The following is a 72,089-nucleotide window of genomic DNA, read 5'->3' as shown; positions in this document are numbered from 1 at the left end:
TGACATTAAGCCTAGCACTAAACTTCGATTCTAAGAAAACAAACTCTACTACAAACTATAACGTATTCTCACATAAATCTAACCCAAAATGTGCTCGTTTCTAACCCTAACGCTAAGTCGTCAATTTTAACACAAACCCTAAGCCTAAATGCACTCTTTTCTAACGAAAACGCAATCCTGACACTAAGCCTAACCTTAAACCTGGATTCTATGACAAAAAACTCTACTACTAACTTTCTCACATAACTCTAATCCTAAATGTGCTCGTTTCTAACCCTAACACTAAGTCGTCAATTTTAACACTAACCCTGAGCCTAAATGCACTCTCTTCTAACCAAAATGCAATCCTGACACTAAGCCTAACCGTAAACCTCGATTCTACGAAAAAAACTCTAATACTAACTATAACAAATTCTCACCATATCTCTAACCCTAAATGTGCTCGTTTCTAACCCCAACACTGAGTCCCCAATTTCAACATTAACCCTAAGCCTAAATGCACTCTATTCTAACCAAAATGCAATCCTGACACTAAGCCTCACCATAAACCTCGATTCTACGAAAAAAACTCTACTACTAACTATAACCAATTCCCACATAACTCTAACCCTAAATGTGCTCGTTTCTAACCTGAACACTAAGTCGTCAATTTTAACACAAACCCTAAGCCTAAATGCACTCTTTTCTAACGAAAATGCAATCCTGACACTAAGCCTAACCCTAAACCTCGATTCTATGAAAACTCTACTACTAACTATAACGTATTCTCACATAACCCTAAGCCTAAATGTGCTCGTTTCTAACCCTAAAACTAAGTCATCAATTTTAACACTAACCCTAAGACTAAATGCACTCTATTCTAACCAAAATGCAATCCTGACACTAAGCGTAACCCTAAACCTCGATTCTACGAAAAAAACTTTACTACTAACTATAAGGAATTCTCACATAACTTTAACTCTAAATGTGCTCGTTTCTAACCCTAACACTAAGTCGTCAATTTTAACACAAACCCTTAGCCTAAATGCACTCTTTTCTAACGAAAATGCAATCGTGACACTAAGCCTAGCACTAAACCTCGATTCTACGAAAACAAACTCTACTACTAACTATAACGTATTCTCACATAACTCTAACCCTAAATGTGCTCGTTTCTAACACTAAAACTAAGTCGTCAATTTTAACACTAACCCTAAGCCTAAATGCACTCTATTCTAACCAAAATGCAATCCTGACACTAAGCCTAACACTAAACCTCGATTCTACGAAAAAAACTCTACTACTAACTATAACGAATTCTCACCATCACTCTAACCCTAAATGTGCTCGTTTCTAACCCTAACACTAAGTCGTCAATTTTAACACTAACCTTAAGCCTAAATGCACTCTATTTTAACCAAAATGCAATCCTGACACTAAGCCTAACCCTAAACCTCGATTCTAGAAAACAACTTTGATACTAACTATAACAAATTCTCACGATATCTCTAACCCTAAATGTGCTCGTTTCTAACCCTAAAACTAAGTCGTCAATTTTAACACTAACCCTAAGCCTAAATGCACTCTATTCTAACCAAAATGCAGTCCTGACACTAAGCCTAACCCTAAACCTCGATTCTAGAAAACAACTTTGATACTAACTATAACAAATTCTCACGATATCTCTAACCCTAAATGTGCTCGTTTCTAACCCTAACACTAAGTCTCCAATTTCAACACTAACCCTAAGCCTAAATGCACTCTATTCTAACCAAAATGAAATCCTGACACTAAGCCTCACTACAAACCTCGATTCTACGAAAAAAAATCTAATACTAACTATGAAGAATTCTCACCTTAACTCTAACCCTAAATGGGCTCGTTTCTAACCCTAAAACTAAGTCGTCAATTTAAACACTAACCGTAAGCCTAAATGCACTCTATTCTAACCAAAATGCAATCCTGACACTAAGCCTAACCCTAAACCTCGATTTACGAAAAAAACTCTACTACTAACTATAACGAATTCTCACATAACTCTAACCCTAAATGTGCTCGTTTCTAACCCTAACACTAAGTCGTCAATTTTAACACAAACCCTAAGCCTAAATGCACTCTATTCTAACCAAAATGCAATCCTGACACTAAGCCTAACTCTAAACCTCGATTCTACGAAAAAACTCTACTTCTAACTATAACGAATTCTCACCATAACTCTAACCCTAAATGTGCTCGTTTCTAACCCTAAAACTAAGTCGTCAATTTCAACACTAACCCTAAGCCTAAATGCACTCTATTCTAACCAAAATGCAATCCTGACACTAAGCCTAACCAAAAACCTCGATTCTACGGAAAAAACTCTTCTACTAACTTTCTCACATAACTCTAACCCTAAATATGCTCGTTTCTAACCCTAACATTAAGTCGTCAATTTCAACACTAACCCTGAGCCTAAATGCACTCTATACTAAAGAATATGCAATCCTGACATTAAGCCTAGCACTAAACTTCGATTCTAAGAAAACAAACTCTACTACAAACTATAACGTATTCTCACATAAATCTAACCCAAAATGTGCTCGTTTCTAACCCTAACGCTAAGTCGTCAATTTTAACACAAACCCTAAGCCTAAATGCACTCTTTTCTAACGAAAACGCAAACCTGACACTAAGCCTAACCTTAAACCTGGATTCTATGACAAAAAACTCTACTACTAACTTTCTCACATAACTCTAACCCTAAATGTGCTCGTTTCTAACCCTAAAACTGAGTCGTCAATTTTAACACTAACCCTAAGCCTAAATGCACTCTATGCTAACCAAAATGCAATCCTGACACTAAGCCTAACCTTTAAACTCTATTCTACGAAAAAACTCTACTACTAACTTTCTCACATAACTCTAATCCTAAATGTGCTCGTTTCTAACCCTAACACTAAGTCGTCAATTTTAACACTAACCCTGAGCCTAAATGCACTCTCTTCTAACGAAAATGCAATCCTGACACTAAGCCTATCCGTAAACCTCGATTCTACGAAAAAAACTCTACTACTAACTATAAGGAATTCTCACATAACTCTAAGCCTAAATGTGGTCGTTTCTAACCCTAAAACTAAGTCGTCTATTTTAACACTAACCCTAAGCCTAAATGCACTCTCTTCTAACGAAAATGCAATCCTGACACTAAGCCTAGCACTAAACCTCGATTCTATGAAAACAAACTCTACTACTAACTATAACGTATTTTCACATAACTCTAACCCTAAATGTGCTCGTTTCTAACCCTAAAACTAAGTCGTCAATTTCAACACTAACCCTAAGCCTAAAATGCACTCTATTCTAACCAAAATGCAATCCTGACACTAAGCCTAACCTTAAAACTCGATTCTACGAAAAAACTCTACTACTAACTTTCTCACATAACTGTAACCCTAAATGTGCTCGTTTCTAACCCTAAAACAAAGTCGTCAATTTTAACACTAACCCTAAGCCTAAATGCACTCTATGCTAACCAAAATGCAATCCTGACACTAAGCCTCACCACAAACATCGATTCTACGAAAAAAATCTACTACTAACTATAACGAATTCTCACATAACTCTAACCCTAAATGTGCTCGTTTCTAACCTGAACACTAAGTCATCAATTTCAACACTAACCCTAAGCCTAAGTGCACTCTATTCTAACCAAAATGCAATCCTGACTCTAAGCCTAGCACTAAACCTCGATTCTACGAAAAAAACTCTACTACTAACTATAACGTATTCTCACATAACTCTAACCCTAAATGTGCTCGTTTCTAACCCTAACACTAAGTCGCCAATTTCAACACTAACCCTAAGCCTAAATGCACTCTTTTCTAACCAAAATGCAATCCTGACATTAAGCCTAGCACTAAACTTCGATTCTAAGAAAACAAACTCTACTACAAACTATAACGTATTCTCACATAAATCTAACCCTAAATGTGCTCGTTTCTAACCCTAAAACTAAGTCGTCAATTCTAACACTAACCCTAAGCCTAAATGCACTCTATTCTAACCAAAATGCGATCCTGACACTAAGCCTAACCCTAAACCTCGATTCTACGAAAAAAACTCTACTACTAACTTTCTCACATAACTCTAACCCTAAATGTGCTCGTTTCTAACCCTAACACTAAGTCGCCAATTTCAACACTAACCCTAAGCCTAAATGCACTCTATACTAAAGAATATGCAATCCTGACATTAAGCCTAGCACTAAACTTCGATTCTAAGAAAACAAACTCTACTACAAACTATAACGTATTCTCACATAAATCTAACCCAAAATGTGCTCGTTTCTAACCCTAACGCTAAGTCGTCAATTTTAACACAAACCCTAAGCCTAAATGCACTCTTTTCTAACGAAAACGCAATCCTGACACTAAGCCTAACCTTAAACCTGGATTCTATGACAAAAAACTCTACTACTAACTTTCTCACATAACTCTAATCCTAAATGTGCTCGTTTCTAACCCTAACACTAAGTCGTCAATTTTAACACAAACCCTTAGCCTAAATGCACTCTTTTCTAACGAAAATGCAATCGTGACACTAAGCCTAGCACTAAACCTCGATTCTACGAAAACAAACTCTACTACTAACTATAACGTATTCTCACATAACTCTAACCCTAAATGTGCTCGTTTCTAACACTAAAACTAAGTCGTCAATTTTAACACTAACCCTAAGCCTAAATGCACTCTATTCTAACCAAAATGCAATCCTGACACTAAGCCTAACACTAAACCTCGATTCTACGAAAAAAACTCTACTACTAACTATAACGAATTCTCACCATCACTCTAACCCTAAATGTGCTCGTTTCTAACCCTAACACTAAGTCGTCAATTTTAACACTAACCTTAAGCCTAAATGCACTCTATTTTAACCAAAATGCAATCCTGACACTAAGCCTAACCCTAAACCTCGATTCTAGAAAACAACTTTGATACTAACTATAACAAATTCTCACGATATCTCTAACCCTAAATGTGCTCGTTTCTAACCCTAACACTAAGTCTCCAATTTCAACACTAACCCTAAGCCTAAATGCACTCTATTCTAACCAAAATGAAATCCTGACACTAAGCCTCACTACAAACCTCGATTCTACGAAAAAAAATCTAATACTAACTATGAAGAATTCTCACCTTAACTCTAACCCTAAATGGGCTCGTTTCTAACCCTAAAACTAAGTCGTCAATTTAAACACTAACCGTAAGCCTAAATGCACTCTATTCTAACCAAAATGCAATCCTGACACTAAGCCTAACCCTAAACCTCGATTTACGAAAAAAACTCTACTACTAACTATAACGAATTCTCACATAACTCTAACCCTAAATGTGCTCGTTTCTAACCCTAACACTAAGTCGTCAATTTTAACACAAACCCTAAGCCTAAATGCACTCTATTCTAACCAAAATGCAATCCTGACACTAAGCCTAACTCTAAACCTCGATTCTACGAAAAAAACTCTACTTCTAACTATAACGAATTCTCACCATAACTCCAACCCTAAATGTGCTCGTTTCTAACCCCAACACTAAGTCCCCAATTTCAACATTAACCCTAAACCTAAATGCACTCTATTCTAACGAAAATGCAATCCTAACACTAAGCCTAACCTTTAAACTCTATTCTACGAAAAAAACTCTACTACTAACTTTCTCACATAACTCTAACCCTAAATGTGCTCGTTTCTAACCCTAACACTAAGTCGCCAATTTCAACACTAACCCTATACCTAAATGCACTCTATTCTAACGAAAATGCAATCCTAACACTAAGCCTAACCTTAAACCTCGATTCTACGAAAAAAACTCTGCTACTAACTATAAGGAATTCTCACATAACTCTAAGCCTAAATGTGCTCGTTTCTAACCCTAACACTAAGTCGTCAATTTTAACACAAACCCTAAGCCTAAATGCACTCTTTTCTAACGAAAATGCAATCCTGACACTAAGCCTAACCTTAAAGCTCGATTCCATGACAAAAAAATTCTACTACTAACTTTCTCACATAACTCTAACCCTAAATGTGCTCGTTTCTAACCCTAACACTAAGTCGTCAATTTTAACACAAACCCTTAGCCTAAATGCACTCTTTTCTAACCAAAATGCAATCCTGACACTAAGCCTAGCACTAAACCTCGATTCTACGAACACAAACTCTACTATTAACTTTAACGTATTCTCACATAACTCTAACCCTAAATGTGCTCGTTTCTAACCCTAACAATAAGTCGTCAATTTTAACACAAACCCTAAGCCTAAATGCACTCTAGTCTAACCAAAATGCAATCCTGACAGTAAGCCTAGCACTAAACCTCGATTCTACGAAAAACACTCTACTACTAACTATAACGAATTCTCACCATAACTCTAACCCTAAATGTGCTCGTTTCTAACCCCAAAACTAAGTCGTAAATTTTAACACTAACCCTAAGCGTAAATGCACTCTATTCTAACCAAAATGCAATCCTGACACTAAGCCTAACCTTAAACCTCGATTCTATGAAAAAAACTCTGCTACTAACTATAAGGAATTCTCACATAACTCTAAGCCTAAATGTGCTCGTTTCTAACCCTAACACTAAGTCGTCAATTTTAACACAAACCCTAAGCCTAAATGCACTCTTTCCTAACGAAAATGCAATCCTGACACTAAGCCTAGCTTTAAAGCTCGATTCTCCGAAAAAAAATCTGCTACTAACGTTCTCACATAACTCTAAGCCTAAATGTGCTCGTTTCTAACCCTAACACTAAGTCGTCAATTTTAACACTAACCCTAAGCCTAAATGCACTCTATTCTAACCAAAATGCAATCCTGACACTAAGCCTAACCCTAAACCTCGATTCTACGAAAAAAACTCTACTACTAACTATAACGAATTCTCACATAAGTCTAACCCTAAATGTGCTCCTTTCTAACCCTAAACTAAGTCGTCAATTTTAACACTAACCCTAAGCCTAAATGAAGTCTATTCTAACCAAAATGCAATCCTGACACTAAGCCTAACCTTAAACCTCGATTCTACGAAAAAAACTCTGCTACTAACTATAAGGAATTCTCACATAACTTTAAGCCTAAATGTGCTCGTTTCTAACCCTAACACTAAGTCGTCAATTTTACCACAAAGCCTAAGCCTAAATGCACTCTTTTCTAACGAAAATGCAATCCTGACACTAAGCCTAACTTTAAAGCTCGATTCTACGAAAAAAACTCTACTACTAACGTTCTCACATAACTCTGACCCTAAATGTGCTCGTTTCTAACCCTAACACGAAGTCGTCAATTTCAACACTAACCCTAAGCCTAAATGCACTCTATTATAACCAAAATGCAATCCTGACAGTAAGCCTAACACTAAACATCGATTATATGAAAAAAACTCTAATACTAACTATAACGAATTCTCACCATAACCCTAACCCTAAATGTGCTCGTTTCTAACCCGAAAACTAAGTCGTCAATTTCAACACTAACGCTAAGCCTCAATGCACTCTATTCTAACCAAAATGCAATCCTGACACTAAGCCTAACCTTAAACCTCGATTCTACAAAACAAACTCTGCTACTAACTATAAGGAATTCTCACATAACTCTAAGCCTAAATGTGCTCGTTTCTAACCCTAACACTAAGTCGTCAATTTTAACACAAACCTTAAGCCTAAATGCACTCTATTCTAACCAAAATGCAATCCTGACAGTAAGCCTAACACTAAACCTCGATTCTATGAAAAAACTCTACTACTAACTATAACGAATTCTCACATAACTCTAACCCTAAATGTACTCGTTTCTAACCCGAAAACTAAGTCGTCAATTTCAACACTAACCCTAAGCCTAAATGCACTCTATTCTAACCAAAATGCAATCCTGACAGTAAGCCTAACACTAAACCTCGATTCTACGAAAAAAACTCTACTACTAACTATAAGGAATTCTCACATAACTCTAACCCTAAATGTGCTCGTTTCTAACCCTAACACTAAGTCTCCAATTTCAACACTAATCCTGAGCCTAAATGCACTCTATTCTAACCAAAATGCAATCCTGACACTAAGCCTAACCCTAAACCTCGATTCTATGAAAAAAACTCTACTACTAACTATAACGAATTGTCACATAACTCTACACCTAAATGTGCTCGTTTCTAACCCTAACACTAAGTCGTCAATTTTAACACAAACCCTAAGCCTAAATGCACTCTTTTCTAACGAAAATGCAATCCTGACACTAAGCCTAACCCTAAACCTCGATTCTATGACAAAAAACTCTACTACTAACTATAACGTATTCTCACATAACCCTAACCCTAAATGTGCTCGTTTCTAACCCTAAAACTAAGTCGTCAATTTTAACACTAACCCTAAGACTAAGTGCACTCTATTCTAACCAAAATGCAATCTTGACACTAAGCCTAACCCTAAACCTCGATTCTACGAAAAAAACTCTACTACTAACTATAACGAATTCTCACATAACTCTACACCTAAATGTGCTCGTTTCTAACCCTAACACTAAGTCGTCAATTTTAACACAAACCCTAAGCCTAAATGCACTCTTTTCTAACGAAAATGCAATCCTGACACTAAGCCTAACCCTAAACCTCGATTCTATGAAAACTCTACTACTAACTATAACGTATTCTCACATAACCCTAAGCCTAAATGTGCTCGTTTCTAACCCTAAAACTAAGTCATCAATTTTAACACTAACCCTAAGACTAAATGCACTCTATTCTAACCAAAATGCAATCCTGACACTAAGCGTAACCCTAAACCTCGATTCTACGAAAAAAGCTCTACTACTAACTATAAGGAATTCTCACATAACTTTAACTCTAAATGTGCTCGTTTCAAACCCTAACACTAAGTCGTCAATTTTAACACAAACCCTTAGCCTAAATGCACTCTTTTCTAACGAAAATGCAATCCTGACACTAAGCCTAGCACTAAACCTCGATTCTACGAAAACAAACTCTACTACTAACTATAACGTATTCTCACATAACCCTAAGCCTAAATGTGCTCGTTTCTAACCCTAAAACTAAGTCATCAATTTTAACACTAACCCTAAGACTAAATGCACTCTATTCTAACCAAAATGCAATCCTGACACTAAGCGTAACCCTAAACCTCGATTCTACGAAAAAAACTTTACTACTAACTATAAGGAATTCTCACATAACTTTAACTATAAATGTGCTCGTTTCTAACCCTAACACTAAGTCGTCAATTTTAACACAAACCCTTAGCCTAAATGCACTCTTTTCTAACGAAAATGCAATCGTGACACTAAGCCTAGCACTAAATCTCGATTCTACGAAAACAAACTCTACTACTAACTATAACGTATTCTCACATAACTCTAACCCTAAATGTGCTCGTTTCTAACACTAAAACTAAGTCGTCAATTTTAACACTAACCCTAAGCCTAAATGCACTCTATTCTAACCAAAATGCAATCCTGACACTAAGCCTAACACTAAACCTCGATTCTACGAAAAAAACTCTACTACTAACTATAACGAATTCTCACATAACTCTAACCCTAAATGTGCTCGTTTCTAACCCTAACACTAAGTCGTCAATTTTAACACTAACCTTAAGCCTAAATGCACTCTATTTTAACCAAAATGCAATCCTGACACTAAGCCTAACCCTAAACCTCGATTCTAGAAAACAACTTTGATACTAACTATAACAAATTCTCACGATATCTCTAACCCTAAATGTGCTCGTTTCTAACCCTAACACTAAGTCTCCAATTTCAACACTAACCCTAAGCCTACATGCACTCTATTCTAACCAAAATGCAATCCTGACACTAAGCCTAACCTTAAAGCTCGATTCTATGACAAAAAACTCTACTACTAACTTTCTCACATAACTCTAACCCTAAATGTGCTCGTTTCTAACCCTAACACTAAGTCGTCAATTTTAACACAAACCCTAAGCCTAAATGCACTCTATTCTAAACAAAATGCAATCCTGACAGTAAGCCTAGCACTAAAGCTCGATTCTACGAAAAAAACTCTACTACTAACATTCTCACATAACTCTGACCCTAAATGTGCTCGTTTCTAACCCTAACACTAAGTCGTCAATTTCAACACTAACCCTAAGCCTAAATGCACTCTATTATAACCAAAATGCAATCCTGACAGTAAGCCTAACACTAAACCTCGATTGTACGAAAAAAACTCTACTACTAACTATAACGAATTCCCACATAACTCTAAGCCTAAATGTGCTCCTTTCTAACCCTAACACTAAGTCGTCAATTTTAACACAAACCCTAAGCCTCAATGCACTATTTTCTAATGAAAATGCAATCCTGACACTAAGCCTAACCGGAAACCTCGATTCTATGACAAAAAACTCTACTACTAACTTTCTCACATAACTCTAAGCCTAAATGTGCTCGTTTCTAACCCTAACACTAAGTCGTCAATTTTAACACTAACCCTAAGCCTAAATGCACTCTATTCTAACGAAAATGCAATCCTGACAGTAAGCCTAACACTAAACCTCTATTCTACGAAAAAAACTCTACTACTAACTTTCTCACATAACTCTAACCCTAAATGTGCTCGTTTCTAACCCTAACACTAAGTCGCCAATTTCAACACTAACCCTAAGCCTAAATGCACTCTATTCTAACGAAAATGCAATCCTGACACTAAGCCTAACCTTAAACCTCGATTCTACGAAAAAAACTCTGCTACTAACTATAAGGAATTCTCACATAACTCTAAGCCTAAATGTGCTCGTTTCTAACCCTAACACTAAGTCGTCAATTTTAACACAAACCCTAAGCCTAAATGCACTCTTTTCTAACGAAAATGCAATCCTGACACTAAGCCTAACCTTAAAGCTCGATTCTCCGAAAAAAAATCTACTACTAACGTTCTCACATAACTCTAAGCCCAAATGTGCTCGTTTCTAACCCTAACACTAAGTCGTCAATTTTACCACAAACCCTAAGCCTAAATGCACTCTTTTCTCACGAAAAAGCAATCCTGATACTAAGCCTAGCACTAAACCTCGATTCTACGAAAACAAACTCTACTACTAACTATAACGTATTCTCACATAACTCTAACCCTAAATGTGCTCGTTTCTAACCCTAACACTAAGTCGTCAATTTTAACACTAATCCTAAGCCTAAATGCACTCTCTTCTAACCAAAATGCAATCCTGACAGTAAGCCTAACACTAAACCTCGATTCTACGAAAAAAACTCGAATACTAACTATAACAAATTCTCACCATATCTCTAACCCTAAATGTGCTCGTTTCTAACCCTAACACTAAGTCGAAAATTTCAACACTAACCCTAAGCCTAAATGCACTCTATTCTAACCAAAATGCAATCCTGACACTAAGCCTCACCATAAACCTCAATTCTACGAAAAAAACTCTACTACTAACTAAAACGAATTCCCACATAACTCTAACCCTAAATGTGCTCGTTTCTAACCCTAACACTAAGTCGTCAATTTCAACACTAACCTTAAGCCTAAATGCACTCTATTATAACCAAAATGCAATCCTGACAGTAAGCCTAACACTAAACCTCGATTATACGAAAAAAACTCTAATACTAACTATAACGAATTCTCACCATAACCCTAACCCTAAATGTGCTCGTTTCTAACCCGAAAACTAAGTCGTCAATTTCAACACTAACCCTAAGCCTCAATGCACTCTATTCTAACCAAAATGCAATCCTGACACTAAGCCTAACCTTAAACCTCGATTCTACAAAATAAACTCTGCTACTAACTATAAGGAATTCTCACATAACTCTAAGCCTAAATGTGCTCGTTTCTAACCCTAACACTAAGTCCTCAATTTTACCACAAACCCTAAGCCTAAATGCACTCTATTCTAACGAAAATGCAATCCTGACAGTAAGCCTAACACTAAACCTCGATTCTACGAAAAAAACTCTACTACTAACTTTCTCACATAACTCTAACCCTAAATGTGCTCGTTTCTAACCCTAACACTAAGTCGTCAATTTTAACACTAACCCTAAGCCTAAATGCACTCTAATCTAACGAAAATGCAATCCTGACACTAAGCCTAACCTTAAACCTCGATTCTACGAAAAAAACTCTGCTACTAAATATAAGGAATTCTCTCATAACTCTAAGCCTAAATGTGCTCCTTTATAACCCTAACACTAAGTCGTCAATTTTAACACAAACCCTAAGCCTAAATGCACTCTTTTCTAACCAAAATGCAATCCTGACACTAAGCTTAACCGTAAACCTCGATTCTATGACAAAAAACTCTACTTCTAACTTTCTCACATAACTCTAACCCTAAATGTGCTCGTTTCTAACCCGAAAACTAAGTCGTAAATTTTAACACTAACCCTAAGCCTAAATGCACTCTATTCTAACCAAAATGCAATCCTGACACTAAGCCTAACCTTAAACCTCGATTCTACGAAATAAACTCTGCTACTAACTATAAGGAATTCTCACATAACTCTAACCCTAAATGTGCTCGTTTCTAACCCTAACACTAAGTCGTCAATTTTACCACAAACCCTAAGCCTAAATGCACTCTATTCTAATCAAAATGCAATCCTGACAGTAAGCCTAACACTAAACATCGATTCTACGAAAAAAACTCTACTGCTAACTTTCTCACATAACTCTAACCCTAAATGTGCTCTTTTCTAACCCTAACACTAAGTCGTCAATTTTAACACTAACCCTAAGCCTAAATGCACTCTATTCTAACCAAAATGCAATCCTGACACTAAGCCTCACCATAAACCTCAATTCTACGAAAAAAACTCTACTACTAACTAAAACGAATTCCCACATAACTCTAACCCTAAATGTGCTCGTTTCTAACCCTAACACAAAGTCGTCAATTTCAACACTAACCCTAAGCCTAAATGCACTCTATTATAACCAAAATGCAATCCTGACAGTAAGCCTAACACTAAACCTCGATTATACGAAAAAAACTCTACTACTAACTTTCTCACATAACTCTAACCCTAAATGTGCTCGTTTCTAACCCTAACACTAAGTCGTCAATTTTAACACTAACCCTAAGCCTAAATGCACTCTATTCTAACGAAAATGAAATCCTGACACTAAGCCTAACCTTAAACCTCGATTCTCCGAAAAAAAATCTACTACTAACGTTCTCACATAACTCTAAGCCTAAATGTGCTCGTTTCTAAACCTAACACTAAGTCGTCAATTTTAACACTAACCTTAAGCCTAAATGCACTCTTTTCTAACGAAAATGCAATCCTGACACTAAGCCTAACCTTAAAGCTCAATTCTATGACAAAATACTCTACTACTAACTTTCTCACATAACTCTAACCCTAAATGTGCTCGTTTCAAACCCTAACACTAAGTCGTCTATTTCAACACTAACCCTGAGCCTAAATGTACTCTATTCTAACCAAAATGCAATCCTGACACTAAGCCTAACCTTAAACCTCTATTCTACGAAAAAAACTCTACTACTAACTATAAGGAATTCTCACATAACTCTAACCCTAAATGTGCTCGTATCTAACCTAACACTAAGTCGTCAATTTTAACACAAACCCTAAGCCTAAATGCACTCTTTTGTCACGAAAAAGCAATCCTGATACTAAGCCTAACACTAAACCTCGATTCTACGAAAAAAACTCGAATACTAACAATAACAAATTCTCACCATATCTCTAACCCTAAATGTGCTCGTTTCTAACCCTAACACTAAGTCGAAAATTTCAACACTAACCCTAAGCCTAAATGCACTCTATTCTAACCAAAATGCAGTCCTGACACTAAGAGTAACCCTAAACCTCGATTCTACGAAAAAAACTCTACTACTAACTATAACGAATTCTCACATAACTCTAACCCTAAATGTGCTTGTTTCTAACCCGAACATTAAGTCATCAAATTTAACACTAACCCTAAGCCTAAATACACTCTATTCTAAGCAAAATGCAATCCTGACACTAAGCCTAACCCTAAACCTCGATTCTACGAACAAAAACTCTAATACTACATATAACGAATTCTCACCATAACTCTAACCCGAAACGTGCTCGTTTCTAACCCTAACACTAAGTCGTCAATTTTAACACTAATCCTAAGCCTAAATGCACTCTCTTCTAACCAAAATGCAATCCTGACAGTAAGCTTAACACTAAACCTCGATTCTACGAAAAAAACTCGAATACTAACTATAACAAATTCTCACCATATCTCTAACCCTAAATGTGCTCGTTTCTAACCCTAACACTAAGTCGAAAATTTCAACACTAACCCTAAGCCTAAATGCACTCTATTCTAACCAAAATGCAGTCCTGACACTAAGAGTAACCCTAAACCTCGATTCTACGAAAAAAAATCTACTACTCACTATAACGAAGTCTCACATAACTCTAACCCGAAATGTGCTCGTTTCTAATCCTTCCACTAAGTCGTCAATTTCAACACTAACCCTAAGACCAAATGCACTCTATTCTAACCAAAATGCAATACTGACACAAAGCCTAACCCTAAACCACGATTCTACGAAAAAAACTCTACTACTAACCATAACGAATTCTCACATAACTCTAACCCTAAATGTGCTCGTTTCTAACCCGAACACTAAGTCGTCAATTTTAACACTAACCGTAAGCCTAAATGCACTCTATTCTAACCAAAATGCAATCCTGACACTAAGCCTAACACTTAACCTCGATTCTACGAAAAAAACCTCTAATACTAACTATAACAATTTCTAACCATATCTCTAACCCTAAATGTGCTCCTTTCTAACCCTAACAATAAGTCGCCAATTTCAACACTAACCCTAAGCCAAAATGCACTCTATTCTAACCAAAATGCAATCCTGACACTAAGCCTAACACTATATCTCGATTCTACGAAAAAAAAACTCCCATACTAACTATAACGAATTCTCACCATATCTCTAACCCTAAATGTGCTCGTTTCTAACCCTAACACTAAGTCGCCAATTTCAACACTAACCCTAAGCCAAAATGCACTCTATTCTAACCAAAATGCAATCCTGACACTAAGGCTAACACTATATCTCGATTCTACGAAAAAAAAACTCCCATACTAACTATAACGAATTCTCACCATAACTCTAACCCTAAATGTGCTCGTTTCTAACCCGAACACTAAGTCGTCAATTTTACCACAAACCCTAAGCCTAAATGCACTCTTTTCTCACGAAAAAGCAATCCTGATACTAAGCCTAGCACTAAACCTCGATTCTACGAAAACAAACTCTACTACTAACTATAACGTATTCTCACATAACTCTAACCCTAAATGTGCTCGTTTCTAACCCTAACACTAAGTCGTCAATTTTAACACTAATCCTAAGCCTAAATGCACTCTCTTCTAACCAAAATGCAATCCTGACAGTAAGCCTAACACTAAACCTCGATTCTACGAAAAAAACTCGAATACTAACTATAACAAATTCTCACCATATCTCTAACCCTAAATGTGCTCGTTTCTAACCCTAACACTAAGTCGAAAATTTCAACACTAACCCTAAGCCTAAATGCACTCTATTCTAACCAAAATGCAATCCTGACACTAAGCCTCACCATAAAACTCAATTCTACGAAAAAAACTCTACTACTAACTAAAACGAATTCCCACATAACTCTAACCCTAAATGTGCTCGTTTCTAACCCTAACACTAAGTCGTCAATTTCAACACTAACCTTAAGCCTAAATGCACTCTATTATAACCAAAATGCAATCCTGACAGTAAGCCTAACACTAAACCTCGATTATACGAAAAAAACTCTAATACTAACTATAACGAATTCTCACCATAACCCTAACCCTAAATGTGCTCGTTTCTAACCCCAAATCTAAGTCGTAAATTTTAACACTAACCCTAAGCGTAAATGCACTCTATTCTAACCAAAATGCAATCCTGACACTAAGCCTAACCTTAAACCTCGATTCTACAAAATAAACTCTGCTACTAACTATAAGGAATTCTCACATAACTCTAAGCCTAAATGTGCTCGTTTCTAACCCTAACACTAAGTCCTCAATTTTACCACAAACCCTAAGCCTAAATGCACTCTATTCTAACGAAAATGCAATCCTGACAGTAAGCCTAACACTAAACCTCGATTCTACGAAAAAAACTCTACTACTAACTTTCTCACATAACTCTAACCCTAAATGTGCTCGTTTCTAACCCTAACACTAAGTCGTCAATTTTAACACTAACCCTAAGCCTAAATGCACTCTAATCTAACGAAAATGCAATCCTGACACTAAGCCTAACCTTAAACCTCGATTCTACGAAAAAAACTCTGCTACTAAATATAAGGAATTCTCTCATAACTCTAAGCCTAAATGTGCTCCTTTATAACCCTAACACTAAGTCGTCAATTTTAACACAAACCCTAAGCCTAAATGCACTCTTTTCTAACCAAAATGCAATCCTGACACTAAGCTTAACCGTAAACCTCGATTCTATGACAAAAAACTCTACTTCTAACTTTCTCACATAACTCTAACCCTAAATGTGCTCGTTTCTAACCCGAAAACTAAGTCGTAAATTTTAACACTAACCCTAAGCCTAAATGCACTCTATTCTAACCAAAATGCAATCCTGACACTAAGCCTAACCTTAAACCTCGATTCTACGAAATAAACTCTGCTACTAACTATAAGGAATTCTCACATAACTCTAACCCTAAATGTGCTCGTTTCTAATCCTTCCACTAAGTCGTCAATTTCAACACTAACCCTAAGACCAAATGCACTCTATTCTAACCAAAATGCAATACTGACACAAAGCCTAACCCTAAACCACGATTCTACGAAAAAAACTCTACTACTAACCATAACGAATTCTCACATAACTCTAACCCTAAATGTGCTCGTTTCTAACCCGAACACTAAGTCGTCAATTTTAACACTAACCGTAAGCCTAAATGCACTCTATTCTAACCAAAATGCAATCCTGACACTAAGCCTAACACTTAACCTCGATTCTACGAAAAAAACCTGTAATACTAACTATAACAATTTCTAACCATATCTCTAACCCTAAATGTGCTCCTTTCTAACCCTAACAATAAGTCGCCAATTTCAACACTAACCCTAAGCCAAAATGCACTCTATTCTAACCAAAATGCAATCCTGACACTAAGCCTAACACTATATCTCGATTCTACGAAAAAAAAACTCCCATACTAACTATAACGAATTCTCACCATATCTCTAACCCTAAATGTGCTCGTTTCTAACCCTAACACTAAGTCGCCAATTTCAACACTAACCCTAAGCCAAAATGCACTCTATTCTAACCAAAATGCAATCCTGACACTAAGGCTAACACTATATCTCGATTCTACGAAAAAAAAACTCCCATACTAACTATAACGAATTCTCACCATAACTCTAACCCTAAATGTGCTCGTTTCTAACCCGAACACTAAGTCGTCAATTTTACCACAAACCCTAAGCCTAAATGCACTCTTTTCTCACGAAAAAGCAATCCTGATACTAAGCCTAGCACTAAACCTCGATTCTACGAAAACAAACTCTACTACTAACTATAACGTATTCTCACATAACTCTAACCCTAAATGTGCTCGTTTCTAACCCTAACACTAAGTCGTCAATTTTAACACTAATCCTAAGCCTAAATGCACTCTCTTCTAACCAAAATGCAATCCTGACAGTAAGCCTAACACTAAACCTCGATTCTACGAAAAAAACTCGAATACTAACTATAACAAATTCTCACCATATCTCTAACCCTAAATGTGCTCGTTTCTAACCCTAACACTAAGTCGAAAATTTCAACACTAACCCTAAGCCTAAATGCACTCTATTCTAACCAAAATGCAATCCTGACACTAAGCCTCACCATAAAACTCAATTCTACGAAAAAAACTCTACTACTAACTAAAACGAATTCCCACATAACTCTAACCCTAAATGTGCTCGTTTCTAACCCTAACACTAAGTCGTCAATTTCAACACTAACCTTAACCCTAAATGCACTCTATTATAACCAAAATGCAATCCTGACAGTAAGCCTAACACTAAACCTCGATTATACGAAAAAAACTCTAATACTAACTATAACGAATTCTCACCATAACCCTAACCCTAAATGTGCTCGTTTCTAACCCCAAATCTAAGTCGTAAATTTTAACACTAACCCTAAGCGTAAATGCACTCTATTCTAACCAAAATGCAATCCTGACACTAAGCCTAACCTTAAACCTCGATTCTACAAAATAAACTCTGCTACTAACTATAAGGAATTCTCACATAACTCTAAGCCTAAATGTGCTCGTTTCTAACCCTAACACTAAGTCCTCAATTTTACCACAAACCCTAAGCCTAAATGCACTCTATTCTAACGAAAATGCAATCCTGACAGTAAGCCTAACACTAAACCTCGATTCTACGAAAAAAACTCTACTACTAACTTTCTCACATAAGTCTAACCCTAAATGTGCTCGTTTCTAACCCTAACACTAAGTCGTCAATTTTAACACTAACCCTAAGCCTAAATGCACTCTAATCTAACGAAAATGCAATCCTGACACTAAGCCTAACCTTAAACCTCGATTCTACGAAAAAAACTCTGCTACTAAATATAAGGAATTCTCTCATAACTCTAAGCCTAAATGTGCTCCTTTATAACCCTAACACTAAGTCGTCAATTTTAACACAAACCCTAAGCCTAAATGCACTCTTTTCTAACCAAAATGCAATCCTGACACTAAGCTTAACCGTAAACCTCGATTCTATGACAAAAAACTCTACTTCTAACTTTCTCACATAACTCTAACCCTAAATGTGCTCGTTTCTAACCCGAAAACTAAGTCGTAAATTTTAACACTAACCCTAAGCCTAAATGCACTCTATTCTAACCAAAATGCAATCCTGACACTAAGCCTAACCTTAAACCTCGATTCTACGAAATAAACTCTGCTACTAACTATAAGGAATTCTCACATAACTCTAACCCTAAATGTGCTCGTTTCTAACCCTAACACTAAGTCGTCAATTTTACCACAAACCCTAAGCCTAAATGCACTCTATTATAACCAAAATGCAATCCTGACAGTAAGCCTAACACTAAACCTCGATTATACGAAAAAAACTCTACTACTAACTTTCTCACATAACTCTAACCCTAAATGTGCTCGTTTCTAACCCTAACACTAAGTCGTCAATTTTAACACTAACCCTAAGCCTAAATGCACTCTATTCTAACGAAAATGAAATCCTGACACTAAGCCTAACCTTAAACCTCGATTCTCCGAAAAAAAATCTACTACTAACGTTCTCACATAACTCTAAGCCTAAATGTGCTCGTTTCTAAACCTAACACTAACTCGTCAATTTTAACACTAACCTTAAGCCTAAATGCACTCTTTTCTAACGAAAATGCAATCCTGACACTAAGCCTAACCTTAAAGCTCAATTCTATGACAAAATACTCTACTACTAACTTTCTCACATAACTCTAACCCTAAATGTGCTCGTTTCTAACCCTAAAACTAAGTCTCCAATTTCAACACTAACCCTGTGCCTAAATGCACTCTATTCTAACCAAAATGCAATCCTGACACTAAGCCTAACCTTAAACCTCGATTCTACGAAAAAATCTCTACTACTAACTATAACGAATGCCCACATAACTCTAACCCTAAATGTGCTCGTTTCAAACCCTAACACTAAGTCATCTATTTCAACACTAACCCTGAGCCTAAATGTACTCTATTCTAACCAAAATGCAATCCTGACACTAAGCCTAACCTTAAACCTCTATTCTACGAAAAAAACTCTACTACTAACTATAAGGAATTCTCACATAACTCTAACCCTAAATGTGCTCGTATCTAACCTAACACTAAGTCGTCAATTTTAACACAAACCCTAAGCCTAAATGCACTCTTTTGTCACGAAAAAGCAATCCTGATACTAAGCCTAGCACTAAACCTCGATTCTACGAAAACAAACTCTACTACTAACTATAACGTATTCTCACATAACTCTAACCCTAAATGTGCTCGTTTCTAACCCGAACACTAAGTCGTCAATTTTAACACTAATCCTAAGCCTAAATGCACTCTCTTCTAACCAAAATGCAATCCTGACAGTAAGCCTAACACTAAACCTCGATTCTACGAAAAAAACTCGAATACTAACTATAACAAATTCTCACCATATCTCTAACCCTAAATGTGCTCGTTTCTAACTCTAACACTAAGTCGAAAATTTCAACACTAACCCTAAGCCTAAATGCACTCTATTCTAACCAAAATGCAGTCCTGACACTAAGAGTAACCCTAAACCTCGATTCTACGAAAAAAACTCTACTTCTAACTATAACGAATTCTCACATAACTCTAACCCTAAATGTGCTTGTTTCTAACCCGAACATTAAGTCATCAAATTTAACACTAACCCTAAGCCTAAATACACTCTATTCTAAGCAAAATGCAATCCTGACACTAAGCCTAACCCTAAACCTCGATTCTACGAACAAAAACTCTAATACTACATATAACGAATTCTCACCATAACTCTAACCCGAAACGTGCTCGTTTCTAACCCTAACACTAAGTCGTCAATTTTAACACTAACCCTAAGCCTAAATGCACTCTATTCTAACCAAAATGCAATCCTGACACTAAGCCTAACCCTAAACCTCGATTCTACGAACAAAAACTCTAATACTACATATAACGAATTCTCACCATAACTCTAACCCGAAACGTGCTCGTTTCTAACCCTAACACTAAGTCGTCAATTTTAACACTAATCCTAAGCCTAAATGCACTCTCTTCTAACCAAAATGCAATCCTGACAGTAAGCCTAACACTAAACCTCGATTCTACGAAAAAAACTCGAATACTAACTATAACAAATTCTCACCATATCTCTAACCCTAAATGTGCTCGTTTCTAACCCTAACACTAAGTCGAAAATTTCAACACTAACCCTAAGCCTAAATGCACTCTATTCTAACCAAAATGCAGTCCTGACACTAAGAGTAACCCTAAACCTCGATTCTACGAAAAAAACTCTACTTCTAACTATAACGAATTCTCACATAACTCTAACCCTAAATGTGCTTGTTTCTAACCCGAACATTAAGTCATCAAATTTAACACTAACCCTAAGCCTAAATACACTCTATTCTAAGCAAAATGCAATCCTGACACTAAGCCTAACCCTAAACCTCGATTCTACGAACAAAAACTCTAATACTACATATAACGAATTCTCACCATAACTCTAACCCGAAACGTGCTCGTTTCTAACCCTAGCACTAAGACGCCAATTTCAACACTAACCCTAAGTCTAAATGCACTCTTTTCTAACCAAAATGCAATCCTGACACTAAGCCTGACCCTAAACCTCGATTCTACGAAAAAAAATCTACTACTCACTATAACGAATTCTCACATAACTCTAACCCGAAATGTGCTCGTTTCTAATCCTTCCACTAAGTCGTCAATTTCAACACTAACCCTAAGACCAAATGCACTCTATTCTAACCAAAATGCAATACTGACACAAAGCCTAACCCTAAACCACGATTCTACGAAAAAAACTCTACTACTAACCATAACGAATTCTCACATAACTCTAACCCTAAATGTGCTCGTTTCTAACCCGAACACTAAGTCGTCAATTTTAACACTAACCGTAAGCCTAAATGCACTCTATTCTAACCAAAATGCAATCCTGACACTAAGCCTAACACTTAACCTCGATTCTACGAAAAAAACCTCTAATACTAACTATAACAATTTCTAACCATATCTCTAACCCTAAATGTGCTCCTTTCTAACCCTAACAATAAGTTGCCAATTTCAACACTAACCCTAAGCCAAAATGCACTCTATTCTAACCAAAATGCAATCCTGACACTAAGCCTAACACTATATCTCGATTCTACGAAAAAAAAACTCCCATACTAACTATAACGAATTCTCACCATATCTCTAACCCTAAATGTGCTCGTTTCTAACCCTAACACTAAGTCGCCAATTTCAACACTAACCCTAAGCCAAAATGCACTCTATTCTAACCAAAATGCAATCCTGACACTAAGGCTAACACTATATCTCGATTCTACGAAAAAAAAACTCCCATACTAACTATAACGAATTCTCACCATAACTCTAACCCTAAATGTGCTCGTTTCTAACCCGAACACTAAGTCGTCAATTTGAACACGAACCCTTAGCCTAAATGCACTCTATTCTAACCAAAATGCAATCCTGACACTAAGCCTAACCCTAAATCTCGATTCTAGGAAGAAAACTCTACTACTAACTATAACGAATTCTCACATAACTCTAACCCTAAATGTGCTCGTTTCTACCCCGAACACTATGTCGTCAATTTCAACACTACCCCTTAGCCTAAATGCAATCTATTTTAAGCAAAATGCAATCCTGACACTAAGCCTAACCCTAAACCTCGATTCTATGAAAAAAACTCTAATACTAACTATAACGAATTCTCACCATAACTGTAACCCAAAATGTGCTAGTTTCTAACCCGAAGATTAAGTTGACAATTTCAACACTAACCTTAAGCCTAAATGCACTCTATTCTAACCAAAATGCAATCCTGACACTAAGACTAATCTTAAACCTCGATTCTACGAACGAAAACCGTAGCCCTATCCCAAACGAATTCTAACCGTAACTCTAACCCTAAATGTGTTCGTTTCTAACCCTAACACTATCTCATCAATTTCATCACTATCCCTGAGCCTAAATGCACTCGATTCTAACCAAAATGCAATCCTGACACTAAGCCTAACCCTAAACCTCGATTCTACGAAAAAAAACTCTAATACTAACTATAACGAATTCTCACCATATCTCTAACCCTAAATGTGCTCGTTTCTAACCCTAACACTAACTCATCAATTTCAACACTAACCCTAAGCCTAAATGCACTCTATTCTAACCAAAATGCAATCCTGACACTAAGCCTAACCCTAAAGCTCGATTCTATGAAAAAAAACTCTAATACTAACTATAACGAATTCTCACCATAACTCTAAACATGAATGTGCATGTTTCCAACCCTAACACTAAGTCGTCAATTTCAACACTAACCCTAAGCCTAAATGCACTCTATTCTAACCAAAATGCAATTCCGACACTAAGTCTAACTCTATACCTCGATTCTACGATGAAAAACTCTAATACTAACTATAACAAATTCTGATCATAACTCTAACCCTAAATGGGCTCGTTTCTAACGCTAACAGTAAGTCTTCAATTTCAACACTAGCCCTAAGCCTAAATGCACTCTATTCTAACCAAAATGAAATCCTGACACTAATACTAACCCTAAACCTCGATTCTACGAACAAAAACCCTAGCCCTATGCCAAACGAATTCTAACCGTAACTCTAACCCTAAATGTGTTCGTTTCTAACCCTAACACTAACTCGTCAATTTCAACACTAACCTTAAGCCTAAATGCACTCTATTCTAACCAAAATGCAATCCTGACACTAAGCCTAACACTATATTTCGATTCAACGAAAAAAAAACTCTAATACTAACTATAACGAATTCTCACCATAACTCTAACCCTAAATGTGCTCCTTTCTAACCCGAACACTAAGTCGCCAATTTCAACACTAACCCTAAGCCTACATGCACTCTATACTAACCAAAATGCAATCCTGACACTAAGCCTAACCCTAAACCTCGATTCTCCGAAAAAAAACTCTACTTCTAACTATAAAGAATTCTCACCTTAACTCTAACCCTAAATGTGCTCGTTTCTAACCCTTACACTAAGTCGTCAATTTGAACACTAACCCTAAGCCTAAATGCACTCTATTCTAACCAAAATGCAATCCTGACACTAAGATTAACCCTAAACCTCGATTTACGAAAAAAACTCTACTACTAACTATAACGAATTCTCACATAACTCTAACCCTAAATGTGCTCGTTTCTAACCCTAACACTAAGTCGTCAATTTCAACGCTAAGCCTGAGCCTAAATGCACTCTATTCTAACCAAAATGCAATCCTGACACTAAGCCTAATCCTAAACCTCGATTTACGAAAAAAACTCTACTACTAACTATAACGAATTCTCACATAACTCTAACCCTAAATGGGCTCGTTTCTAACCCTAACAATAACTCGTCAATTTTAACACTAACCATAAGCCTAAATGCAGTCTATTCTAACCAAAATGCAATCCTGACACTAAGCCTAACCCTAAACCTCAATTCTATGAAAAAAACCTCTAATGCTAACTATAACAAATTCTCACCATATCTCTAACCCTAAATGTGCTCGTTTCTAACCCTAACACTAAGTCGTCAATTTCAACACTAACGCTAAGCCAAAATGCACTCTATTCTAACCAAAATGCAATCCTGACACTAAGCCTAACACTATATCTCGATTCTACGAAAAAAAAACTCCCATACTAACTATAACGAATTCGCACCATAACTCAAACCCTAAATGTGCTCGTTTCTAACCCTAACATTAAGTCATCAATTTGAACACTAACCCTAAGCCTAAATGCACTCGATTCTAACCAAAATGCAATCCTGACACTAAGCCTAACCTTAAACCTCGATTCTACCAAAAAAACTCTAATACTAACTATAACGAATTCTCACCATAACTCAAAACCTAAATGTGCTTGTTTCTAACCCTAACACTAAGTCGTGCATTTCAACACTAACCCTAAGCCTAAATGCACTCGATTCTAACCAAAATGCAATCCTGACACTAAGCCTAACCCAAAACCTCGATTCTACGAACAAAATCCCTAGCCCTATCCTAAACGAATTCTAACAGTAACTCTAACCCTGAATGTGCTCGATTATAACCCTAACACTAACTCGTCAATTTCAACACTAACCCTGAGCCTAAATGCACTCTCTTTTATCTTAAATGCAATCCTGACACTAAGCCTAACCCTAAACCTCGATTCTACGAAAAAAAACTCTAATACTAACTATAACGAATTCTCACTATAACTGTAACCCTAAATGTGCTTGTTTCTAACCCTAACACTAAGTCGTCAATTTCAACACTAACCCTAAGCCTAAATGCACTCTATTCTAATCAAAATGCAATCCTGACACTAAGCCTAACCCTAAACCTCGATTCTACGAAAAAAAATCTAATACTAACTATAACGAATTCTCACCATGACTGTAACCCTTAATGTGCTTGTTTCTAACATTAACACTAAGTCGTCAATTTCAACACTAACCCTAAGCCTAAATGCACTCTATTCTAATCAAAATGCAATCCTGACACTAAGCCTAACCCTAAACCTCGATTCTACGAAAAAAACTCTAATACTAACTATAACGAATTCTCACCATAACTGTAACCCTAAATGTGCTTGTTTCTAAACCTAACACTAAGTCCTCAATTTCAACACTACCCCTAAGGCTAAATGCACTCTATTCTAACCAAAATGCAATCCTGACACTAAGCCTAACCCTAAACCTAGATTCTACGAAAAAAAACTCGGATACTAACTATAACAAATTCTCACCATAACTCTAAACCTAAATGTGCTTGTTTCTAACCCTAAGTCGTTAATTTCAACACTAACCCTAAGCCTAAATGCACTCTATTCTAACCAAAATGCAATCCAGACACTAAGCCTAACCCTAAACCTCGATTCTACGAAAAAAACCCTATCCCTGTCCCAAACGAATTCTAACCGTAACTCTAACCCTGAATGTGCTCAATTCTAACCCTAACACTAACTCGTCAATTTCAACACTAACCCTAAGCCTAAATGCACTCTCTTTTAACTAAAATGCCATCCTGACACTAAGCCTAACCCTAAACCTCGATTCTACGAAAAAAAACTCTAATACTAACTAAAAGGAATTCTCACTATAACTGTAACCCTAAATGTGCTTGTTTCTAAACCTAACACTAAGTCGTCAATTTCCACACTAACCCTAAGCCTAAATGCACTCGATTCTAACCCAAATGCAATCCTGACACTAAGCCTAACCCTAAACCTCGATTCTATGAAAAAAAACTCTAATACTAACTATAACGAAATCTCACCATAACTGTAACCCTAAATGTGCTTGTTTCTAAACCTAACACTAAGTCCTCAATTTCAACACTACCCCTAAGGCTAAATGCACTCTATTCTAACCAAAATGCAATCCTAACACTAAGCCTAACCCTAAACCTCGAATCTACGAACAAAATCCCTAGCCCTATCCCAAACAAATTTGAAGCGTAACTCTAACTCTAAATGTGTTCGTTTCTAACCCTAACACTAAGTCGTCAATTTCAACACTAACCCTAAGCCCAAATGCACTCTATTCTAACCAAAATGCAATTCTGACACTAAGTCTAACTCTATACTTCGATTCTACGATAAAAAACTCTAATACTAACTATAACAAATTCTCATCATAACTCTAACCCTAAATGGGGTCGTTTCTAACGCTAACACTAAGTCTTCAATTTCAACACTAGCACTAAGCCTAAATGCACTCAATTCTAACCAAAATGCAATCCTGACACTAAGCCTAACCCTAAACCTCGATTCTACCAAAAAAAACTCTAATACTAACTATAACGAATTCTCACCATAACTGTAACCCTAAATGTGCTTGTTTCTAACATTAACACTAAGTCGTCAATTTCAACACTAACCCTAAGCCTAAATGCACTCTATTCGAACCAAAATGCAATCCTGACACTAAGCCTAACCCTAAACCTCGATTCTACGAAAAAAACTCTAATACTAACTATAACAAATTCTCACCATAACTGTAACCCTAAATGTGCTTGTTTCTAAACCTAACACTAAGTCCTCAATTTCAACACTACCCCTAAGGCTAAATGCACTCTATTCTAACCAAAATGCAATCCTGACACTAAGCCTAACCCTAAACCTCGATTCTACGAACAAAAACCCTAGCCCTATGCCAAACGAATTCTAACCGTAACTCTAACCCTAAATGTGTTCGTTTCTAACCCTAACACTAACTCGTCAATTTCAACACTAACCTTAAGCCTAAATGCACTCTATTCTAACCAAAATGCAATCCTGACACTAAGCCTATCCCTAAACCTCGAATCTACGAAAAAATCCCTAGCCCTATCCCAAACAAATTCTAAGCGTAACTCTAACCCTAAATGTGTTCGTTTCTAACCCTAACACTAAGTCGTCAATTTCAACACTAGCCCTAAGCCTAAACGCACTCGATTCTAACCAAAATGCAATCCTGACACTAAGCCTAACCCTAAACCTCGATTCTACCAAAAAAAAACTCTAATACTAACTATTACGAATTCTCACCATAACTGTAACCCTAAATGCGCTTGTTTCTAAACCTAACACTAAGTCCTCAATTTCAACACTACCCCTAAGGCTAAATGCACTCTATTCTAACCAAATTGCAATCCTGACACTAAGCCTAACCCTAAACCTCGAATCTACGAACAAAAACCCTAGCCCTATGCCAAACGAATTCTAACCGTAACTCTAACCCTAAATGTGTTCGTTTCTAACCCTAACACTAACTCGTCAATTTCAACACTAACCCTAAGCCTAAATGCACTCTATTCTAACCAAAATGCAATCCTGACACTAAGCCTAACACTAAACCTCTATTCTACGAAAAAAACTTCTAATACTAACTCTAACAAATTCTCACCATATCTCTAAGCCTAAATGTGCTCGTTTCTAACCCTAACACTAAGTCGCCAATTTCAACACTAACCCTAAGACTAAATGCACTCTATTCTAACCAAAATGCAATCTTGACACTAAGCCTAACACTATATCTCGATTCTACGAAAAAAAAACTCTAATACTAATTATAACGAATTCTCACCATAACTCTAACCCTAAATGTGCTCCTTTCTAACCCGAACACTAAGTCGCCAATTTCAACACTAACCCTAAGCCTATATGCACTCTATACTAACCAAAATGCAATCCTGACACTAAGCCTAACCCTAAACCTCGATTCTCCGAAAAAAAACTCTACTTCTAACTATAAAGAATTCTCACCTTAACTCTAACCCTAAATGTGCTCGTTTCTAACCCTTACACTAAGTCGTCAATTTGAACACTAACCCTAAGCCTAAATGCACTCTATTCGAACCAAAATGCAATCCTGACACTAAGATTAACCCTAAACCTCGATTTACGAAAAAAACTCTACTACTAACTATAACGAATTCTCACATAACTCTAACCCTAAATGTGCTCGTTTCTAACCCGAACACTAAGTCGTCAATTTCAACGCTAAGCCTGAGCCTAAATGCACTCTATTCTAACCAAAATGCAATCCTGACACTAAGCCTAATCCTAAACCTCGATTTACGAAAAAAACTCTACTACTAACTATAACGAATTCTCACATAACTCTAACCCTAAATGGGCTCGTTTCTAACCCTAACAATAACTCGTCAATTTTAACACTAACCATAAGCCTAAATGCACTCTATTCTAACCAAAATGCAATCCTGACACTAAGCCTAACACTAAACCTCAATTCTACGAAAAAAAACCTCTAATGCTAACTATAACAAATTCTCACCATATCTCTAACCCTAAATGTGCTCGTTTCTAACCCTAACACTAAGTCGCCAATTTCAACACTAACCCTAAGATAAAATGCACTCTATTCTAACCAAAATGCAATCCTGACACTAAGCCTAACACTATATCTCCATTCTACGAAAAAAAACCTCCCATACTAACTATAACGAATTCGCACCATAACTCAAACCCTAAATGTGCTCGTTTCTAACCCTAACATTAAGTCGTCAATTTGAACACTAACCCTAAGCCTAAATGCACTCGATTCTAACCAAAATGCAATCCTGACACTAAGCCTAACCCTAAACCTCGATTCTACCAAAAAAACTCTAATACTAACTATAACGAATTCTCACCATAACTCAAAACCTAAATGTGCTTGTTTCTAACCCTAACACTAAGTCGTGCATTTCAACACTAACCCTAAGCCTAAATGCACTCGATTCTAACCAAAATGCAATCCTGACACTAAGCCTAACCTTAAACCTCGATTCTACGAACAAAATCCCTAGCCCTATCCTAAACGAATTCTAACCGTAACTCTAACCCTGAATGTGCTCGATTATAACCCTAACACTAACTCGTCAATTTCAACACTAACCCTAAGCCTAAATGCACTCTCTTTTAACTAAAATGCAATCCTGACACTAAGCCTAACCCTAAACCTCGATTCTACGAAAAAAAACTCTAATACTAACTATAACGAATTCTCACTATAACTGTAACCCTAAATGTGCTTGTTTCTAACCCTAACACTAAGTCGTCAATTTCAACACTAACCCTAAGCCTAAATGCACTCGATTCTAACCAAAATGCAATCCTGACACTAAGCCTAACCCTAAACCTCGATTCTACCAAAAAAAACTCGAATACTAACTATAACGAATTCTCACCATGACTGTAACCCTTAATGTGCTTGTTTCTAACATTAACACTAAGTCGTCAATTTCAACACTAACCCTAAGCCTAAATGCACTCGATTCTAATCAAAATGCAATCCTGACACTAAGCCTAACCCTAAACCTCGATTCTATGAAAAAAACTCTAATACTAACTATAACGAATTCTCACCATAACTGTAACCCTAAATGTGCTCGTTTCTAAACCTAACACTAAGTCCTCAATTTCAACACTACCCCTAAGGCTAAATGCACTCTATTCTAACCAAAATGCAATCCTGACACTAAGCCTAACCCTAAACCTAGATTCTACGAAAAAAAACTCGGATACTAACTATAACGAATTCCCACCATAACTCTAAACCTAAATGTGCTTGTTTGTAACCCTAACACTAAGTCGTCCATTTCAACACTAACCCTAAGCCTAAATGCACTCGATTCTAACCAAAATGCAATCCTGACACTAAGCCTAACCCTAAACCTCGATTCTACGAACAAAATCCCTAGCCCTATCCCACACAAATTCTAACCGTAACTTTAACCCTAAATGTGTTCGTTTCTAACCCTAAGACTAAGTCGTCAATTTCAACACTAACCCTAAGGTTAAATGCACTCTATTCTCACCAAAATGCAATCCTGACACTAAGCCTAACCCTAAACCTAGATTCTAGGAAAAAAAACTCGGATAGTAACTATAACGAATTCTCACCATAACTCTAAACCTAAATGTGCTTGTTTCTAACCCTAAGTCGTTAATTTCAACACTAACCCTAAGCCTAAATGCACTCTATTCTAACCAAAACGCAATCCTGACACTAAGCCTAACCCTAAACCTCGATTCTACTAAAAAAACTCGAATACTAACTATAACGAATTCTCACCATGACTGTAACCCTAAATGTGCTTGTTTCTAACCCTAACACTAAGTCGTCAATTTCAACACTAACCCTAAGCCTAAATGCACTCTATTCTAACCAAAATGCCATCCTGACACTAAGCCTAACCCTAAACCTCGATTCTCCGAAAAAAAAACTCTACTTCTAACTATAAAGAATTCTCACCTTAACTCTAACCCTAAATGTGCTCGTTTCTAACCCTTACACTAAGTCGTCAATTTGAACACTAACCCTAAGCCTAAATGCACTCTATTCGAACCAAAATGCAATCCTGACACTAAGATTAACCCTAAACCTCGATTTACGAAAAAAACTCTACTACTAACTATAACGAATTCTCACATAACTCTAACCCTAAATGTGCTCGTTTCTAACCCGAACACTAAGTCGTCAATTTCAACGCTAAGCCTGAGCCTAAATGCACTCTATTCTAACCAAAATGCAATCCTGACACTAAGCCTAATCCTAAACCTCGATTTACGAAAAAAACTCTACTACTAACTATAACGAATTCTCACATAACTCTAACCCTAAATGGGCTCGTTTCTAACCCTAACAATAACTCGTCAATTTTAACACTAACCATAAGCCTAAATGCAGTCTATTCTAACCAAAATGTAATCCTGACACTAAGCCTAACCCTAAACCTCAATTCTATGAAAAAAACCTCTAATGCTAACTATAACAAATTCTCACCATATCTCTAACCCTAAATGTGCTCGTTTCTAACCCTAACACTAAGTCGTCAATTTCAACACTAACGCTAAGCCAAAATGCACTCTATTCTAACCAAAATGCAATCCTGACACTAAGCCTAACACTATATCTCGATTCTACGAAAAAAAAACTCCCATACTAACTATAACGAATTCGCACCATAACTCAAACCCTAAATGTGCTCGTTTCTAACCCTAACATTAAGTCATCAATTTGAACACTAACCCTAAGCCTAAATGCACTCGATTCTAACCAAAATGCAATCCTGACACTAAGCCTAACCATAAACCTCGATTCTACCAAAAAAACTCTAATACTAACTATAACGAATTCTCACCATAACTCAAAACCTAAATGTGCTTGTTTCTAACCCTAACACTAAGTCGTGCATTTCAACACTAACCCTAAGCCTAAATGCACTCGATTCTAACCAAAATGCAATCCTGACACTAAGCCTAACCCAAAACCTCGATTCTACGAACAAAATCCCTAGCCCTATCCTAAACGAATTCTAACAGTAACTCTAACCCTGAATGTGCTCGATTATAACCCTAACTCTAACTCGTCAATTTCAACACTAACCCTGAGCCTAAATGCACTCTCTTTTATCTAAAATGCAATCCTGACACTAAGCCTAACCCTAAACCTCGATTCTACGAAAAAAAACTCTAATACTAACTATAACGAATTCTCACTATAACTGTAACACTAAATGTGCTTGTTTCTAACCCTAACACTAAGTCGTCAATTTCAACACTAACCCTAAGCCTAAATGCACTCTATTCTAATCAAAATGCAATCCTGACACTAAGCCTAACCCTAAACCTCGATTCTACGAAAAAAAATCTAATACTAACTATAACGAATTCTCACCATGACTGTAACCCTTAATGTGCTTGTTTCTAACATTAACACTAAGTCGTCAATTTCAACACTAACCCTAAGCCTAAATGCACTCTATTCTAATCAAAATGCAATCCTGACACTAAGCCTAACCCTAAACCTCGATTCTACGAAAAAAACTCTAATACTAACTATAACGAATTCTCACCATCACTCTAACCCTAAATGTGCTCGTTTCTAACCCTAACACTAGGTCGTCAATTTTAACACTAACCTTAAGCCTAAATGCACTCTATTTTAACCAAAATGCAATCCTGACACTAAGCCTAACCCTAAACCTCGATTCTAGAAAACAACTTTGATACTAACTATAACAAATTCTCACGATATCTCTAACCCTAAATGTGCTCGTTTCTAACCCTAACACTAAGTCTCCAATTTCAACACTAACCCTAAGCCTAAATGCACTCTATTCTAACCAAAATGAAATCCTGACACTAAGCCTCACTACAAACCTCGATTCTACGAAAAAAAATCTAATACTAACTATGAAGAATTCTCACCTTAACTCTAACCCTAAATGGGCTCGTTTCTAACCCTAAAACTAAGTCTCAATTTAAACACTAACCGTAAGCCTAAATGCACTCTATTCTAACCAAAATGCAATCCTGACACTAAGCCTAACCCTAAACCTCGATTTACGAAAAAAACTCTACTACTAACTATAACGAATTCTCACATAACTCTAACCCTAAATGTGCTCGTTTCTAACCCTAACACTAAGTCGTCAATTTTAACACAAACCCTAAGCCTAAATGCACTCTATTCTAACCAAAATGCAATCCTGACACTAAGCCTAACCTTAAACCTCGATTCTACGAAAAAAACTCTACTACTAATTTTCTCACATAACTTTAAACCTAAATGTGCTCGTTTCTAACCCTAACACTAAGTCGTCAATTTTAACACTAACCCTAAGCCTAAATGCACTCTATTCTAACCAAAATGCAAACCTGACACTAAGCCTAACCTTAATCCTCGATTCTACGAAAAAATCTCTACTACTAATTTTCTCACATAACTCTAATCCTAAATGTGCTCGTTTCTAACCTGAACACTAAGTCGTCAATTTTAACACTAACCCTAAGCCTAAATGCACTCTATTCTAACCAAAATGCAATCCTGACACTAAGCCTCACCACAAACATCGATTCTACGAAAAAAATCTACTACTAACTATAACGAATTCCCACATAACTCTAACCCTAAATGTGCTCGTTTCTAACCCTAACACTAAGTCTTCTATTTCAACACTAACCCTGAGCCTAAATGCACTATATTCTAACCAAAATGCAATCCTGACACTAAGCCTAACCATAAACCTCGATTCTACGAAAAAAACTCTACTACTAACTATAACGAATTCTCACCATAACTCCAACCCTAAATGTGCTCGTTTCTAACCCGAAAACTAAGTCGTGAATTTCAACACCAACCCTAAGCCTAAATGCACTCTATTCTAATCAAAATGCAATCCTGACACTAAGCCTAACACTAAACCTCGATTCTACGAAAACAAACTCTACTACTAACTATAACGTATTCTCACATAACTCTAACCCTAAATGTGCTCGTTTCTAACCCTAACACGAAGTCTTCAATTTTAACACTAACCCTGAGCCTACATGCACTCTATTCTAACCAAAATGCAATCCTGACAGTAAGCCTAACACTAAACCTCAATTCTACGAAAAAAACTCTACTACTAACTATAACGAATTCTCACCATAACTCTAACCCTAAATGTGCTCGTTTCTAACCCTGACACTAAGTCTCCAATTTCAACACTAACCGTGAGCCTAAATGCACTCTATTCTAACCAAAATGCAATACTGACACTAAGCCTAACCCTAAACCTCCAATCTACGAAAAAAACTCTACTACTAACTATAACGAATTCTCACAAAACTCTAAACCTAAATGTGCTTGTTTCTAACCCTAAAACTAAGTCGTCAATTTTAACACAAACCCTAAGCCTAAATGCACTCTTTTCTAACGAAAATGCAATCCTGACACTAAGCCTAACCCTAAACCTCGATTCTACGAAAAGAAACTCTACTACTAACTATAAGGAATTCTCACATAACTCTAACCCTAAATGTGCTCGTTTCTAACCCTAAAACTAGGTCGTCAATTTTAACACTAACCCTAAGCCTAAATGCACTCTATTCTAACCAAAATGCAATCCTGACACTAAGCCTAACACTAAACCTCGATTCTACGAAAAAAACTCTAATACTAACTATAACGAATTCCCACATAACTCTAACCATATATGTGCTCGTTTCTAACTCTAACACTAAGTCTCCAATTTCAACACTAACCCTGAGCCTAAATGCACTCTATACTAACCAAAATGCAATCCTGATGCTAAGCCCAACCTTAAACCTCGATTCTACGAAAAAAACTCTACTACTAACTATAAGGAATTCTCACATAATTCTAACCCTAAATGTGCTCGTTTCTAACCCTAACACTAAGTCTTCTATTTCAACACTAACCGTGAGCCTAAATGCACTCTATTCTAACCAAAATGCAATCCTAACACTAAGCCTAACCCTAAACCTCGATTCTACGAAAAAAACTCTACTACTAACTATAACGAATTCTCACAAAACTCTAAACCTAAATGTACTTGTTTCTAACCCTAAAACTAAGTCGTCAATTTTAACACAAACCCTAAGCCTAAATGCACTCTTTTCTAAAGAAAATGCAATCCTGTCACTAAGCCTAACCCTAAACCTCGATTCTACGAAAAGAAACTCTACTACTAACTATAAGGAATTCTCACATAACTCTAACCCTAAATGTGCTCGTTTCTAACCCTAAAACTAGGTCGTCAATTTTAACACTAACCCTAAGCCTAAATGCACTCTATTCTAACCAAAATGCAATCCTGACACTAAGCCTAACACTAAACCTCGATTCTACGAAAAAAACTCTAATACTAACTATAACGAATTCCCACATAACTCTAACCATATATGTGCTCGTTTCTAACTCTAACACTAAGTCTCCAATTTCAACACTAACCCTGAGCCTAAATGCACTCTATACTAACCAAAATGCAATCCTGATGCTAAGCCCAACCTTAAACCTCGATTCTACGAAAAAAACTCTACTACTAACTATAAGGAATTCTCACATAACTCTAACCCTAAATGTGCTCGTTTCTAACCCTAAAACTAGGTCGTCAATTTTAACACTAACCCTAAGCCTAAATGCACTCTTTTCTAACCAAAATGCAGTCCTGACACTAAGAGTAACCCTACACCTCGATTCTACGAAAAAATCTCTACTACTAACTATAACGAATTCCCACATAACTCTAACCCTAAATGTGCTCGTTTCTAACCCTAACACTAAATCTTCTATTTCAACACTAACCCTGAGCCTAAATGCACTATATTCTAACCAAAATGCAATCCTGACACTAAGCCTAACCCTAAACCTCGATTCTACGAAAAAAACTCTACTACTAACTATAACGAATTCTCACCATAACTCCAACCCTAAATGTGCTCGTTTCTAACCCGAAAACTAAGTCGTGAATTTCAACACCAACCCTAAGCCTAAATGCACTCTATTCTAACCAAAATGCAATCCTGACACTAAGCCTAACCTTAAACCTCGATTCTATGAAAAAAACTCTACTACTAACTTTCTCACATAACTCTAACCCTAAAGGTGCTCGTTTCTAACCCGAACACTAAGTCTTCAATTTTAACACTAACCCTGAGCCTAAATGCACTGTCTTCTAACCAAAATGCAATGCTGACACTAAGCCTAACACTAAACCTCGATTCTACGAAAAAAACTCTAATACTAACTATAACAAATTCTCTCCATATCTCTAACCCTAAATGTGCTCGTTTCTAACCGTAACACTAATTCTCCAATTTCAACAATAACCCTAAGCCTAAATGCTCTATATTCTAACCAAAATGCAATCCTGACAGTAAGCCTAATCTTAAACTTCGATTCTACGAAAAAATCTCTACTACTAACTATAACGAATTCCCACATAACTCTAACCCTAAATGTGCTCGTTTCTAACCCTAACACTAACTCGTCAATTTTAACACTAACCCTAAGCCTAAATGCACTCTATTCTAACCAAAATGCAATCCTGACAGTAAGCCTAACACTAAACCTCAATTCTACGAAAAAACTCTACTTCTAACTATAAGGAATTCTCACATAACTCTAACCCTAAATGTGCTCGTTTCTAACCCTAAAACTAGGTCGTCAATTTTAACACTAACCGTAAGCTTAAATGCACTCTATTCTAACCAAAATGCAATCCTGACACTAAGCCTAACACTAAACCTCGATTCAACGAAAAAAACTCTAATACTAACTATAACGAATTCCCACATAACTCTAACCATATATGTGCTCGTTTCTAACTCTAACACTAAGTCTCCAATTTCAACACTAACCCTGAGCCTAAATGCACTCTATACTAACCAAAATGCAATCCTGATGCTAAGCCCAACCTTAAACCTCGATTCTACGAAAAAAACTCTACTACTAACTATAAGGAATTCTCACATAATTCTAACCCTAAATGTGCTCGTTTCTAACCCTAACACTAAGTCGTCAATTTTAACACTAACCCTGAGCCTACATGCACTCTCTTCTAACCAAAATGCAATCCTGACAGTAAGCCTAACACTAAACCTCAATTCTACGAAAAAAAACTCTACTTCTAACTATAACGAATTCTCACCATAACTCTAACCCTAAATGTGCTCGTTTCTAACCCTAAAACTAAGTCGTCAATTTTAACACTAACCCTAAGCCTAAATGCACTCTATTCTAACCAAAATGCAGTCCTGACACTAAGCCTAACCCTAAACCTCGATTCTAGAAAACAACTTTGATACTAACTATAACAAATTCTCACGATATCTCTAACCCTAAATGTGCTCGTTTCTAACCCTAACACTAAGTCTCCAATTTCAACACTAACCCTAAGCCTAAATGCACTCTATTCTAACCAAAATGAAATCCTGACACTAAGCCTCACTACAAACCTCGATTCTACGAAAAAAAATCTAATACTAACTATGAAGAATTCTCACCTTAACTCTAACCCTAAATGGGCTCGTTTCTAACCCTAAAACTAAGTCGTCAATTTAAACACTAACCGTAAGCCTAAATGCACTCTATTCTAACCAAAATGCAATCCTGACACTAAGCCTAACCCTAAACCTCGATTTACGAAAAAAACTCTACTACTAACTATAACGAATTCTCACATAACTCTAACCCTAAATGTGCTCGTTTCTAACCCTAACACTAAGTCGTCAATTTTAACACAAACCCTAAGCCTAAATGCACTCTATTCTAACCAAAATGCAATCCTGACACTAAGCCTAACTCTAAACCTCGATTCTACGAAAAAAACTCTACTTCTAACTATAACGAATTCTCACCATAACTCTAACCCTAAATGTGCTCGTTTCTAACCCTAAAACTAAGTCGTCAATTTCAACACTAACCCTAAGCCTAAATGCACTCTATTCTAACCAAAATGCAATCCTGACACTAAGCCTAACCAAAAACCTCGATTCTACGGAAAAAACTCTTCTACTAACTTTCTCACATAACTCTAACCCTAAATATGCTCGTTTCTAACCCTAACATTAAGTCGTCAATTTCAACACTAACCCTGAGCCTAAATGCACTCTATACTAAAGAATATGCAATCCTGACATTAAGCCTAGCACTAAACTTCGATTCTAAGAAAACAAACTCTACTACAAACTATAACGTATTCTCACATAAATCTAACCCAAAATGTGCTCGTTTCTAACCCTAACGCTAAGTCGTAAATTTTAACACAAACCCTAAGCCTAAATGCACTCTTTTCTAACGAAAACGCAAACCTGACACTAAGCCTAACCTTAAACCTGGATTCTATGACAAAAAACTCTACTACTAACTTTCTCACATAACTCTAACCCTAAATGTGCTCGTTTCTAACCCTAAAACTGAGTCGTCAATTTTAACACTAACCCTAAGCCTAAATGCACTCTATGCTAACCAAAATGCAATCCTGACACTAAGCCTAACCTTTAAACTCTATTCTACGAAAAAAACTCTACTACTAACTTTCTCACATAACTCTAATCCTAAATGTGCTCGTTTCTAACCCTAACACTAAGTCGTCAATTTTAACACTAACCCTGAGCCTAAATGCACTCTCTTCTAACCAAAATGCAATCCTGACACTAAGCCTATCCGTAAACCTCGATTCTACGAAAAAAACTCTACTACTAACTATAAGGAATTCTCACATAACTCTAAGCCTAAATGTGGTCGTTTCTAACCCTAAAACAAAGTCGTCTATTTTAACACTAACCCTAAGCCTAAATGCACTCTCTTCTAACGAAAATGCAATCCTGACACTAATCCTAGCACTAAACCTCGATTCTATGAAAACAAACTCTACTACTAACTATAACGTATTTTCACATAACTCTAACCCTAAATGTGCTCGTTTCTAACCCTAACACTAAGTCGTCAATTTTAACACTAACCCTAAGCCTAAATGCACTCTCTTCTAACGAAAATGCAATCCTGACACTAAGCCTAGCACTAAACCTCGATTCTATGAAAACAAACTCTACTACTAACTATAACGTATTTTCACATAACTCTAACCCTAAATGTGCTCGTTTCTAACCCTAAAACTAAGTCGTCAATTTCAACACTAACCCTAAGCCTAAATGCACTCTATTCTAACCAAAATGCAATCCTGACACTAAGCCTAACCTTAAAACTCGATTCTACGAAAAAACTCTACTACTAACTTTCTCACATAACTGTAACCCTAAATGTGCTCGTTTCTAACCCTAAAACAAAGTCGTCAATTTTAACACTAACCCTAAGCCTAAATGCACTCTATGCTAACCAAAATGCAATCCTGACACTAAGCCTCACCACAAACATCGATTCTACGAAAAAAATCTACTACTAACTATAACGAATTCTCACATAACTCTAACCCTAAATGTGCTCGTTTCTAACCTGAACACTAAGTCATCAATTTCAACACTAACCCTAAGCCTAAATGCACTCTATTCTAACCAAAATGCAATCCTGACTCTAAGCCTAGCACTAAACCTCGATTCTACGAAAAAAACTCTACTACTAACTATAACGTATTCTCACATAACTCTAACCCTAAATGTGCTCGTTTCTAACCCTAACACTAAGTCGCCAATTTCAACACTAACCCTAAGCCTAAATGCACTCTTTTCTAACCAAAATGCAATCCTGACATTAAGCCTAGCACTAAACTTCGATTCTAAGAAAACAAACTCTACTACAAACTATAACGTATTCTCACATAAATCTAACCCTAAATGTGCTCGTTTCTAACCCTAAAACTAAGTCGTCAATTTTAACACTAACCCTAAGCCTAAATGCACTCTATTCTAACCAAAATGCGATCCTGACACTAAGCCTAACCCTAAACCTCGATTCTACGAAAAAAACTCTACTACTAACTTTCTCACATAACTCTAACCCTAAATGTGCTCGTTTCTAACCCTAACACTAAGTCGCCAATTTCAACACTAACCCTAAGCCTAAATGCACTCTATACTAAAGAATATGCAATCCTGACATTAAGCCTAGCACTAAACTTCGATTCTAAGAAAACAAACTCTACTACAAACTATAACGTATTCTCACATAAATCTAACCCAAAATGTGCTCGTTTCTAACCCTAACGCTAAGTCGTCAATTTTAACACAAACCCTAAGCCTAAATGCACTCTTTTCTAACGAAAACGCAATCCTGACACTAAGCCTAACCTTAAACCTGGATTCTATGACAAAAAACTCTACTACTAACTTTCTCACATAACTCTAATCCTAAATGTGCTCGTTTCTAACCCTAACACTAAGTCGTCAATTTTAACACTAACCCTGAGCCTAAATGCACTCTCTTCTAACCAAAATGCAATCCTGACACTAAGCCTATCCGTAAACCTCGATTCTACGAAAAAAACTCTACTACTAACTATAAGGAATTCTCACATAACTCTAAGCCTAAATGTGGTCGTTTCTAACCCTAAAACTAAGTCGTCTATTTTAACACTAACCCTAAGCCTAAATGCACTCTCTTCTAACGAAAATGCAATCCTGACACTAATCCTAGCACTAAACCTCGATTCTATGAAAACAAACTCTACTACTAACTATAACGTATTTTCACATAACTCTAACCCTAAATGTGCTCGTTTCTAACCCTAACACTAAGTCGTCAATTTTAACACTAACCCTAAGCCTAAATGCACTCTCTTCTAACGAAAATGCAATCCTGACACTAAGCCTAGCACTAAACCTCGATTCTATGAAAACAAACTCTACTACTAACTATAACGTATTTTCACATAACTCTAACCCTAAATGTGCTCGTTTCTAACCCTAAAACTAAGTCGTCAATTTCAACACTAACCCTAAGCCTAAATGCACTCTATTCTAACCAAAATGCAATCCTGACACTAAGCCTAACCTTAAAACTCGATTCTACGAAAAAACTCTACTACTAACTTTCTCACATAACTGTTACCCTAAATGTGCTCGTTTCTAACCCTAAAACAAAGTCGTCAATTTTAACACTAACCCTAAGCCTAAATGCACTCTATGCTAACCAAAATGCAATCCTGACACTAAGCCTCACCACAAACATCGATTCTACGAAAAAAATCTACTACTAACTATAACGAATTCTCACATAACTCTAACCCTAAATGTGCTCGTTTCTAACCTGAACACTAAGTCATCAATTTCAACACTAACCCTAAGCCTAAATGCACTCTATTCTAACCAAAATGCAATCCTGACTCTAAGCCTAGCACTAAACCTCGATTCTACGAAAAAAACTCTACTACTAACTATAACGTATTCTCACATAACTCTAACCCTAAATGTGCTCGTTTCTAACCCTAACACTAAGTCGCCAATTTCAACACTAACCCTAAGCCTAAATGCACTCTTTTCTAACCAAAATGCAATCCTGACATTAAGCCTAGCACTAAACTTCGATTCTAAGAAAACAAACTCTACTACAAACTATAACGTATTCTCACATAAATCTAACCCTAAATGTGCTCGTTTCTAACCCTAAAACTAAGTCGTCAATTTTAACACTAACCCTAAGCCTAAATGCACTCTATTCTAACCAAAATGCGATCCTGACACTAAGCCTAACCCTAAACCTCGATTCTACGAAAAAAACTCTACTACTAACTTTCTCACATAACTCTAACCCTAAATGTGCTCGTTTCTAACCCTAACACTAAGTCGCCAATTTCAACACTAACCCTAAGCCTAAATGCACTCTATACTAAAGAATATGCAATCCTGACATTAAGCCTAGCACTAAACTTCGATTCTAAGAAAACAAACTCTACTACAAACTATAACGTATTCTCACATAAATCTAACCCAAAATGTGCTCGTTTCTAACCCTAACGCTAAGTCGTCAATTTTAACACAAACCCTAAGCCTAAATGCACTCTTTTCTAACGAAAACGCAATCCTGACACTAAGCCTAACCTTAAACCTGGATTCTATGACAAAAAACTCTACTACTAACTTTCTCACATAACTCTAATCCTAAATGTGCTCGTTTCTAACCCTAACACTAAGTCGTCAATTTTAACACTAACCCTGAGCCTAAATGCACTCTCTTCTAACCAAAATGCAATCCTGACACTAAGCCTAACCGTAAACCTCGATTCTACGAAAAAAACTCTAATACTAACTATAACAAATTCTCACCATATCTCTAACCCTAAATGTGCTCGTTTCTAACCCCAACACTGAGTCCCCAATTTCAACATTAACCCTAAGCCTAAATGCACTCTATTCTAACCAAAATGCAATCCTGACACTAAGCCTCACCATAAACCTCGATTCTACGAAAAAAACTCTACTACTAACTATAACCAATTCCCACATAACTCTAACCCTAAATGTGCTCGTTTCTAACCTGAACACTAAGTCGTCAATTTTAACACAAACCCTAAGCCTAAATGCACTCTTTTCTAACGAAAATGCAATCCTGACACTAAGCCTAACCCTAAACCTCGATTCTATGAAAACTCTACTACTAACTATAACGTATTCTCACATAACCCTAAGCCTAAATGTGCTCGTTTCTAACCCTAAAACTAAGTCATCAATTTTAACACTAACCCTAAGACTAAATGCACTCTATTCTAACCAAAATGCAATCCTGACACTAAGCGTAACCCTAAACCTCGATTCTACGAAAAAAACTTTACTACTAACTATAAGGAATTCTCACATAACTTTAACTCTAAATGTGCTCGTTTCTAACCCTAACACTAAGTCGTCAATTTTAACACAAACCCTTAGCCTAAATGCACTCTTTTCTAACGAAAATGCAATCGTGACACTAAGCCTAGCACTAAACCTCGATTCTACGAAAACAAACTCTACTACTAACTATAACGTATTCTCACATAACTCTAACCCTAAATGTGCTCGTTTCTAACACTAAAACTAAGTCGTCAATTTTAACACTAACCCTAAGCCTAAATGCACTCTATTCTAACCAAAATGCAATCCTGACACTAAGCCTAACACTAAACCTCGATTCTACGAAAAAAACTCTACTACTAACTATAACGAATTCTCACCATCACTCTAACCCTAAATGTGCTCGTTTCTAACCCTAACACTAAGTCGTCAATTTTAACACTAACCTTAAGCCTAAATGCACTCTATTTTAACCAAAATGCAATCCTGACACTAAGCCTAACCCTAAACCTCGATTCTAGAAAACAACTTTGATACTAACTATAACAAATTCTCACGATATCTCTAACCCTAAATGTGCTCGTTTCTAACCCTAAAACTAAGTCGTCAATTTTAACACTAACCCTAAGCCTAAATGCACTCTATTCTAACCAAAATGCAGTCCTGACACTAAGCCTAACCCTAAACCTCGATTCTAGAAAACAACTTTGATACTAACTATAACAAATTCTCACGATATCTCTAACCCTAAATGTGCTCGTTTCTAACCCTAACACTAAGTCTCCAATTTCAACACTAACCCTAAGCCTAAATGCACTCTATTCTAACCAAAATGAAATCCTGACACTAAGCCTCACTACAAACCTCGATTCTACGAAAAAAAATCTAATACTAACTATGAAGAATTCTCACCTTAACTCTAACCCTAAATGGGCTCGTTTCTAACCCTAAAACTAAGTCGTCAATTTAAACACTAACCGTAAGCCTAAATGCACTCTATTCTAACCAAAATGCAATCCTGACACTAAGCCTAACCCTAAACCTCGATTTACGAAAAAAACTCTACTACTAACTATAACGAATTCTCACATAACTCTACCCCTAAATGTGCTCGTTTCTAACCCTAACACTAAGTCGTCAATTTTAACACAAACCCTAAGCCTAAATGCACTCTATTCTAACCAAAATGCAATCCTGACACTAAGCCTAACTCTAAACCTCGATTCTACGAAAAAAACTCTACTTCTAACTATAACGAATTCTCACCATAACTCTAACCCTAAATGTGCTCGTTTCTAACCCTAAAACTAAGTCGTCAATTTCAACACTAACCCTAAGCCTAAATGCACTCTATTCTAACCAAAATGCAATCCTGACACTAAGCCTAACCAAAAACCTCGATTCTACGGAAAAAACTCTTCTACTAACTTTCTCACATAACTCTAACCCTAAATATGCTCGTTTCTAACCCTAACATTAAGTCGTCAATTTCAACACTAACCCTGAGCCTAAATGCACTCTATACTAAAGAATATGCAATCCTGACATTAAGCCTAGCACTAAACTTCGATTCTAAGAAAACAAACTCTACTACAAACTATAACGTATTCTCACATAAATCTAACCCAAAATGTGCTCGTTTCTAACCCTAACGCTAAGTCGTCAATTTTAACACAAACCCTAAGCCTAAATGCACTCTTTTCTAACGAAAACGCAAACCTGACACTAAGCCTAACCTTAAACCTGGATTCTATGACAAAAAACTCTACTACTAACTTTCTCACATAACTCTAACCCTAAATGTGCTCGTTTCTAACCCTAAAACTGAGTCGTCAATTTTAACACTAACCCTAAGCCTAAATGCACTCTATGCTAACCAAAATGCAATCCTGACACTAAGCCTAACCTTTAAACTCTATTCTACGAAAAAAACTCTACTACTAACTTTCTCACATAACTCTAATCCTAAATGTGCTCGTTTCTAACCCTAACACTAAGTCGTCAATTTTAACACTAACCCTGAGCCTAAATGCACTCTCTTCTAACGAAAATGCAATCCTGACACTAAGCCTATCCGTAAACCTCGATTCTACGAAAAAAACTCTACTACTAACTATAAGGAATTCTCACATAACTCTAAGCCTAAATGTGGTCGTTTCTAACCCTAAAACTAAGTCGTCTATTTTAACACTAACCCTAAGCCTAAATGCACTCTCTTCTAACGAAAATGCAATCCTGACACTAAGCCTAGCACTAAACCTCGATTCTATGAAAACAAACTCTACTACTAACTATAACGTATTTTCACATAACTCTAACCCTAAATGTGCTCGTTTCTAACCCTAACACTAAGTCGTCAATTTTAACACTAACCCTAAGCCTAAATGCACTCTATGCTAACCAAAATGCAATCCTGACACTAAGCCTCACCACAAACATCGATTCTACGAAAAAAATCTACTACTAACTATAACGAATTCTCACATAACTCTAACCCTAAATGTGCTCGTTTCTAACCTGAACACTAAGTCATCAATTTCAACACTAACCCTAAGCCTAAATGCACTCTATTCTAACCAAAATGCAATCCTGACTCTAAGCCTAGCACTAAACCTCGATTCTACGAAAAAAACTCTACTACTAACTATAACGTATTCTCACATAACTCTAACCCTAAATGTGCTCGTTTCTAACCCTAACACTAAGTCGCCAATTTCAACACTAACCCTAAGCCTAAATGCACTCTTTTCTAACCAAAATGCAATCCTGACATTAAGCCTAGCACTAAACTTCGATTCTAAGAAAACAAACTCTACTACAAACTATAACGTATTCTCACATAAATCTAACCCTAAATGTGCTCGTTTCTAACCCTAAAACTAAGTCGTCAATTTTAACACTAACCCTAAGCCTAAATGCACTCTATTCTAACCAAAATGCGATCCTGACACTAAGCCTAACCCTAAACCTCGATTCTACGAAAAAAACTCTACTACTAACTTTCTCACATAACTCTAACCCTAAATGTGCTCGTTTCTAACCCTAACACTAAGTCGCCAATTTCAACACTAACCCTAAGCCTAAATGCACTCTATACTAAAGAATATGCAATCCTGACATTAAGCCTAGCACTAAACTTCGATTCTAAGAAAACAAACTCTACTACAAACTATAACGTATTCTCACATAAATCTAACCCAAAATGTGCTCGTTTCTAACCCTAACGCTAAGTCGTCAATTTTAACACAAACCCTAAGCCTAAATGCACTCTTTTCTAACGAAAACGCAATCCTGACACTAAGCCTAACCTTAAACCTGGATTCTATGACAAAAAACTCTACTACTAACTTTCTCACATAACTCTAATCCTAAATGTGCTCGTTTCTAACCCTAACACTAAGTCGTCAATTTTAACACTAACCCTGAGCCTAAATGCACTCTCTTCTAACCAAAATGCAATCCTGCCACTAAGCCTAACCGTAAACCTCGATTCTACGAAAAAAACTCTAATACTAACTATAACAAATTCTCACCATATCTCTAACCCTAAATGTGCTCGTTTCTAACCCCAACACTGAGTCCCCAATTTCAACATTAACCCTAAGCCTAAATGCACTCTATTCTAACCAAAATGCAATCCTGACACTAAGCCTCACCATAAACCTCGATTCTACGAAAAAAACTCTACTACTAACTATAACCAATTCCCACATAACTCTAACCCTAAATGTGCTCGTTTCTAACCTGAACACTAAGTCGTCAATTTTAACACAAACCCTAAGCCTAAATGCACTCTTTTCTAACGAAAATGCAATCCTGACACTAAGCCTAACCCTAAACCTCGATTCTATGAAAACTCTACTACTAACTATAACGTATTCTCACATAACCCTAAGCCTAAATGTGCTCGTTTCTAACCCTAAAACTAAGTCATCAATTTTAACACTAACCCTAAGACTAAATGCACTCTATTCTAACCAAAATGCAATCCTGACACTAAGCGTAACCCTAAACCTCGATTCTACGAAAAAAACTTTACTACTAACTATAAGGAATTCTCACATAACTTTAACTCTAAATGTGCTCGTTTCTAACCCTAACACTAAGTCGTCAATTTTAACACAAACCCTTAGCCTAAATGCACTCTTTTCTAACGAAAATGCAATCGTGACACTAAGCCTAGCACTAAACCTCGATTCTACGAAAACAAACTCTACTACTAACTATAACGTATTCTCACATAACTCTAACCCTAAATGTGCTCGTTTCTAACACTAAAACTAAGTCGTCAATTTTAACACTAACCCTAAGCCTAAATGCACTCTATTCTAACCAAAATGCAATCCTGACACTAAGCCTAACACTAAACCTCGATTCTACGAAAAAAACTCTACTACTAACTATAACGAATTCTCACCATCACTCTAACCCTAAATGTGCTCGTTTCTAACCCTAACACTAAGTCGTCAATTTTAACACTAACCTTAAGCCTAAATGCACTCTATTTTAACCAAAATGCAATCCTGACACTAAGCCTAACCCTAAACCTCGATTCTAGAAAACAACTTTGATACTAACTATAACAAATTCTCACGATATCTCTAACCCTAAATGTGCTCGTTTCTAACCCTAACACTAAGTCTCCAATTTCAACACTAACCCTAAGCCTAAATGCACTCTATTCTAACCAAAATGAAATCCTGACACTAAGCCTCACTACAAACCTCGATTCTACGAAAAAAAATCTAATACTAACTATGAAGAATTCTCACCTTAACTCTAACCCTAAATGGGCTCGTTTCTAACCCTAAAACTAAGTCGTCAATTTAAACACTAACCGTAAGCCTAAATGCACTCTATTCTAACCAAAATGCAATCCTGACACTAAGCCTAACCCTAAACCTCGATTTACGAAAAAAACTCTACTACTAACTATAACGAATTCTCACATAACTCTAACCCTAAATGTGCTCGTTTCTAACCCTAACACTAAGTCGTCAATTTTAACACAAACCCTAAGCCTAAATGCACTCTATTCTAACCAAAATGCAATCCTGACACTAAGCCTAACTCTAAACCTCGATTCTACGAAAAAAACTCTACTTCTAACTATAACGAATTCTCACCATAACTCTAACCCTAAATGTGCTCGTTTCTAACCCTAAAACTAAGTCGTCAATTTCAACACTAACCCTAAGCCTAAATGCACTCTATTCTAACCAAAATGCAATCCTGACACTAAGCCTAACCAAAAACCTCGATTCTACGGAAAAAACTCTTCTACTAACTTTCTCACATAACTCTAACCCTAAATATGCTCGTTTCTAACCCTAACATTAAGTCGTCAATTTCAACACTAACCCTGAGCCTAAATGCACTCTATACTAAAGAATATGCAATCCTGACATTAAGCCTAGCACTAAACTTCGATTCTAAGAAAACAAACTCTACTACAAACTATAACGTATTCTCACATAAATCTAACCCAAAATGTGCTCGTTTCTAACCTTAACGCTAAGTCGTCAATTTTAACACAAACCCTAAGCCTAAATGCACTCTTTTCTAACGAAAACGCAAACCTGACACTAAGCCTAACCTTAAACCTGGATTCTATGACAAAAAACTCTACTACTAACTTTCTCACATAACTCTAACCCTAAATGTGCTCGTTTCTAACCCTAAAACTGAGTCGTCAATTTTAACACTAACCCTAAGCCTAAATGCACTCTATGCTAACCAAAATGCAATCCTGACACTAAGCCTAACCTTTAAACTCTATTCTACGAAAAAAACTCTACTACTAACTTTCTCACATAACTCTAATCCTAAATGTGCTCGTTTCTAACCCTAAAACTAAGTCGTCTATTTTAACACTAACCCTAAGCCTAAATGCACTCTCTTCTAACGAAAATGCAATCCTGACACTAATCCTAGCACTAAACCTCGATTCTACGAAAAAAACTCTACTACTAACTATAAGGAATTCTCACATAACTCTAAGCCTAAATGTGCTCGTTTCTAACCCTAAAACTAAGTCGTCTATTTTAACACTAACCCTAAGCCTAAATGCACTCTCTTCTAACGAAAATGCAATCCTGACACTAATCCTAGCACTAAACCTCGATTCTATGAAAACAAACTCTACTACTAACTATAACGTATTTTCACATAACTCTAACCCTAAATGTGCTCGTTTCTAACCCTAACACTAAGTCGTCAATTTTAACACTAACCCTAAGCCTAAATGCACTCTCTTCTAACGAAAATGCAATCCTGACACTAAGCCTAGCACTAAACCTCGATTCTATGAAAACAAACTCTACTACTAACTATAACATATTTTCACATAACTCTAACCCTAAATGTGCTCGTTTCTAACCCTAAAACTAAGTCGTCAATTTCAACACTAACCCTAAGCCTAAATGCACTCTATTCTAACCAAAATGCAATCCTGACACTAAGCCTAACCTTAAAACTCGATTCTACGAAAAAACTCTACTACTAACTTTCTCACATAACTGTAACCCTAAATGTGCTCGTTTCTAACCCTAAAACTAAGTCGTCAATTTTAACACTAACCCTAAGCCTAAATGCACTCTATGCTAACCAAAATGCAATCCTGACACTAAGCCTAACCTTTAAACTCTATTCTACGAAAAAAACTCTACTACTAACTTTCTCACATAACTCTAATCCTAAATGTGCTCGTTTCTAACCCTAACACTAAGTCGTCAATTTTAACACTAACCCTGAGCCTAAATGCACTCTCTTCTAACCAAAATGCAATCCTGACACTAAGCCTATCCGTAAACCTCGATTCTACGAAAAAAACTCTACTACTAACTATAAGGAATTCTCACATAACTCTAAGCCTAAATGTGGTCGTTTCTAACCCTAAAACTAAGTCGTCTATTTTAACACTAACCCTAAGCCTAAATGCACTCTCTTCTAACGAAAATGCAATCCTGACACTAATCCTAGCACTAAACCTCGATTCTATGAAAACAAACTCTACTACTAACTATAACGTATTTTCACATAACTCTAACCCTAAATGTGCTCGTTTCTAACCCTAACACTAAGTCGTCAATTTTAACACTAACCCTAAGCCTAAATGCACTCTCTTCTAACGAAAATGCAATCCTGACACTAAGCCTAGCACTAAACCTCGATTCTATGAAAACAAACTCTACTACTAACTATAACGTATTTTCACATAACTCTAACCCTAAATGTGCTCGTTTCTAACCCTAAAACTAAGTCGTCAATTTCAACACTAACCCTAAGCCTAAATGCACTCTATTCTAACCAAAATGCAATCCTGACACTAAGCCTAACCTTAAAACTCGATTCTACGAAAAAACTCTACTACTAACTTTCTCACATAACTGTTACCCTAAATGTGCTCGTTTCTAACCCTAAAACAAAGTCGTCAATTTTAACACTAACCCTAAGCCTAAATGCACTCTATGCTAACCAAAATGCAATCCTGACACTAAGCCTCACCACAAACATCGATTCTACGAAAAAAATCTACTACTAACTATAACGAATTCTCACATAACTCTAACCCTAAATGTGCTCGTTTCTAACCTGAACACTAAGTCATCAATTTCAACACTAACCCTAAGCCTAAATGCACTCTATTCTAACCAAAATGCAATCCTGACTCTAAGCCTAGCACTAAACCTCGATTCTACGAAAAAAACTCTACTACTAACTATAACGTATTCTCACATAACTCTAACCCTAAATGTGCTCGTTTCTAACCCTAACACTAAGTCGCCAATTTCAACACTAACCCTAAGCCTAAATGCACTCTTTTCTAACCAAAATGCAATCCTGACATTAAGCCTAGCACTAAACTTCGATTCTAAGAAAACAAACTCTACTACAAACTATAACGTATTCTCACATAAATCTAACCCTAAATGTGCTCGTTTCTAACCCTAAAACTAAGTCGTCAATTTTAACACTAACCCTAAGCCTAAATGCACTCTATTCTAACCAAAATGCGATCCTGACACTAAGCCTAACCCTAAACCTCGATTCTACGAAAAAAACTCTACTACTAACTTTCTCACATAACTCTAACCCTAAATGTGCTCGTTTCTAACCCTAACACTAAGTCGCCAATTTCAACACTAACCCTAAGCCTAAATGCACTCTATACTAAAGAATATGCAATCCTGACATTAAGCCTAGCACTAAACTTCGATTCTAAGAAAACAAACTCTACTACAAACTATAACGTATTCTCACATAAATCTAACCCAAAATGTGCTCGTTTCTAACCCTAACGCTAAGTCGTCAATTTTAACACAAACCCTAAGCCTAAATGCACTCTTTTCTAACGAAAACGCAATCCTGACACTAAGCCTAACCTTAAACCTGGATTCTATGACAAAAAACTCTACTACTAACTTTCTCACATAACTCTAATCCTAAATGTGCTCGTTTCTAACCCTAACACTAAGTCGTCAATTTTAACACTAACCCTGAGCCTAAATGCACTCTCTTCTAACCAAAATGCAATCCTGACACTAAGCCTAACCGTAAACCTCGATTCTACGAAAAAAACTCTAATACTAACTATAACAAATTCTCACCATATCTCTAACCCTAAATGTGCTCGTTTCTAACCCCAACACTGAGTCCCCAATTTCAACATTAACCCTAAGCCTAAATGCACTCTATTCTAACCAAAATGCAATCCTGACACTAAGCCTCACCATAAACCTCGATTCTACGAAAAAAACTCTACTACTAACTATAACCAATTCCCACATAACTCTAACCCTAAATGTGCTCGTTTCTAACCTGAACACTAAGTCGTCAATTTTAACACAAACCCTAAGCCTAAATGCACTCTTTTCTAACGAAAATGCAATCCTGACACTAAGCCTAACCCTAAACCTCGATTCTATGAAAACTCTACTACTAACTATAACGTATTCTCACATAACCCTAAGCCTAAATGTGCTCGTTTCTAACCCTAAAACTAAGTCATCAATTTTAACACTAACCCTAAGACTAAATGCACTCTATTCTAACCAAAATGCAATCCTGACACTAAGCGTAACCCTAAACCTCGATTCTACGAAAAAAACTTTACTACTAACTATAAGGAATTCTCACATAACTTTAACTCTAAATGTGCTCGTTTCTAACCCTAACACTAAGTCGTCAATTTTAACACAAACCCTTAGCCTAAATGCACTCTTTTCTAACGAAAATGCAATCGTGACACTAAGCCTAGCACTAAACCTCGATTCTACGAAAACAAACTCTACTACTAACTATAACGTATTCTCACATAACTCTAACCCTAAATGTGCTCGTTTCTAACACTAAAACTAAGTCGTCAATTTTAACACTAACCCTAAGCCTAAATGCACTCTATTCTAACCAAAATGCAATCCTGACACTAAGCCTAACACTAAACCTCGATTCTACGAAAAAAACTCTACTACTAACTATAACGAATTCTCACCATCACTCTAACCCTAAATGTGCTCGTTTCTAACCCTAACACTAAGTCGTCAATTTTAACACTAACCTTAAGCCTAAATGCACTCTATTTTAACCAAAATGCAATCCTGACACTAAGCCTAACCCTAAACCTCGATTCTAGAAAACAACTTTGATACTAACTATAACAAATTCTCACGATATCTCTAACCCTAAATGTGCTCGTTTCTAACCCTAACACTAAGTCTCCAATTTCAACACTAACCCTAAGCCTAAATGCACTCTATTCTAACCAAAATGAAATCCTGACACTAAGCCTCACTACAAACCTCGATTCTACGAAAAAAAATCTAATACTAACTATGAAGAATTCTCACCTTAACTCTAACCCTAAATGGGCTCGTTTCTAACCCTAAAACTAAGTCGTCAATTTAAACACTAACCGTAAGCCTAAATGCACTCTATTCTAACCAAAATGCAATCCTGACACTAAGCCTAACCCTAAACCTCGATTTACGAAAAAAACTCTACTACTAACTATAACGAATTCTCACATAACTCTAACCCTAAATGTGCTCGTTTCTAACCCTAACACTAAGTCGTCAATTTTAACACAAACCCTAAGCCTAAATGCACTCTATTCTAACCAAAATGCAATCCTGACACTAAGCCTAACTCTAAACCTCGATTCTACGAAAAAAACTCTACTTCTAACTATAACGAATTCTCACCATAACTCTAACCCTAAATGTGCTCGTTTCTAACCCTAAAACTAAGTCGTCAATTTCAACACTAACCCTAAGCCTAAATGCACTCTATTCTAACCAAAATGCAATCCTGACACTAAGCCTAACCAAAAACCTCGATTCTACGGAAAAAACTCTTCTACTAACTTTCTCACATAACTCTAACCCTAAATATGCTCTTTTCTAACCCTAACATTAAGTCGTCAATTTCAACACTAACCCTGAGCCTAAATGCACTCTATACTAAAGAATATGCAATCCTGACATTAAGCCTAGCACTAAACTTCGATTCTAAGAAAACAAACTCTACTACAAACTATAACGTATTCTCACATAAATCTAACCCAAAATGTGCTCGTTTCTAACCCTAACGCTAAGTCGTCAATTTTAACACAAACCCTAAGCCTAAATGCACTCTTTTCTAACGAAAACGCAAACCTGACACTAAGCCTAACCTTAAACCTGGATTCTATGACAAAAAACTCTACTACTAACTTTCTCACATAACTCTAACCCTAAATGTGCTCGTTTCTAACCCTAAAACTGAGTCGTCAATTTTAACACTAACCCTAAGCCTAAATGCACTCTATGCTAACCAAAATGCAATCCTGACACTAAGCCTAACCTTTAAACTCTATTCTACGAAAAAAACTCTACTACTAACTTTCTCACATAACTCTAATCCTAAATGTGCTCGTTTCTAACCCTAACACTAAGTCGTCAATTTTAACACTAACCCTGAGCCTAAATGCACTCTCTTCTAACCAAAATGCAATCCTGACACTAAGCCTATCCGTAAACCTCGATTCTACGAAAAAAACTCTACTACTAACTATAAGGAATTCTCACATAACTCTAAGCCTAAATGTGCTCGTTTCTAACCCTAAAACTAAGTCGTCTATTTTAACACTAACCCTAAGCCTAAATGCACTCTCTTCTAACGAAAATGCAATCCTGACACTAATCCTAGCACTAAACCTCGATTCTATGAAAACAAACTCTACTACTAACTATAACGTATTTTCACATAACTCTAACCCTAAATGTGCTCGTTTCTAACCCTAACACTAAGTCGTCAATTTTAACACTAACCCTAAGCCTAAATGCACTCTCTTCTAACGAAAATGCAATCCTGACACTAAGCCTAGCACTAAACCTCGATTCTATGAAAACAAACTCTACTACTAACTATAACGTATTTTCACATAACTCTAACCCTAAATGTGCTCGTTTCTAACCCTAAAACTAAGTCGTCAATTTCAACACTAACCCTAAGCCTAAATGCACTCTATTCTAACCAAAATGCAATCCTGACACTAAGCCTAACCTTAAAACTCGATTCTACGAAAAAACTCTACTACTAACTTTCTCACATAACTGTAACCCTAAATGTGCTCGTTTCTAACCCTAAAACAAAGTCGTCAATTTTAACACTAACCCTAAGCCTAAATGCACTCTATGCTAACCAAAATGCAATCCTGACACTAAGCCTCACCACAAACATCGATTCTACGAAAAAAATCTACTACTAACTATAACGAATTCTCACATAACTCTAACCCTAAATGTGCTCGTTTCTAACCTGAACACTAAGTCATCAATTTCAACACTAACCCTAAGCCTAAATGCACTCTATTCTAACCAAAATGCAATCCTGACTCTAAGCCTAGCACTAAACCTCGATTCTACGAAAAAAACTCTACTACTAACTATAACGAATTCTCACATAACTCTAACCCTAAATGTGCTCGTTTCTAACCCTAACACTAAGTCGCCAATTTCAACACTAACCCTAAGCCTAAATGCACTCTTTTCTAACCAAAATGCAATCCTGACATTAAGCCTAGCACTAAACTTCGATTCTAAGAAAACAAACTCTACTACAAACTATAACGTATTCTCACATAAATCTAACCCTAAATGTGCTCGTTTCTAACCCTAACACTAAGTCGTCAATTTTAACACTAACCCTAAGCCTAAATGCACTCTATTCTAACCAAAATGCGATCCTGACACTAAGCCTAACCCTAAACCTCGATTCTACGAAAAAAACTCTACTACTAACTTTCTCACATAACTCTAACCCTAAATGTGCTCGTTTCTAACCCTAACACTAAGTCGCCAATTTCAACACTAACCCTAAGCCTAAATGCACTCTATACTAAAGAATATGCAATCCTGACATTAAGCCTAGCACTAAACTTCGATTCTAAGAAAACAAACTCTACTACAAACTATAACGTATTCTCACATAAATCTAACCCAAAATGTGCTCGTTTCTAACCCTAACGCTAAGTCGTCAATTTTAACACAAACCCTAAGCCTAAATGCACTCTTTTCTAACGAAAACGCAATCCTGACACTAAGCCTAACCTTAAACCTGGATTCTATGACAAAAAACTCTACTACTAACTTTCTCACATAACTCTAATCCTAAATGTGCTCGTTTCTAACCCTAACACTAAGTCGTCAATTTTAACACTAACCCTGAGCCTAAATGCACTCTCTTCTAACCAAAATGCAATCCTGACACTAAGCCTAACCGTAAACCTCGATTCTACGAAAAAAACTCTAATACTAACTATAACAAATTCTCACCATATCTCTAACCCTAAATGTGCTCGTTTCTAACCCCAACACTGAGTCCCCAATTTCAACATTAACCCTAAGCCTAAATGCACTCTATTCTAACCAAAATGCAATCCTGACACTAAGCCTCACCATAAACCTCGATTCTACGAAAAAAACTCTACTACTAACTATAACCAATTCCCACATAACTCTAACCCTAAATGTGCTCGTTTCTAACCTGAACACTAAGTCGTCAATTTTAACACAAACCCTAAGCCTAAATGCACTCTTTTCTAACGAAAATGCAATCCTGACACTAAGCCTAACCCTAAACCTCGATTCTATGAAAACTCTACTACTAACTATAACGTATTCTCACATAACCCTAAGCCTAAATGTGCTCGTTTCTAACCCTAAAACTAAGTCATCAATTTTAACACTAACCCTAAGACTAAATGCACTCTATTCTAACCAAAATGCAATCCTGACACTAAGCGTAACCCTAAACCTCGATTCTACGAAAAAAACTTTACTACTAACTATAAGGAATTCTCACATAACTTTAACTCTAAATGTGCTCGTTTCTAACCCTAACACTAAGTCGTCAATTTTAACACAAACCCTTAGCCTAAATGCACTCTTTTCTAACGAAAATGCAATCGTGACACTAAGCCTAGCACTAAACCTCGATTCTACGAAAACAAACTCTACTACTAACTATAACGTATTCTCACATAACTCTAACCCTAAATGTGCTCGTTTCTAACACTAAAACTAAGTCGTCAATTTTAACACTAACCCTAAGCCTAAATGCACTCTATTCTAACCAAAATGCAATCCTGACACTAAGCCTAACACTAAACCTCGATTCTACGAAAAAAACTCTACTACTAACTATAACGAATTCTCACCATCACTCTAACCCTAAATGTGCTCGTTTCTAACCCTAACACTAAGTCGTCAATTTTAACACTAACCTTAAGCCTAAATGCACTCTATTTTAACCAAAATGCAATCCTGACACTAAGCCTAACCCTAAACCTCGATTCTAGAAAACAACTTTGATACTAACTATAACAAATTCTCACGATATCTCTAACCCTAAATGTGCTCGTTTCTAACCCTAACACTAAGTCTCCAATTTCAACACTAACCCTAAGCCTAAATGCACTCTATTCTAACCAAAATGAAATCCTGACACTAAGCCTCACTACAAACCTCGATTCTACGAAAAAAAATCTAATACTAACTATGAAGAATTCTCACCTTAACTCTAACCCTAAATGGGCTCGTTTCTAACCCTAAAACTAAGTCGTCAATTTAAACACTAACCGTAAGCCTAAATGCACTCTATTCTAACCAAAATGCAATCCTGACACTAAGCCTAACCCTAAACCTCGATTTACGAAAAAAACTCTACTACTAACTATAACGAATTCTCACATAACTCTAACCCTAAATGTGCTCGTTTCTAACCCTAACACTAAGTCGTCAATTTTAACACAAACCCTAAGCCTAAATGCACTCTATTCTAACCAAAATGCAATCCTGACACTAAGCCTAACTCTAAACCTCGATTCTACGAAAAAAACTCTACTTCTAACTATAACGAATTCTCACCATAACTCTAACCCTAAATGTGCTCGTTTCTAACCCTAAAACTAAGTCGTCAATTTCAACACTAACCCTAAGCCTAAATGCACTCTATTCTAACCAAAATGCAATCCTGACACTAAGCCTAACCAAAAACCTCGATTCTACGGAAAAAACTCTTCTACTAACTTTCTCACATAACTCTAACCCTAAATATGCTCGTTTCTAACCCTAACATTAAGTCGTCAATTTCAACACTAACCCTGAGCCTAAATGCACTCTATACTAAAGAATATGCAATCCTGACATTAAGCCTAGCACTAAACTTCGATTCTAAGAAAACAAACTCTACTACAAACTATAACGTATTCTCACATAAATCTAACCCAAAATGTGCTCGTTTCTAACCCTAACGCTAAGTCGTCAATTTTAACACAAACCCTAAGCCTAAATGCACTCTTTTCTAACGAAAACGCAAACCTGACACTAAGCCTAACCTTAAACCTGGATTCTATGACAAAAAACTCTACTACTAACTTTCTCACATAACTCTAACCCTAAATGTGCTCGTTTCTAACCCTAAAACTGAGTCGTCAATTTTAACACTAACCCTAAGCCTAAATGCACTCTATGCTAACCAAAATGCAATCCTGACACTAAGCCTAACCTTTAAACTCTATTCTACGAAAAAAACTCTACTACTAACTTTCTCACATAACTCTAATCCTAAATGTGCTCGTTTCTAACCCTAACACTAAGTCGTCAATTTTAACACTAACCCTGAGCCTAAATGCACTCTCTTCTAACCAAAATGCAATCCTGACACTAAGCCTATCCGTAAACCTCGATTCTACGAAAAAAACTCTACTACTAACTATAAGGAATTCTCACATAACTCTAAGCCTAAATGTGCTCGTTTCTAACCCTAAAACTAAGTCGTCTATTTTAACACTAACCCTAAGCCTAAATGCACTCTCTTCTAACCAAAATGCAATCCTGACACTAAGCCTAACCTTAAAACTCGATTCTACGAAAAAACTCTACTACTAACTTTCTCACATAACTGTAACCCTAAATGTGCTCGTTTCTAACCCTAAAACTAAGTCGTCAATTTTAACACTAACCCTAAGCCTAAATGCACTCTATGCTAACCAAAATGCAATCCTGACACTAAGCCTAACCTTTAAACTCTATTCTACGAAAAAAACTCTACTACTAACTTTCTCACATAACTCTAATCCTAAATGTGCTCGTTTCTAACCCTAACACTAAGTCGTCAATTGTAACACTAACCCTAAGCCTAAATGCACTCTATTCTAACCAATATGCAATCCTGAAACTAAGCCTAGCAATAAACCTCGATTCTACGAAAAAAACTCTAATACTAACTATAACAAATTCTCACCATATCTCTAACCCTAAATGTGCTCGTTTCTAACCCCAACACTAAGTCCCCAATTTCAACATTAACCCTAAGCCTAAATGCACTCTATTCTAACGAAAATGCAATCCTGACAGTAAGCCTAACACGAAACCTCGATTCTACGAAAAAAACTCTACTACTAACTTTCTCACATAACTCTAACCCTAAATGTGCTCGTTTCTAACCCTAACACTAAGTCGCCAATTTCAACACTAACCCTAAACCTAAATGCACTCTATTCTAACGAAAATGCAATCCTGACAGTAAGCCTAACCTTAAACCTCGATTCTACAAAACAAACTCTGCTACTAACTATAAGGAATTCTCACATAACTCTAAGCCTAAATGTGCTCGTTTCTAACCCTAACACTAAGTCGTCAATTTTAACACAAACCTTAAGCCTAAATGCACTCTATTCTAACCAAAATGCAATCCTGACAGTAAGCCTAACACTAAACCTCGATTCTATGAAAAAACTCTACTACTAACTATAACGAATTCTCACATAACTCTAACCCTAAATGTACTCGTTTCTAACCCGAAAACTAAGTCGTCAATTTCAACACTAACCCTAAGCCTAAATGCACTCTATTCTAACCAAAATGCAATCCTGACAGTAAGCCTAACACTAAACCTCGATTCTACGAAAAAAACTCTACTACTAACTATAAGGAATTCTCACATAACTCTAACCCTAAATGTGCTCGTTTCTAACCCTAACACTAAGTCTCCAATTTCAACACTAATCCTGAGCCTAAATGCACTCTATTCTAACCAAAATGCAATCCTGACACTAAGCCTAACCCTAAACCTCGATTCTACGAAAAAAACTCTACTACTAACTATAACGAATTGTCACATAACTCTACACCTAAATGTGCTCGTTTAAAACCCTAACACTAAGTCGTCAATTTTAACACAAACCCTAAGCCTAAATGCACTCTTTTCTAACGAAAATGCAATCCTGACACTAAGCCTAACCCTAAACCTCGATTCTATGAAAACTCTACTACTAACTATAACGTATTCTCACATAACCCTAAGCCTAAATGTGCTCGTTTCTAACCCTAAAACTAAGTCATCAATTTTAACACTAACCCTAAGACTAAATGCACTCTATTCTAACCAAAATGCAATCCTGACACTAAGCGTAACCCTAAACCTCGATTCTACGAAAAAAGCTCTACTACTAACTATAAGGAATTCTCACATAACTTTAACTCTAAATGTGCTCGTTTCAAACCCTAACACTAAGTCGTCAATTTTAACACAAACCCTTAGCCTAAATGCACTCTTTTCTAACGAAAATGCAATCGTGACACTAAGCCTAGCACTAAACCTCGATTCTACGAAAACAAACTCTACTACTAACTATAACGTATTCTCACATAACCCTAAGCCTAAATGTGCTCGTTTCTAACCCTAAAACTAAGTCATCAATTTTAACACTAACCCTAAGACTAAATGCACTCTATTCTAACCAAAATGCAATCCTGACACTAAGCCTAACACTAAACCTCGATTCTAGAAAACAACTTTGATACTAACTATAACAAATTCTCACGATATCTCTAACCCTAAATGTGCTCGTTTCTAACCCTAACACTAAGTCTCCAATTTCAACACTAACCCTAAGCCTAAATGCACTCTATTCTAACCAAAATGCAATCCTGACACTAAGCCTAACCTTAAAGCTCGATTCTATGACAAAAAACTCTACTACTAACTTTCTCACATAACTCTAACCCTAAATGTGCTCGTTTCTAACCCTAACACTAAGTCGTCAATTTTAACACAAACCCTAAGCCTAAATGCACTCTATTCTAAACAAAATGCAATCCTGACAGTAAGCCTAGCACTAAAGCTCGATTCTACGAAAAAAACTCTACTACTAACGTTCTCACATAACTCTGACCCTAAATGTGCTCGTTTCTAACCCTAACACTAAGTCGTCAATTTCAACACTAACCCTAAGCCTAAATGCACTCTATTATAACCAAAATGCAATCCTGACAGTAAGCCTAACACTAAACCTCGATTGTACGAAAAAAACTCTACTACTAACTATAACGAATTCCCACATAACTCTAAGCCTAAATGTGCTCCTTTCTAACCCTAACACTAAGTCGTCAATTTTAACACAAACCCTAAGCCTCAATGCACTATTTTCTAATGAAAATGCAATCCTGACACTAAGCCTAACCGTAAACCTCGATTCTATGACAAAAAACTCTACTACTAACTTTCTCACATAACTCTAAGCCTAAATGTGCTCGTTTCTAACCCTAACACTAAGTTGTCAATTTTAACACTAACCCTAAGCCTAAATGCACTCTATTCTAACGAAAATGCAATCCTGACAGTAAGCCTAACACTAAACCTCTATTCTACGAAAAAAACTCTACTACTAACTTTCTCACATAACTCTAACCCTAAATGTGCTCGTTTCTAACCCTAACACTAAGTCGCCAATTTCAACACTAACCCTAAGCCTAAATGCACTCTCTTCTAACGAAAATGCAATCCTGACACTAAGCCTAACCTTAAACCTCGATTCTACGAAAAAAACTCTGCTACTAACTATAAGGAATTCTCACATAACTCTAAGCCTAAATGTGCTCGTTTCTAACCCTAACACTAAGTCGTCAATTTTAACACAAACCCTAAGCCTAAATGCACTCTTTTCTAACGAAAATGCAATCCTGACACTAAGCCTAACCTTAAAGCTTGATTCTCCGAAAAAAAATCTACTACTAACGTTCTCACATAACTCTAAGCCCAAATGTGCTCGTTTCAAACCCTAACACTAAGTCGTCAATTTTACCACAAACCCTAAGCCTAAATGCACTCTTTTCTCACGAAAAAGCAATCCTGATACTAAGCCTAGCACTAAACCTCGATTCTACTAAAACAAACTCTACTACTAACTATAACGTATTCTCACATAACTCTAACCCTAAATGTGCTCGTTTCTAACCCTAACACTAAGTCGTCAATTTTAACACTAATCCTAAGCCTAAATGCACTCTCTTCTAACCAAAATGCAATCCTGACAGTAAGCCTAACACTAAACCTCGATTCTACGAAAAAAACTCGAATACTAACTATAACAAATTCTCACCATATCTCTAACCCTAAATGTGCTCGTTTCTAACCCTAACACTAAGTCGAAAATTTCAACACTAACCCTAAGCCTAAATGCACTCTATTCTAACCAAAATGCAATCCTGACACTAAGCCTCACCATAAACCTCAATTCTACGAAAAAAACTCTACTACTAACTAAAACGAATTCCCACATAACTCTAACCCTAAATGTGCTCGTTTCTAACCCTAACACTAAGTCGTCAATTTCAACACTAACCTTAAGCCTAAATGCACTCTATTATAACCAAAATGCAATCCTGACAGTAAGCCTAACACTAAACCTCGATTATACGAAAAAAACTCTAATACTAACTATAACGAATTCTCACCATAACCCTAACCCTAAATGTGCTCGTTTCTAACCCGAAAACTAAGTCGTCAATTTCAACACTAACCCTAAGCCTCAATGCACTCTATTCTAACCAAAATGCAATCCTGACACTAAGCCTAACCTTAAACCTCGATTCTACAAAATAAACTCTGCTACTAACTATAAGGAATTCTCACATAACTCTAAGCCTAAATGTGCTCGTTTCTAACCCTAACACTAAGTCCTCAATTTTACCACAAACCCTAAGCCTAAATGCACTCTATTCTAACGAAAATGCAATCCTGACAGTAAGCCTAACACTAAACCTCGATTCTACGAAAAAAACTCTACTACTAACTTTCTCACATAACTCTAACCCTAAATGTGCTCGTTTCTAACCCTAACACTAAGTCGTCAATTTTAACACTAACCCTAAGCCTAAATGCACTCTAATCTAACGAAAATGCAATCCTGACACTAAGCCTAACCTTAAACCTCGATTCTACGAAAAAAACTCTGCTACTAAATATAAGGAATTCTCTCATAACTCTAAGCCTAAATGTGCTCCTTTATAACCCTAACACTAAGTCGTCAATTTTAACACAAACCCTAAGCCTAAATGCACTCTTTTCTAACCAAAATGCAATCCTGACACTAAGCTTAACCGTAAACCTCGATTCTATGACAAAAAACTCTACTTCTAAGTTTCTCACATAACTCTAACCCTAAATGTGCTCGTTTCTAACCCGAAAACTAAGTCGTAAATTTTAACACTAACCCTAAGCCTAAATGCACTCTATTCTAACCAAAATGCAATCCTGACACTAAGCCTAACCTTAAACCTCGATTCTACGAAATAAACTCTGCTACTAACTATAAGGAATTCTCACATAACTCTAACCCTAAATGTGCTCGTTTCTAACCCTAACACTAAGTCGTCAATTTTACCACAAACCCTAAGCCTAAATGCACTCTATTCTAATCAAAATGCAATCCTGACAGTAAGCCTAACACTAAACATCGATTCTACGAAAAAAACTCTACTGCTAACTTTCTCACATAACTCTAACCCTAAATGTGCTCTTTTCTAACCCTAACACTAAGTCGTCAATTTTAACACTAACCCTAAGCCTAAATGCACTCTATTCTAACCAAAATGCAATCCTGACACTAAGCCTCACCATAAACCTCAATTCTACGAAAAAAACTCTACTACTAACTAAAACGAATTCCCACATAACTCTAACCCTAAATGTGCTCCTTTCTAACCCTAACACAAAGTCGTCAATTTCAACACTAACCCTAAGCCTAAATGCACTCTATTATAACCAAAATGCAATCCTGACAGTAAGCCTAACACTAAACCTCGATTATACGAAAAAAACTCTACTACTATCTTTCTCACATAACTCTAACCCTAAATGTGCTCGTTTCTAACCCTAACACTAAGTCGTCAATTTTAACACTAACCCTAAGCCTAAATGCACTCTATTCTAACGAAAATGAAATCCTGACACTAAGCCTAACCTTAAACCTCGATTCTCCGAAAAAAAATCTACTACTAACGTTCTCACATAACTCTAAGCCTAAATGTGCTCGTTTCTAAACCTAACACTAAGTCGTCAATTTTAACACTAACCTTAAGCCTAAATGCACTCTTTTCTAACGAAAATGCAATCCTGACACTAAGCCTAACCTTAAAGCTCAATTCTATGACAAAATACTCTACTACTAACTTTCTCACATAACTCTAACCCTAAATGTGCTCGTTTCTAACCCTAAAACTAAGTCTCCAATTTCAACACTAACCCTGAGCCTAAATGCACTCTATTCTAACCAAAATGCAATCCTGACACTAAGCGTAACCCTAAACCTCGATTCTACGAAAAAAGCTCTACTACTAACTATAAGGAATTCTCACATAACTTTAACTCTAAATGTGCTCGTTTCAAACCCTAACACTAAGTCGTCAATTTTAACACAAACCCTTAGCCTAAATGCACTCTTTTCTAACGAAAATGCAATCCTGACACTAAGCCTAGCACTAAACCTCGATTCTACGAAAACAAACTCTACTACTAACTATAACGTATTCTCACATAACCCTAAGCCTAAATGTGCTCGTTTCTAACCCTAAAACTAAGTCATCAATTTTAACACTAACCCTAAGACTAAATGCACTCTATTCTAACCAAAATGCAATCCTGAAACTAAGCGTAACCCTAAACCTCGATTCTACGAAAAAAACTTTACTACTAACTATAAGGAATTCTCACATAACTTTAACTATAAATGTGCTCGTTTCTAACCCTAACACTAAGTCGTCAATTTTAACACAAACCCTTAGCCTAAATGCACTCTTTTCTAACGAAAATGCAATCGTGACACTAAGCCTAGCACTAAATCTCGATTCTACGAAAACAAACTCTACTACTAACTATAACGTATTCTCACATAACTCTAACCCTAAATGTGCTCGTTTCTAACACTAAAACTAAGTCGTCAATTTTAACACTAACCCTAAGCCTAAATGCACTCTATTCTAACCAAAATGCAATCCTGACACTAAGCCTAACACTAAACCTCGATTCTACGAAAAAAACTCTACTACTAACTATAACGAATTCTCACCATCACTCTAACCCTAAATGTGCTCGTTTCTAACCCTAACACTAAGTCGTCAATTTTAACACTAACCTTAAGCCTAAATGCACTCTATTTTAACCAAAATGCAATCCTGACACTAAGCCTAACCCTAAACCTCGATTCTAGAAAACAACTTTGATACTAACTATAACAAATTCTCACGATATCTCTAACCCTAAATGTGCTCGTTTCTAACCCTAACACTAAGTCTCCAATTTCAACACTAACCCTAAGCCTAAATGCACTCTATTCTAACCAAAATGCAATCCTGACACTAAGCCTAACCTTAAAGCTCGATTCTATGACAAAAAACTCTACTACTAACTTTCTCACATAACTCTAACCCTAAATGTGCTCGTTTCTAACCCTAACACTAAGTCGTCAATTTTAACACAAACCCTAAGCCTAAATGCACTCTATTCTAAACAAAATGCAATCCTGACAGTAAGCCTAGCACTAAAGCTCGATTCTACGAAAAAAACTCTACTACTAACGTTCTCACATAACTCTGACCCTAAATGTGCTCGTTTCTAACCCTAACACTAAGTCGTCAATTTCAACACTAACCCTAAGCCTAAATGCACTCTATTATAACCAAAATGCAATCCTGACAGTAAGCCTAACACTAAACCTCGATTGTACGAAAAAAACTCTACTACTAACTATAACGAATTCCCACATAACTCTAAGCCTAAATGTGCTCCTTTCTAACCCTAACACTAAGTCGTCAATTTTAACACAAACCCTAAGCCTCAATGCACTATTTTCTAATGAAAATGCAATCCTGACACTAAGCCTAACCGTAAACCTCGATTCTATGACAAAAAACTCTACTACTAACTTTCTCACATAACTCTAAGCCTAAATGTGCTCGTTTCTAACCCTAACACTAAGTTGTCAATTTTAACACTAACCCTAAGCCTAAATGCACTCTATTCTAACGAAAATGCAATCCTGACAGTAAGCCTAACACTAAACCTCTATTCTACGAAAAAAACTCTACTACTAACTTTCTCACATAACTCTAACCCTAAATGTGCTCGTTTCTAACCCTAACACTAAGTCGCCAATTTCAACACTAACCCTAAGCCTAAATGCACTCTCTTCTAACGAAAATGCAATCCTGACACTAAGCCTAACCTTAAACCTCGATTCTACGAAAAAAACTCTGCTACTAACTATAAGGAATTCTCACATAACTCTAAGCCTAAATGTGCTCGTTTCTAACCCTAACACTAAGTCGTCAATTTTAACACAAACCCTAAGCCTAAATGCACTCTTTTCTAACGAAAATGCAATCCTGACACTAAGCCTAACCTTAAAGCTTGATTCTCCGAAAAAAAATCTACTACTAACGTTCTCACATAACTCTAAGCCCAAATGTGCTCGTTTCAAACCCTAACACTAAGTCGTCAATTTTACCACAAACCCTAAGCCTAAATGCACTCTTTTCTCACGAAAAAGCAATCCTGATACTAAGCCTAGCACTAAACCTCGATTCTACTAAAACAAACTCTACTACTAACTATAACGTATTCTCACATAACTCTAACCCTAAATGTGCTCGTTTCTAACCCTAACACTAAGTCGTCAATTTTAACACTAATCCTAAGCCTAAATGCACTCTCTTCTAACCAAAATGCAATCCTGACAGTAAGCCTAACACTAAACCTCGATTCTACGAAAAAAACTCGAATACTAACTATAACAAATTCTCACCATATCTCTAACCCTAAATGTGCTCGTTTCTAACCCTAACACTAAGTCGAAAATTTCAACACTAACCCTAAGCCTAAATGCACTCTATTCTAACCAAAATGCAATCCTGACACTAAGCCTAACCTTAAACCTCGATTCTACAAAATAAACTCTGCTACTAACTATAAGGAATTCTCACATAACTCTAAGCCTAAATGTGCTCGTTTCTAACCCTAACACTAAGTCCTCAATTTTACCACAAACCCTAAGCCTAAATGCACTCTATTCTAACGAAAATGCAATCCTGACAGTAAGCCTAACACTAAACCTCGATTCTACGAAAAAAACTCTACTACTAACTTTCTCACATAACTCTAACCCTAAATGTGCTCGTTTCTAACCCTAACACTAAGTCGTCAATTTTAACACTAACCCTAAGCCTAAATGCACTCTAATCTAACGAAAATGCAATCCTGACACTAAGCCTAACCTTAAACCTCGATTCTACGAAAAAAACTCTGCTACTAAATATAAGGAATTCTCTCATAACTCTAAGCCTAAATGTGCTCCTTTATAACCCTAACACTAAGTCGTCAATTTTAACACAAACCCTAAGCCTAAATGCACTCTTTTCTAACCAAAATGCAATCCTGACACTAAGCTTAACCGTAAACCTCGATTCTATGACAAAAAACTCTACTTCTAACTTTCTCACATAACTCTAACCCTAAATGTGCTCGTTTCTAACCCGAAAACTAAGTCGTAAATTTTAACACTAACCCTAAGCCTAAATGCACTCTATTCTAACCAAAATGCAATCCTGACACTAAGCCTAACCTTAAACCTCGATTCTACGAAATAAACTCTGCTACTAACTATAAGGAATTCTCACATAACTCTAACCCTAAATGTGCTCGTTTCTAACCCTAACACTAAGTCGTCAATTTCAACACTAACCCTAAGCCTAAATGCACTCTATTGTAACCAAAATGCAATCCTGACAGTAAGCCTAACACTAAACCTCTATTCTACGAAAAAAACTCTACTACTAACTTTCTCACATAACTCTAACCCTAAATGTGCTCGTTTCTAACCCTAACACTAAGTCGCCAATTTCAACACTAACCCTAAGCCTAAATGCACTCTCTTCTAACGAAAATGCAATCCTGACACTAAGCCTAACCTTAAACCTCGATTCTACGAAAAAAACTCTGCTACTAACTATAAGGAATTCTCACATAACTCTAAGCCTAAATGTGCTCGTTTCTAACCCTAACACTAAGTCGTCAATTTTAACACAAACCCTAAGCCTAAATGCACTCTTTTCTAACGAAAATGCAATCCTGACACTAAGCCTAACCTTAAAGCTTGATTCTCCGAAAAAAAATCTACTACTAACGTTCTCACATAACTCTAAGCCCAAATGTGCTCGTTTCAAACCCTAACACTAAGTCGTCAATTTTACCACAAACCCTAAGCCTAAATGCACTCTTTTCTCACGAAAAAGCAATCCTGATACTAAGCCTAGCACTAAACCTCGATTCTACTAAAACAAACTCTACTACTAACTATAACGTATTCTCACATAACTCTAACCCTAAATGTGCTCGTTTCTAACCCTAACACTAAGTCGTCAATTTTAACACTAATCCTAAGCCTAAATGCACTCTCTTCTAACCAAAATGCAATCCTGACAGTAAGCCTAACACTAAACCTCGATTCTACGAAAAAAACTCGAATACTAACTATAACAAATTCTCACCATATCTCTAACCCTAAATGTGCTCGTTTCTAACCCTAACACTAAGTCGAAAATTTCAACACTAACCCTAAGCCTAAATGCACTCTATTCTAACCAAAATGCAATCCTGACACTAAGCCTAACCTTAAACCTCGATTCTACAAAATAAACTCTGCTACTAACTATAAGGAATTCTCACATAACTCTAAGCCTAAATGTGCTCGTTTCTAACCCTAACACTAAGTCCTCAATTTTACCACAAACCCTAAGCCTAAATGCACTCTATTCTAACGAAAATGCAATCCTGACAGTAAGCCTAACACTAAACCTCGATTCTACGAAAAAAACTCTACTACTAACTTTCTCACATAACTCTAACCCTAAATGTGCTCGTTTCTAACCCTAACACTAAGTCGTCAATTTTAACACTAACCCTAAGCCTAAATGCACTCTAATCTAACGAAAATGCAATCCTGACACTAAGCCTAACCTTAAACCTCGATTCTACGAAAAAAACTCTGCTACTAAATATAAGGAATTCTCTCATAACTCTAAGCCTAAATGTGCTCCTTTATAACCCTAACACTAAGTCGTCAATTTTAACACAAACCCTAAGCCTAAATGCACTCTTTTCTAACCAAAATGCAATCCTGACACTAAGCTTAACCGTAAACCTCGATTCTATGACAAAAAACTCTACTTCTAACTTTCTCACATAACTCTAACCCTAAATGTGCTCGTTTCTAACCCGAAAACTAAGTCGTAAATTTTAACACTAACCCTAAGCCTAAATGCACTCTATTCTAACCAAAATGCAATCCTGACACTAAGCCTAACCTTAAACCTCGATTCTACGAAATAAACTCTGCTACTAACTATAAGGAATTCTCACATAACTCTAACCCTAAATGTGCTCGTTTCTAACCCTAACACTAAGTCGTCAATTTCAACACTAACCCTAAGCCTAAATGCACTCTATTATAACCAAAATGCAATCCTGACAGTAAGCCTAACACTAAACCTCGATTATACGAAAAAAACTCTACTACTAACTTTCTCACATAACTCTAACCCTAAATGTGCTCGTTTCTAACCCTAACACTAAGTCGTCAATTTTAACACTAACCCTAAGCCTAAATGCACTCTATTCTAACGAAAATGAAATCCTGACACTAAGCCTAACCTTAAACCTCGATTCTCCGAAAAAAAATCTACTACTAACGTTCTCACATAACTCTAAGCCTAAATGTGCTCGTTTCTAAACCTAACACTAAGTCGTCAATTTTAACACTAACCTTAAGCCTAAATGCACTCTTTTCTAACGAAAATGCAATCCTGACACTAAGCCTAACCTTAAAGCTCAATTCTATGACAAAATACTCTACTACTAACTTTCTCACATAACTCTAACCCTAAATGTGCTCGTTTCTAACCCTAAAACTAAGTCTCCAATTTCAACACTAACCCTGAGCCTAAATGCACTCTATTCTAACCAAAATGCAATCCTGACACTAAGCCTAACCTTAAACCTCGATTCTACGAAAAAATCTCTACTACTAACTATAACGAATTCCCACATAACTCTAACCCTAAATGTGCTCGTTTCAAACCCTAACACTAAGTCGTCTATTTCAACACTAACCCTGAGCCTAAATGTACTCTATTCTAACCAAAATGCAATCCTGACACTAAGCCTAACCTTAAACCTCTATTCTACGAAAAAAACTCTACTACTAACTATAAGGAATTCTCACATAACTCTAACCCTAAATGTGCTCGTATCTAACCTAACACTAAGTCGTCAATTTTAACACAAACCCTAAGCCTAAATGCACTCTTTTGTCACGAAAAAGCAATCCTGATACTAAGCCTAGCACTAAACCTCGATTCTACGAAAACAAACTCTACTACTAACTATAACGTATTCTCACATAACTCTAACCCTAAATGTGCTCGTTTCTAACCCTAACACTAAGTCGTCAATTTTAACACTAATCCTAAGCCTAAATGCACTCTCTTCTAACCAAAATGCAATCCTGACAGTAAGCCTAACACTAAACCTCGATTCTACGAAAAAAACTCGAATACTAACTATAACAAATTCTCACCATATCTCTAACCCTAAATGTGCTCGTTTCTAACCCTAACACTAAGTCGAAAATTTCAACACTAACCCTAAGCCTAAATGCACTCTATTCTAACCAAAATGCAGTCCTGACACTAAGAGTAACCCTAAACCTCGATTCTACGAAAAAAACTCTACTACTAACTATAACGAATTCTCACATAACTCTAACCCTAAATGTGCTTGTTTCTAACCCGAACATTAAGTCATCAAATTTAACACTAACCCTAAGCCTAAATACACTCTATTCTAAGCAAAATGCAATCCTGACACTAAGCCTAACCCTAAACCTCGATTCTACGAACAAAAACTCTAATACTACATATAACGAATTCTCACCATAACTCTAACCCGAAACGTGCTCGTTTCTAACCCTAACACTAAGTCGTCAATTTTAACACTAATCCTAAGCCTAAATGCACTCTCTTCTAACCAAAATGCAATCCTGACAGTAAGCTTAACACTAAACCTCGATTCTACGAAAAAAACTCGAATACTAACTATAACAAATTCTCACCATATCTCTAACCCTAAATGTGCTCGTTTCTAACCCTAACACTAAGTCGAAAATTTCAACACTAACCCTAAGCCTAAATGCACTCTATTCTAACCAAAATGCAGTCCTGACACTAAGAGTAACCCTAAACCTCGATTCTACGAAAAAAAATCTACTACTCACTATAACGAATTCTCACATAACTCTAACCCGAAATGTGCTCGTTTCTAATCCTTCCACTAAGTCGTCAATTTCAACACTAACCCTAAGACCAAATGCACTCTATTCTAACCAAAATGCAATACTGACACAAAGCCTAACCCTAAACCACGATTCTACGAAAAAAACTCTACTACTAACCATAACGAATTCTCACATAACTCTAACCCTAAATGTGCTCGTTTCTAACCCGAACACTAAGTCGTCAATTTTAACACTAACCGTAAGCCTAAATGCACTCTATTCTAACCAAAATGCAATACTGACACTAAGCCTAACACTTAACCTCGATTCTACGAAAAAAACCTCTAATACTAACTATAACAATTTCTAACCATATCTCTAACCCTAAATGTGCTCCTTTCTAACCCTAACAATAAGTCGCCAATTTCAACACTAACCCTAAGCCAAAATGCACTCTATTCTAACCAAAATGCAATCCTGACACTAAGGCTAACACTATATCTCGATTCTACGAAAAAAAAACTCCCATACTAACTATAACGAATTCTCACCATATCTCTAACCCTAAATGTGCTCGTTTCTAACCCTAACACTAAGTCGCCAATTTCAACACTAACCCTAAGCCAAAATGCACTCTATTCTAACCAAAATGCAATCCTGACACTAAGGCTAACACTATATCTCGATTCTACGAAAAAAAAACTCCCATACTAACTATAACGAATTCCCACCATAACTCTAACCCTAAATGTGCTCGTTTCTAACCCGAACACTAAGTCGTCAATTTTACCACAAACCCTAAGCCTAAATGCACTCTTTTCTCACGAAAAAGCAATCCTGATACTAAGCCTAGCACTAAACCTCGATTCTACGAAAACAAACTCTACTACTAACTATAACGTATTCTCACATAACTCTAACCCTAAATGTGCTCGTTTCTAACCCGAACACTAAGTCGTCAATTTTAACACTAATCCTAAGCCTAAATGCACTCTCTTCTAACCAAAATGCAATCCTGACAGTAAGCCTAACACTAAACCTCGATTCTACGAAAAAAACTCGAATACTAACTATAACAAATTCTCACCATATCTCTAACCCTAAATGTGCTCGTTTCTAACCCTAACACTAAGTCGAAAATTTCAACACTAACCCTAAGCCTAAATGCACTCTATTCTAACCAAAATGCAATCCTGACACTAAGCCTCACCATAAACCTCAATTCTACGAAAAAAACTCTACTACTAACTAAAACGAATTCCCACATAACTCTAACCCTAAATGTGCTCGTTTCTAACCCTAACACTAAGTCGTCAATTTCAACACTAACCTTAAGCCTAAATGCACTCTATTATAACCAAAATGCAATCCTGACAGTAAGCCTAACACTAAACTTCGATTATACGAAAAAAACTCTAATACTAACTATAACGAATTCTCACCATAACCCTAACCCTAAATGTGCTCGTTTCTAACCCCAAATCTAAGTCGTAAATTTTAACACTAACCCTAAGCGTAAATGCACTCTATTCTAACCAAAATGCAATCCTGACACTAAGCCTAACCTTAAACCTCGATTCTACAAAATAA

Source organism: Notamacropus eugenii, chromosome 7 (assembly GCF_028372415.1).
Source record: "Notamacropus eugenii isolate mMacEug1 chromosome 7, mMacEug1.pri_v2, whole genome shotgun sequence".
Lineage (NCBI taxonomy): Eukaryota > Metazoa > Chordata > Mammalia > Diprotodontia > Macropodidae > Notamacropus > Notamacropus eugenii.
Note: the sequence above shows the minus strand (reverse complement) of the source record.